At 35.7% G+C, this 61,638-nt stretch overlaps 3 protein-coding genes across 4 annotated transcripts; 2 read left to right on the plus strand and 1 right to left on the minus strand.

Annotated features, from left to right (window-relative positions):
- Nucleotides 1–7,278: 7,278 nt before the first annotated feature.
- On the plus strand, nt 7,279–9,361 carry LOC133856650 (uncharacterized). 2 transcript variants are annotated; one of them, XM_062291711.1, is made up of 2 exons: nt 7,279–8,512; nt 8,927–9,361. In XM_062291711.1, exon 1 carries the CDS (start codon nt 7,906–7,908, stop codon nt 8,419–8,421), a length of 516 nt encoding a protein of 171 aa, XP_062147695.1. In that variant the 5' UTR covers nt 7,279–7,905; the 3' UTR covers nt 8,422–8,512; nt 8,927–9,361. The 2 variants fall into 2 exon arrangements, 1 of the variants encoding a protein (XP_062147695.1); XR_009898240.1 differs by lacking the exon at nt 7,279–8,512 and adding an exon at nt 8,754–8,794.
- An 18,025-nt stretch (nt 9,362–27,386) lies between these two features.
- On the plus strand, nt 27,387–38,590 carry LOC133857445 (protein argonaute PNH1-like). Its single transcript, XM_062292718.1, has 23 exons — nt 27,387–27,444; nt 28,689–29,070; nt 29,186–29,394; nt 29,496–29,642; nt 29,755–29,888; nt 30,005–30,114; nt 30,692–30,798; nt 30,905–31,043; nt 31,129–31,245; nt 31,580–31,687; nt 31,942–32,013; nt 32,090–32,212; nt 32,377–32,536; nt 32,708–32,829; nt 32,959–33,096; nt 33,175–33,317; nt 35,115–35,177; nt 36,056–36,119; nt 36,200–36,335; nt 37,098–37,171; nt 37,297–37,391; nt 37,494–37,525; nt 38,026–38,590. The coding sequence occupies exons 1-23, from the start codon at nt 27,413–27,415 to the stop codon at nt 38,193–38,195; spliced, it is 2,877 nt and encodes a 958-aa protein (XP_062148702.1). The 5' UTR covers nt 27,387–27,412; the 3' UTR covers nt 38,196–38,590.
- Nucleotides 38,591–52,879: 14,289 nt separating this feature from the next.
- On the minus strand, nt 52,880–54,878 carry LOC133857446 (protein SLENDER RICE1-LIKE 1-like). Its single transcript, XM_062292719.1, has one exon. The coding sequence runs from the start codon at nt 54,641–54,643 to the stop codon at nt 53,033–53,035; it is 1,611 nt and encodes a 536-aa protein (XP_062148703.1). The 5' UTR covers nt 54,644–54,878; the 3' UTR covers nt 52,880–53,032.
- Nucleotides 54,879–61,638: the final 6,760 nt, after the last annotated feature.

The following is a 61,638-nucleotide window of genomic DNA, read 5'->3' on the forward strand; positions in this document are numbered from 1 at the left end:
CACTATTTTATGTACATTTAATTGATAAAAAAAAAAAAATACATATACTCCTCTCAAACTATCAAGCTATCACCCGATTGTCAATGTTTCCTCAAACTATCAACTGTGTTATTGTCCTTCTGAAACTATAAAAAAAATGTCAATATTCTCCTAGGGTTATTATAGATAGAAAACACATTTTTCACAAACACTAGACGGTATGAATTTTTTAAATGTTCACCCCATTGTCACTGTTGCTTTTTAAAATTCGCCACAAGGTTATCTACACACTAGAACTAGCTATAGTATGAGTTTTTATGGGCTATAAACCAATAATGACGAGAAAGGCAATGTTGCCTGTTACTCTATTGATAAAGAGTAATGTTTATTGTACAATTTTTGTATAAATTTTTTTAAGATCAACTATTGGATATTTAGAACTCACATATAGGAAAACAGATCCAATATATGGTTGATCATTAAAAAAAAAAAAAAAAATTGTTAGAGTTGTACAAAAATTTTACAAAAGTTATACAACAATCATTTTTCATCGATAAATCCAACTTTTTCATCATTTTTGTTGAACCATACGAAGTCATGTAATAATAGACACAATTTATATGTTTTCGATATTACATGATTTGTTTGAAAGAGCCAAAATTTAGAAGTGGTCATTATTAAAGTAGATTTTGATATTAATTACAGATGATAGTTTCTTTAATTAGTAGATTTTGATATTAATTTGGGTTGAAAAGTACGTAGAAGAAAAAAATGTGCTACTTTTACCGTTTTCTTTGGGCAATAGTAAATTCCACTTACAAGTAATATCACACCAAGCTGCTCGATCTTTTTATGGGATTTGCTTGTCTTTACTGGCCAATGATTACAAAGATATCCCCCATTCTTCACCACATGCAGAGTTAGTCATCTTCCACATGCAACAAAAATAATGTTTATAAAGGAAAAGGTTAGAAGAGTTAAAAAGGTTGCTGTTGATCGATGATCTTTTGACGACAAATTAGATTTCAAATTAACACACTCTAGGCCCGTCTAGTCCCGGCCGCTAATAATGCATATCATATGTAAAAGTGTTCATTATTACTCTACAAATTGCCCGTCATTCACCTCATCATTCTCGATCTAATCTCTACTGCTTTTAGGGAACATCTGGTTTGATCGACTGAGTGGGATCAATCCCACAACCAGTTACTTTCATCCACTTCATCTCCTCTTTTTCTCAATCATTTATACATAATTAAAGCTATAAAATCTTGCTTTTATTCCACAATTATCCACTCATGTTTACGTTGCCATTGATAAAGCTAGCACCAGTTCTCACCATTATATATATATGGACAGCTCACGTGGTCTGAAAAGGAAGGTCAATACCCTCCTTGATTGGGTCCTTGATTCTACAGAAATGATTGGACATACTCTTCAGATATATCTGCCAGATCTGAAGTGCTTAAAAGAGTAATCCCACCTGCAAAGCACACATATATAAGCTACAACGATCTGCACATTGAATATGCTATGTGCCTCATAGCTGTATATGTGTTTCTTGAAGGTGCTTCAGAAAAGGAGAAGAAATCTTTAATGGCATTCATGATAAGGGACAATGAGACCCTTGCTCTGAACTACGAGAATGGCACATGCAGTGACCGTCACCCCTGGCCTATTAAAGGAAGTATGATCGCTATGATGGGTACGTACTTTCCTAGCTACAGCCCTAGATCAATTTCCTGTGTTTCTTCTTTTTGCTTCATTTCTTGTGTTGATACACTCTTTTTCTTTTTTCTTTTCGTTGTTTACTTGCTTTGTTATGGCTTCATAGCTTGATCATCAAGCTCAAACACGCAGCTAAAAAGATCCAGTCATTGGGGAAATATTTTGGGAAGATTGGAAGTGGTTGATGCGAGAAGCATTTAAAACACATCATGGCAGTCGGTCACATTTTGAAGTTATACGGCGTTTGTATAACAGTCTATTAAATAATTTTCATCTTACTCATGATTAATTACTGTTCTAACAGTCCTTTGATTTTGAAGGTATGCCATCTGCTGCACGGTCTCCTATACATTTTACACACAAAAGCATGCACATAAACACTGATATTTTTCTTGTTTTGATTTTTGATTAAGATTACCATTGAATTAGTGTGTAGCATTTCGATCTGTTTTGATTTTGTATATAACAGTGTTTGTAAATTAGATATTTAAAGGGGAAGCTGAGAAGGTACTTGTTTCATCGATCTTTTGTAATTCCCCTATATATGTATAGATATAAGGGAGTCCTTGTTTTCCCCAATGCCATTTATTGCATGATCTCCTATTTATATCCAAAGCTCTCTATTATATGTCGTAGAGCATTATTTGATCAGCATTTTTGTTAGTACTCATGCTTTTGGTATTGAAAAATGTATTAGTTTAACACTCGCTAGCAAATTAGCATTAAATGCATTTTCAAATCGTTGTACTAAAAAGAAGAAAGTAGCCTTTTGTTTTTGTTCCTACCTCTCTTCTTTTCTCTCTTATCCAGAAACTCTCCAACAAGTGCGTGTGTTCACCCGAAGGGAGGCTTTTGCCTCCCCTTTCGGTGCTGGTCTTCCACCTAGTCCTTATGGGCTAGTGTGGCTTTTGTTCACCCCCATTGGTTCCCAGTGGTGGGTGCTGTTGTTCTCCCAACTTCTGGGTTGTGGAGCTTTTGGTCCTTCTGGTTAGATCCGGGAGAGGTTGTTGTCCTCCTAGCTGTTGGGGCTATATAGCTTGTATATTTGCTTTTTATTATGTGTTTTTGTTGCAGAACATCCCTTTTGAGACGTCCAAGGGCAATGACCGTTTTGTGATTTTCCAACCATTTTTTCAAGTAGATTTGAGCTGATACGCAGGAAATATTGCGACATGTCCCCTTTATTGTTGCTCGCCATCAGCCTCTAATTTCGCTGCCTCAACTATCGACGGTGTCGAACCTCAATGCTCAGAGCATGGCTTGCACGCGTCATGGTTGGGGCTGCGTGTGAGACCCATGCTCCATTTTTTCCGGCCGGGTTGTTGGTGTTTTCGGAACGACTGGTGTTCAACAACAGTAGGGGACTCCCGGGGCGGCGCGTGTAATACACGCACCGGCACCAGGGTGGTTTTCTGCCATTGCTGGCTTTGAGTTGTGTTTCTGCTTGTATTTTTTAACAATTTACCTTTGTAATTTTCAGACATTATAGGGATCTGTTTGATGGCTGGAAAGCTAGATCTGCTTCTCTTTCTTTGTATTAGGATGTGCTTTATTGTTAAGAGAGGCTTAATGTCTGCTCCTTATAATGTTTGTTATTATCTGGGTAGCTGTTGTTTTTATATATTCTTGATCTTTATCACTGTCTACTATTGGTAGCTGCTTTAAGTCCGGATTTTCCTTATTTAGTGAGTAGAGATTCTTCATCTTTAGTCACTATGATGGCCTTCGGGCAGTTGAGATTTCGCCTTCGGGTATTATATTAGCCTTCTGTGCTCCTGTATGTGTTGGCTTTTGGCCAAGTGTAATCCCCTTTGGGGCTCATTTTTAGTAATGAAAGTTCCTTTTCTTGTGTTAAAAAAATCGTTGTACTATAAATTTTGCTATTAATTAATTCTGATTGACCTAAAACAAAGTGCTACCAACATGCATATAGTCATGAGTATGTTTCAAAGGGATAACTGAATTACCTCGGGATTGTAGAGTTGGTTCAGTACCTAATAACCCTCATTGAAAACTGCAAGGATGATTCGGCCATCACCAAAGCCTTCTTTTGGGTTGGTCGAATCCCCCTTATGGGGAGTGGTTCGGCCACTTCTCTTTTTAAAAATTTTGATTGTTTTTTAATTAAAAGGATAAATGCGATATTCTATTTCTTAAATCTAAGTATTTTGGGTATTTTAAATAAAACATTTACAGACGTGGGTCATGTGACATCTTCCATTCATTTTAACGTTACTAGTCGGATGGCACATGCAATGCATGTGCTTGGTTCCCGGTGTTATGTATCACTATAATTGTTAACATTATATATATATATATATGTTGTAGAATAGATTTAATATCTAGAATACTGAACAAGTATATATTAATTAATATACCAAAAGAAAACAAGAATTATATGTTACTTCAAATCAAAGGTATTGAAAAACATGTGAAACATTCAAGTTCTTTGTGTTTATCTCAAGCAACTTAGAGCACTAGCAGCAGTCTTCTAACCATTTTTCCTATATTTAGGGAATAAAACTACTTTTTACTTTCCTATAAAAAAACACCCCACAATAGATTCCCTTAATTTTTCTTATACTAATTAAATACTATTTTTTACTCTTATTTTGTTTTTTTTTTTGTTTTTTTTTTTTTTTTTATCTTTCCTACTTTTATTTTCTTTTCTCACTCGTCTTCTCTCTCTAGACTCTCTTACTCTCGTCTTCTCTGGTTGATCCTAGATGAAAACCAACAAATCCGATTTTACTCGCAGAAGAATGCCAACAAATTCCCAAAACCTACAAACAGAGAGGCTATCAGACCCGAGAGGTTAGAGAATCTGTCGCTGCGAACCTTCAGAGATTGTATTCTGGTTGGTTCCTTTCAAGGCAGACCTCCTCAGAATGGAACATCGAATCAGCCAATCAGGTATTCTTGCTGCAACCCCATTTGATTTACTCCTTTTCTCTTCATTTTTCTTCTTGTACAAGGATTTGGCATAAACCAGACGTTGTTTATGCCCTTCAATAAGAGATGAACGCGTCAGACTACTACACAAATGAAAAGGAGACGAAAACACGTGATTGTACCAATTCTCTTCATTTTTCATCGACACCGTCGGGAGCTGTGGATGGTGGATTTCTCTTTGGACCAACAATTTCATTTTCCCCACTTTCTACTGTAACGGCCTACCCCCAATGACACAATATTGTTCGCTTTTGGCTCCCCAAATCAGACTTCCCAGGAGGTCACCCATCCTGAGATTGCTCTGGCAGAAGCACACTTAACTGCGGAGTTCTGATAGGTTCATGACCATCACGACTTTAAAACGCATTGTGTCATAAAGGGTGCATTTATGCATATAAACACATCCTCATTTCCAGGCGATGTGTGACGTCACAATCACCCCCCTCTTTGGACCCAGCGTCCCCACTGGCGTCCCTCATTGGGCTTGTGCACGCTCCCATCATCTCAGGCTGGGCAATGACTCTGATACCATTTGTAACGACTTACCCCCAATGACATAATATTGTCTGCTTTTAACTCCCCAAACTAGACTTCCCAGGAGGTCACCCATCCCGGGATTGCTCTCGCAGAAGCACGCTTAACTGCGGAGTTCTAATAGGTTCATGACCATCACGATTTTAAAACGCGTTGTGTCATAAAAGATGCATTTATGCATATAAGCACATCCTTATTCCCAGACGTCACATCTACGGCCCAAAAAAGCCAACAAAATCTCGATAAAAGACTCTTTTTCTTTCATTTTCCTCATCCAGTTGCTTTTGGCCAACCGTCCCCACACATGATGGTCTACTTCTTTCGAATTTTTTGACCCTGTCCTATTCAATCAAAGAGAATAGAAGTTATTATGAGTCTAAGAGGCAGGCATATATCCAACAGTCAGAATCTATAGCTCTCGGTGGCGTTCTATAAAAAGGGGAAATTAGGGAGTTTTGATTGGCGGAAGAGAGAGAGACAATAAATTAAAGAACTTACCGGCGGCAGAGCAGCGGTGGAAGAACCGTTGGTGGGGTTCAGTGGCGTAGGTTTACTCTTGAATGGGGAATGGGGATAGGTGTTTAGTAGATGGAAAATGAAGAGAAGTGGTACAATCTTGTGTTTTCGTCTTCCTTCCATTTGGTGTAATAGTCTGACGTGTTCATTCTGTATTAGAGGGCGAGAATATTTTTTTTTTTTTTTTTTTTATAATCTGCAATTTAACGCTGTCTGCTAATGAAAACTACTAGAAATTTTGGGAGGCTATATACCTATAATGATGAGAAAAGCATATGTTGTCAATCATAGTATTGAGGATGGTATAACCGACCCATAGGCCATAGAAAGGCCCTTATTCTTTGATAATTGTTTCATCTTTTTTGTTGTACTATATAAAGTCGCATATGAATATCTGCACGTACGATGTATATATATATGATATTGATATTGTTTGATTTGTTTGAAAGAACCAAATTAATTAAAGAGTGATCACTGTTAAAAGTACTGTTCTCTTGCTTATTTGCAGTTGTGTGGCAATCCAATGGCTGTCAACCTCTTTGAAAGGAACACCCTGGTAAAAAATGATCACAGTACTGGTACATTTGTAGTAGAAGCATTACGTTATTCTGCCGGATCTGAAGTGCTTAGAAGAGAAATCCCACCTGGAAAGCAAACATATATATATAAGCTACAACGATCTGCACATTGAATATAATGAGTGCCACATAGCTGTACATGTGTATTTTGAAGACGCTTCAGAAAAGGAGGAGAAATCTTTAATGGCATCCACGATAAGGGACAGTGAGACCATTGTGCTGAACTACGAGAACGGCACAGTGACCGTCTGTTACGTACCTAAGGTAATTAGAATTAGGTTTTAAATTAGGTAAGTGTCGTATTATCATTTAAGAGAATAATAGGTTTATTAGTATGGTATTAGTATAATAAATTAATTAGGAAAATGAGGAGTCTTGCTCATAAAGCAAGAATCCCGAGATTAAGGGATTTATATCCCATTATATTAGGAAGGAAATAAATGAATTATTTATTCCATTAGGGTTAGTAATATTTATGTAATATTTATTTAATTATTATTTCCGTAATTCAAGCTTTGTAACCCTATAAATAGGGTATTGAAGAATGAAATAATATGAAGAAGAAAAATTATAAAACAACTCTAGTAGTTGCTTTGGGAGTTTTTTAGGGTTTCTCGAATAACCCTAATATTAGGAGGCCCAGGGTACCTCGAATACCCTACTACCACACCCACCTCCATCCAAATCATCATCGTCCATCCCCCGTTACGGAGGTCCTTAACATCTTGGTATCAGAGCCGTCGTTCCTACAATGGCGAGTTACTATCTTCCTAAATTTGATGGTCAGAATCTTTCAAGTTGGATGTACAAGATACAACAATTTTTCAACCATTACGATACTCCCGATTATCATAGATATATGGTAGCTTCATATCACATGGAAGGTGAGTCTCTAATTTGGTTGGAAGAAATGGAATTGAGGGGAGTCTTTACAAATCTTACGGATTGGAATAGTTTTGTTAAACTAATACAAATTAGATTTGGGCACCCAGCCAAAGATCCATCTTGCCAAAAAATTCTTCCCGAAAAACAACCACAGTCCAAAACCACAGCGCCACCAAATATCAACCCATCAGTAGAACCACTGCCTAAACCCACAGCCCCACCAACACCTCCAAAATTCCAACCATGTTCAACCATCACCCAGCCACTCCATCACTCACAGTACCCACCCCCGAAACCTCAAAGCCCAGCCACCCTCTCCACGAGTTCATCAACCCCGCGTCACCCATACCTCAAGACTACTCACTGTCAACCACAAACCAAAAGGACCAAACCAAAAAAATCACCCCCATAGTTGAAACCCTACCCCTTTCACACTGATTGGTCCAGAAGAAGGAAACGGGCAAGGTTCAAAACAAGACATTTCCTGGCAAGAAGAAACCCCCTTGCAGTGTCTAAGTTCGGTGTGAACCGGTTGGGCCGTGGGAAGAAAGACACGGACTGGGACAAAAGGGGACCGAAGAAGAAGAGGCAGGTGCGGCTAGCCAACAACCGGGGCTTCAAGTTCAAGGTGTCGGCAATTCAGTGTTCAGCAAGGAAGAGGCTCGGGAAGGAGACCAGGTCGTGGCTAAGAGTGGCGGGCACAGGCCAGCGGCAGGGAGCAGGGCTCGGGAGGATGGGTAGCGATCCAGAGGATCCGACGGAGCGCGGTTCTCCTCCGGATGGCGTTTCAGGTCACCGGCGGCCACCCAGACGTCCGCCAGACGGTGATTATGCAAAGGGGGGTGATTCCGGCGTAAACCACGGCAGCCCAGAATTTTCCATCGAGCACAGGGGCGAGCCTCCATGCGATTCTGTGATGGATGCAGAGATACCGGCCAATGATCGACAATTTCCGGTGAGCAAGGTGGACAGAGGAGCATGCTCGGGCTTGACTGGCGGAGGAAGATTGAAGATTGGACCCGAGATTTCCGAATTTTTTGCTGCAGGAGAATTCAACCCAGAATCTGCTAGAGGAAAATGGAAAGAAGTTGCAGTTGGAAGGGAAGGGACGCACGTTAGAGCAGCTAGCGGCGTGAAATCCGGGCATCTAGTAGAGAGAAATATGCTGCCCGATCTTGCTACCCCTAAATGGAAGATTGCGGATAAGGGAAACATGGAAGCTACGATTTGGGGGAATCAACGTCTGTGATGCTGAGTTTACGTCAGCAGCAATTGACAGCATTTTTAGGACCTTGGGGACAAGGTCCATTTTAAGGGGGTTGGAGTGTTACGTACCCAAGGTAATTAGAATTAGGTTTTAAATTAGGTAAGTGTCGTATTAACATTTAAGAGAATAATAGGTTTATTAGTATGGTATTAGTATAATAAATTAATTAGGAAAATGAGGAGTCTTGCTCATAAAGCAAGAATCCCGAGATTAAGGGATTTATATCCCATTATATTAGGAAGGAAATAAATGAATTATTTATTCCATTAGAGTTAGTAATATTTATGTAATATTTATTCCATTAGGTCCTTAACACCGTCACCCCTAGTAAAGGAAATATGATAGCTATGAATGGGTACTTAATTTCCTAGACTACAGCCCTGGATCAATTTTTCCTTTGTTTCTTCTTTTTGCTTCCTTTCTTGTGTTGATGTACTCTTTTTCCTTTTTCTTTTCATTGTTTACTTTCTTTGTGATGGCTTCATAGCTTGATCATCAATCTCAAACGCACAGCTAAAAAGATCAAGTCATGGGGAACTACATTGGGAAGATTTGGAAGTGGCTGATCGATGCGAGAAGTACTTAAAACAAGTAAGTAATGTCAGCTGGCTACGTTATCAAGTTATACGGTGTTTGTATAGCAGTCTACTAAATAATTTTCGTCTTGAGTCGTGGTTATTGTTCATACAGTCCTTTGTTTTTAGATTTTGTAGGAATGCCTTCTGCTGCAAGGTCTCCTATACGTACATTTTACACACAAAAGCATGCAATATTCATTTGTTAGTGTATCATTTCTGTTTTGATTTGTATGTAACAGTGATAGTGGATTAGACATTTAAAGGGGAAGCTGAGAAGGTGCTTGTTTCATCTTTTGTAATTCCCCTTATATTTAAAGATGAAAAGGAGTCCTTGTTTTCACCAATGCCATTTGTTGCATGATCTCCTATTTATATCTCAAGCTCTCTGTTATATCACTTATATGTCGTAGAGCATTATTTGATCAGCGTTGTTGTTAGTATTCATGCTTCTTATATTGCAAAATGTATTAGTTTAACACTCACTAGCTAGCAAGTTAGTACTAAAAGCATTTCCAAGTCCAGATGCAAGTTTCGTTGTACTAAAAATTTGCTATTAATTGACCAAAATATAAGTGCTACTAGCAGGAACCTACCTAGCTAGTCATGAGTATTTTTTTTTTTTTTAATGGGGTCACCAAATTACCTTAGGACGGACTATAGGTTAGTTCGGTCATGTCAAAGTCTTCTTTTGGATGGTAAAACTAACCTTTCGGCTTGAGCCACTCTCATTGAAAATTCTAAGCGTAGTTTGGGCATCACTAAAGTCTACTTTTGGGGTTGGTTGAACTTGAACCATCCTTTAACCTGAGGAGTGGTCCGACCACCTCTCTCTAAAATTTTTGATTGCATTTTTTAATTTGAAGGATAAATATGATATTCTAATTTTTAAAATCAAAGTATTTTGGGTATTTTAAATAAAACGTACGTGTGTAGGTGTGTCACGTGATATTTTCCATTCATTTTAACGTGTCGACTCCAAGAAAATGGTAATTGGTGGGGAAAGTGTCGCAAATCGTATTTTGAGATATAAGTGCAATTTTTCAGTTTGAGGAACAAATATATATACATATATATATATATATATATATATATATATATATATATATATATATATATATATATATATATATTTTTGCTCTTGTTTTCATAAGTACGTAGTGTACACTTACAACATAAATCTGGATGGAGGTGCATGCAGCATTTGCTAAATATTGACTAATTGCGTAATTAGAGATAAAGATCACACAAATAGTGTATGAACTGTGAAATTTGTCGTATTGACTAGTGTCTACTTGTCAGAATTATGCAAAATATATATATTTTTTAGAGTTAAATACCTTACACTCACGTGGTTTAAAAATTTTATTTTTTATTCCCTCAATTTTTATTTTTACCATAAATGGTATCTATGCTATGAAAAAAGACGGAAATGGAACATCCATTAATTTTTTCATCCAAAACTGACGGATTTTTACATCAGCGACATGTGGCACCATTAAAATTGCGACACACATGTCTGACATATTTTTTATTTATTTTATTTTGAGGTTTATTTTTTTAAAAAAAAAAAAATAGAAAAAATGTAGGGCCACCTCCATTTTGGCCAAAGGGGTGGCTTATGCCATTTTTTGGGGTGACCGAACCACTCCCAAGGGCCAAAGTAAAAAATAAAAATAAAAATAAAAGAAAAAAATAAAATATTAAGTTTTGGCTTTCAGCCACCCCAAAGGGCCATGTGGATGGTTCGGCCACCCTCAAAAATGGCCTTGGTGGTGGCCCAAAGGGTTGGCTCAGCTAATCCTACATTTTTTTGTTTTGTTTTTTCTATTTTGTTTTTTTTTTTCTTTTTTTTTTTTTTAAAAAAAAGAACCTTAAAATTAAAATAATATATATATGGCAACTACATGTCACAATTTTAATGGTACTACGTGTCGCTAACGTGAAAATCTGTCAATTTTGGACGGAAAAATTGACGGATGTATCATTTCTATCTTTTCCCACAACACATGTATCACCTATGAAAAAAATAAAAACTGATAAAAAAAAAAATAGAGTTTTTAAATCACAGGCTGGGGCAAAGGGATATTTAACCCTATTTTTTAACTGTATAAATAGAAAGGAGTCCGTATAAGTATTGCAATATGCAGTACTTTTAATGTATATGAAATCATGTCAGAAATTATTTCCCCGTTGTAATTCTTGACAATGAAGTGCGTACGTCTAGCTAATAAATTAACGTTTGGATGTAGCTGAAACAATGTCAAATCCTTAATTTCTTCCTTAAAAAAAAAATAATAATAAAAAATCCTTAATTTCTTTTATAAATTTATGCTGTAATTATTGGTTATGACTTCAAATTTTTAATAACAGTTCTACAGCCGAGGCCGTATGTAATTTGCTTAAAGTAATTTTAAGGGGACAAGATAATTGATTTTGCAGCAAATCGATTTTCTGTTGTTTCTTTTCTTTTGCAATTAACTAAGTATATATGGCCGCCGTCTGCAAATAGACAATAGCATAAATTTTTAGATGTATACTCTTATAACGATGACAAAGGGCTATTTTTTTATTTATTTATTTATTATTTATTTTTTTTAAAGTTAATATGTATTTTAAAATAATTATTGAAGCAAAATTTAATAGTGATATTTCTCAAATTAAATAATAATTTTAAGAGTCTCATCAATTTAAAAGAATAAAAAAAGAATATAATAATGATTTTTAGCATTACTCTATCACCCGCCCATTGGCTATAGATTAACCCCCTTCTTCTTTGATAAATTTGTTTCTTATTTTTTTCTTTTTGGATAATATATATATATATATATATTCTCTTTTCTAGCCTGGGTCAGGCCTGACTTTATTTAATTGTATTGAAGCCCAGCCGAATAATATTTGGGCCTGAAACAGGTAGAATGCATGGGACCTTTCTTGATGGTAGAAAGCCTTTTTCTCAAACTTTTTATTGTTGCTTTCTCATTGATTTCAGTTTTTATTGTGGATCTGGAGTTGAAGGTGCTTCAGAAAGGAAGAAGAAATCTATAATGGCATCCATGATAAGGGACAATGAGACCGGCCTTGTGTTGAACTGGTTGATACACTCCTTTTCTTTTTTTCTTTTCATTGTTTACTTGCTTTGTTCCGAAACAAGCATCTAAAAAATTAAGTTGTATGACAATCGTATAGCAGTCTACTAAATAATATTGTATCTTTTGGTCTTGGTCATGGTTAATGTTCTAGCCGTCCTTTTTTTTTATTTTTTTTATTTTATATATATATATATATATATTTTGTACAAATGCCATCTGCTGCATGGTCTCCTCTTTCGTTGTTCTTTATGCTAGCTTCATTTGTTATGTTAATATACACTTTTTTCTTATTCCATTGTTTACTTGCTTTGCTATGGCTTCAACTTTCATAGGTTTGTTGGGGTTATTCCACATCGGTTGTGGAATGGGCTGGGTGGTCGATCAGCTTATAAGTGTGAGGGAAAGCCTCACCTCATAAGCTAGCTTTTGGGGTTGAAAGATGCCCAAGACTACCCAACACTTGTATCAAAGCCATGGTTAGTTTCCTAGGACAAGTTTTTGGACGCTTCTGATTTGGAGTTGCGCGTAGTGGTTCTTGAGACAACTCTTATACATGTGACACTCTTGGAAATGTAAAAACACTCACAAGCAAGGGGGAGTTGAGTAATGTGGAGGAGACTCACAATTGAGGAGAAGATTGTTGTGAGTGCACTTGTGAGGTGTCCTAAATTTCTAAGATGTAAGAAAAGTGAGTGGTTTATATAGCATATTTGAGCCCAAACGCGTAGGCTTGAGCTTTTGAACTAAGTGGTGTCTCAACATGCTATATATTATAGGCTCACTAAAAATGACTTCCCTAGAAATCCCCAACAAGGTTAATTATCAAATGCAAACGAGTAACCGAACAAATTAAGTCATTAGGGACATAGATTGGGAAGATTCGGAGGAAGTATAAGAAGCTCTATAAAAATGAAATCACATATTCGTATGTTTTTACCTTGTTTGCTCATTTTCCATAGATATATAAACTATATATAGATTTTGGTTTGACTTTTGTTAATTGTTAGGGAATTGTCTGATTTGTAAGAGCATTCACAGCAGTCTCCCTAAAGCTGCTTCTATTCCCTAAGTATAGAGAAAATATGAACAAAATTACAAAAACTCACCTACAACAGCTTCTCTATATCTTCCATATATATTAAAATTGTTATAGTACTACCCAATCCTTATATATTAAGATTGCTATAGTACTGTCCAATGCATTGGGTAGCATTGTAGCATTCCCATATATTATTATAATCCTAAAAAAGTTCTTACACTCTCTCTTTTCTCTCCTCTCACATCTCCCAATCTCTTTCTTCTTTCGTAGCACTCCCATCTCCCTTTTCCCTTCACCTCTCTCTCTCTCTCTCTCTCTCTCTCTCTCTCTCTCTCTCTCTCAAGATCTCTCAATCTCTCTCTCTCTCTTGGTCTCTATCTCGTGGTATGGTGTGATGAAAAGAAAATGGAGAAATATGATGAGAAAAGGGAGAGTGAAGAAGTCTGGGATAGAGATGTGGTTTGAGACAAAGACAGAGAGAGATTGAGAGAAAAGAGAAGATGTTTCTAGAATAAAGAAAGAAAAAGGTAAGAGTAAAAAAAATATATATTATTTTAATGATATAGAGAAATATTAAGAGAATATATTGTGATATGTATTTTGGTAGAGAAGTAAAAAGTAGTTTTGTTCCTCATATTTAAGAAAAATAGTTGGGTAGTTGTTGGGAATGCTCTATAAATAGTTGGAGGGAAGGTAAGTGTTATATACATTTTAAAGTTTGGTGGTCCAAGTACTTGACTACATGAGGGTTACAGTTTGATAGTGTATTTTTTTTTTTTTTGGCGGAGTTGTTCTGTCTTTTAACAAACTAGGCAAAAATAAACTTCTAAGAAATTAAGTATGCGACAGCAATGCATCAAATAAATGACGCGAGCCAACTAGTTCTTGGCATGGATGCAAAGAACCCAGCAACCAGAAAAGGATGCTAAAGGTGTGTTGAGAGTCCAGACCCCAAACACCTGTTTGGTAATAGTTACAGGGAAAACAGAGAATAATACTAAAGAGATAGACAAACAAAAAACCCAAAAAAAAAAAATACAAGCAAAATCAATAAAAGTAACAACAACAGAAAATAACATAAAAGCATAAAGGATAAAACTCATCACAAAGCATCGGAGGCAGCAGGACCACAGCTGGAGACCAGATAAGACGGATGATGGTGGTGGAGAGCAACACGCGTGGCATCGGGCTAACCACTTGTCGGAATGTGTGGTGCACGCTCTGGTGCGTGTATTGCACGCTTCGGCACGTGATGATCGGACGGTGAAGCGACTGACGGTGGATGGAAGATGGGAGAGCCGGGAACCCAGTGGAGTGGAGCATATGATGGAGAGGCCTCCTGAAGTTAGTAGATCTAATTTCTAAAAAATCGGATAAGAACTTCAAGATACAGGTGGATCCACGGCTGTAAACTGTAGGAAGAGCATGAGACCAGTCCGGCTGTAGGGAAACCTTCGACAATGATAGTGCAACGAGTGGGCGATAAAGCTAGAGAAAACTCTAGCTGGATAGGGGCCTCAAAGGAGGCACGAGCATGAAGAAAGGGGAGGGAAAGAGAAGGAAAAACGGGGGAGGGAAGCTTGGCCATGGCTTGCGGGACAGGAAGTTTATGAAAGGAAAGAGAACAGAGGTTTTCAGGAGAGTTTTGCCTTCTTTTTTATTTTGGTGGAGCTTTTTTTTTTAACTGAGAAATGTTGCATTGCATTGATCCAAAGAAAGTTGATTAGTGATTACAATACGATGGATAGGAGGCGGACACTCCTCCAGCCACACCACATTAGATGACAAAGATAGAGCATATTTTGCTAAAGAATGTGCGGTAGTATTAGCAGTTCTGCTTACGTGTTGAACATTGCAGCAAGAGAAATACTTTAGCCTAGCCCGGATGTCCTCCACCAACTGATGTTCTCTTTTCTCTCCCATTCTCAATCAAGAATAGAGGAGTGAATAAAAGAAAAAACGAAGAGCAAAAAAAAAATCCTCTCTTTCTCTCTCTCTTTGTTCGTCTCTCTCTCAAGATCTCTACATCTCTTTCTCTTGGTCTTTGTCTCATGGTACAGTGTGACGAAAAGCAGATGGAGAAGTATGGTGAGAAAAGGGAGAGTGAAGAAATCTGGGATAGAGATGTGGTTTGAGAAAAAAATAGAGAGAGAGAGATCGAGAGAAAAGAGAAGATGTTTCTAGAATAAAGAAGGAAAAAGGTAAAAGTAATAAAAAAAATATTATTTTAATGATATAGAGAAATATTAAGAGAATATATTGTGATGTATATTTTGGTAGAGAAGTAAAAAGTAGTTTTGTTCGTTATATTTAAAAAAAAAATAGTTAGGTAGTTGTTGGGAATGATCTATAAATAGTTGGAGGGAAGGTAAGTGTTATATACATTTTAAAGTTTAGTGGTCCAAGTACTTAACTACGTGAGGGTTATAGTTTGGGAGTGGCGTGTATTTTTTTTTTTTTTTTTTTTTTTTTTTTTTTTTTTTTTTTTTTTTTTTAACAAACTAGGATTGGGCAACCAAAAAATAAACTTATAAAAAAGTAAGTACGCGGTGGCAATGCATCAAATAAATGACGCGAGCCAATTGATTCTTGGCACGGATGCAAATAACCCAACAACCAGAAACGAATGCTAAAGGTGTGTAGAGAGTCCATACCCCAAACACCTGTTTGGTAATAGTTACATGAGAAATAGAGAAGAACACTAAAGAGATAGACAAAGCAAAAAACCCAAAAAAAAAACACAAGCAAAATGAATAAAAGGAACAACCACAGAAAATAACATAAAAGCATAATGGATAAAACTCATCAAAAAGCATCAGTGGCGGCAGGACCACAACTGGAGACCAAAGAAGACAAATGATGGTGGTGGAGAGCAACACGCGTGGCATTGAGCTAACCACTTGTCGGCATGTGCAGTGCACGCTCTGGTGCGTGTATTGCACGCTTCGGCATGTGATGACTGGACGGTGGATGGAAGCTGGAGAGCCGGGAACCGAGTGGAGTGGAGCATATGATGGAAAGGCCTCCTGAAGTTAGTAGATCTAATTTCTAAAAAATCAGATCTAAGAACTTCAATATATAGGTGGATCCACGATTGTGAACGGTAGGAGGAGCATGAGACCAGTTCGACTGTAGGGAAACCTCTAACGATGATAGTGCAACAAGTGGGCAATAAAGCTAGAGAAAACTCTAGCTGAATAGGGGCCTCAAAGGAGGCATGAGCATGAGGAAATGGGAGGGAAAGAGAAGGAAACAGGAAGGAAAAAGGGGGGAGGGAAGCTTGAACATGGCTTGCGGGACAGGAAGTTTATGAAAGGAAAGAGAACAGATGTTTTCGGGAAAGTTTTACCTTCTTTTTTTTTTTTGTTGAGTTTTTTTTTTTTTTTTTTTTTTTTGAAGGAGAAATGCTATACTGCATGCAACATTTAATTCGAAGAAAGTTGTTCAGTGATTACAATATGATGGATAGGAGGCGAACACTCCTCCATCCACACCACATCAAATGACAAAGATAGAGTATATTTTGCTAAAGAATGTGTGGCAGTATTAGCAGTTCTACTTACGTGTTGAACATTGCAGCAAGAGAAATACTTCAGCCTAGCCTGGATGTCCTCCACCAACTGACCATAGATGCTGAGGCAAGGAGCTTATTGATTTAAAACATTAGCAGTAGTCAATGAGTCGCTCTCCAAAATAAGCCTCTGGTATCCCCGCTCTTTCCCCAACTCCACTGCTCTCCAAGCTGCTAAGACTTCAGTTGACGTGGGGTCCGAAACACATGGAACTGAAGCAACCAAAGTAGCTAGAACATCACCCTTATCATTCCGCACCACAACCCCTATTCCCATAGTCTTGGCAGCGGGATTCAAAGCCGCATCACAATTTAGTTTTACCTAACCTGGGGAAGGCATCAACCATTTCGATACAATGGGCATGCTACTCGAGTTTTCATCATCTGCAATGGTATTTTCCTCACCTTGCTTCTCTAGCCTGAGCCACCAACTGTTTTGGAGCAGTAAAACCACTACAAAAAACAAAGCCATTCCACCAAAGCCATACGTACCTTGCCACCGAGAAGGTTTCCCGTAAGACTTGGGTGTTAAGCTTCTCCATCAACTGTTGCACCAACTCGAACCCATCCCTTTCTTGAATCTGCCTATCACACTTTGCCATACATCCACAGCCGCCAGGCAGGCCCAAACAGCATGCCATATTGTTCCCACCATGGCTGAGCAAAGCGGGCACAGAGGATCCTTTACTATTTTCCTCCTGTAAAGGTTTTCTTTAGTTGGCAGTCCATTGTTGCTCATCTTCCATAGAAAGTATTGAAGTGCTCCCGGCATCTACAAAGACCAAAGCAACTTCCACACCCCCGATTCTTCCTAGGCACTAGAACTTTCACCATTAGCTCCAGTACGTCTTGTGAATTCCATGTGGTATGCACTCTTTACAGTGTAGCACCCCTGTTTAGACCCCCCCCCCAAATCAATTTGTTAGGTTGACTCAAAGGACTAAGAGGCGGTTCCCATATGACTTCGGCTTCCTTCAGCTGAAACATTGATCTTATCAAAGCCACATCCCACCAGCCTCTACCCGAGTCTATCAGGGAAGACACACGAGCTTCCTGGTCCAAAACCTGTACTGGAGATTGCACCTGGTAAGTGGATGGGATGGAAGCCACTTATCCCCCCATATCTTGATGCTATCCCGATTCCCCACTCGCCAACGTAAGCCCCCTTCCAGCACAACCTTGGCCCCATATAAGCTCCCCCAAGCCAATGAGGGTGATCTGCCTAACTGAGCAGTCAGAAAAAAAACCAGCAGGGAAATATTTTTCCCTTTGAACTTGAGCCACCAAAGAATCTGGATTGTTTATTAACCTCCAGCCCTGCTTTGCTAGTAGGGCTAAATTATAAATCTCTAAATCGTGGAAACCCATGCCACCACTTCTTTTGGATGCACCCAATCTATTCTATTTTGCCCAGGCTGTCTTGTGTTGATGTCCCCACCAGAAACGGCTAATCATAGCATTCAAAGTGTTGCATAATCTTTTACGCAACTGAAAAATACACATATTGTACGTAGGGACTACCTGTATAACTGCCTTTATTAAAACCTCCATACCTGCCTGGGAAAGAAATTGTTCCTTCCAACCATCCAACAATTTCTGGACTCAGCCTTGAATGGCTGCAAAGGCTTTCAGTTTGGAGCGACCACCAAGGGCAAGAAGGCCCAAGTATTTGTCATATCCGTTTGTAGATGCAACCCCCACTAGTGAACAGATATGGTTTTGGAATGCTCTCCCTGTGTTCTTGCTGAAAAAAATGGTTGTTTTTGCAGTATTAAGCTTCTAACCAAAAGCGGCTTCATACACTTGTAACAACTGGAAAACCTGACTCCATTCTTGAAAATTGGCCCGACAGAACAGCAAACTGTCATTCGCAAAGAAGAGATGACTCAACTTGTATCCTCTGTGCACTATTGGAACACCTGTAATCAGTCCCTGTTGCTCAGCAGTGGACAAAAGAGAGCTCAATCCTTTTGCACATAGAAGGAAAATGTAGGGGGATAGGGGGTCCCTCTATCTTATTCCTCTAGTAGGGAAAATCTTGCCCGTTGTGGTACCATTTACAAGGACCGAATAGGTCACTGTTGATACACACGCCATCACCCGTGCAATCCACAATTCATCAAAGCCTAGCTTGCGAATGATTGCCTCAAGGAACTCCCACTCCACCCTATCGTATGTCTTGCTCATATCAACACCTTAATGGCCATGTACCCTTTTTTTCCCCGCATCCGAGAATTCATCGTGTGGAGAGCTTCGTAGGCCACTATTATATTTTCCGATATCAATCTTCCTGGCACAAACGCACTCTGCTGCTGGGAAATAATAGTTGGGAGCACCACCTTCAGTCCATTTGCCAAGACTTTTGCAATAATCTTGTAGGTTACATTGCATAGACTGATTGGCCGGTATTCAAATACTATGGCTGCATTAGAACCCTTTGGGATAAGAGCAATATGCGTGGAATTCAAAGCTGGATCAAACATACCCAAGTTCAAAAAATCAAGGGCCATCTGTCGGATATCAGGCCCCACTGTTTCCTAGTGTTGTTAGAAAAAAACATGCGCCATAACCATCCGGTCCTGACGCTTTCATGGGCTGCATCTGCCTCAGTACAAAATCATCCTCTTATGGAGTGTAGGGACGAGTAAGACTAGCATTCATTTCATGAGTTACCCTAAGAGAGATTGTTGACAAACACTCTTGAATGCCCACAGGCCCATCTGAGGAAAATAGCGTTGAAAATACTCTGTGAACACTTTGCCAACATTTGCCTGACCAGACCACTCCCTACCCTCTTCATCCTTAATAGTCCCTATGAAATTGTTCTTCTGTCTCTGTGTAGCCCAAGCATGGAAAAACCTAATATTACGGTCTCCATTCTTGAACCAGTTGTGTTTTGCCTGCTGTTTATAGTGTAAGTCCTCCATTTCCAACAGATGGTGGATCTTTTCTTGGATATTTTTGATGGCTTCCAAATTCCCGAGGTGTTCCCTTTGCTGCATCCTTTGGAGCTGCCTTGTCAGAAAACAAAGTCTCCTCCTTGTGTGCCCATACTTCCTACAACTCCACTGAAAGAGAGCATTTTGACACCTCCCCAGCTTTGCCCTAATATTGGTCATAGAGTTAGCTCCGTGTATCCCAGCCCCCTAAGCCAATTTAACCACCTCCTTGCACTCCAAATTAATGTTCCAAGAAGCCTCAAATTTGAAAGAGCGAGTTCTATGCAGATGAACTGATGGGGAACAGAAACTTAGCCACAATGGAATATGGTATGAGCTCCACGCTACTAGAACCCCAACTGCAAAATTCGGAAATCTACCACACCATCTTCCATTTGCCAAAGTTCTGTCTAATATCTCTTTTATAAAATCAGTTGAAGCTCTTTTGTTTCTCCAAGTAAATTTAGGGCCCTTAAAGCCTAGGTCCCCTAAGCCACACTCATTCAGAGTAGCTCTAAAACTCTCCATTTGTTTTTAGGTGGAGTAGATAGATTGAAGAGGACACTAAAGCTATATTTCCATAGTTTTTTTTTTTTTTTTTTTTTTTTTTTTGTCTTTTTCCCTTTTCCTTTTCTTTTTTTCTTTGTTTGTTTGAGCCCATGGATTTTGTCATGCTTGTTGATGGTGATGATGTCTCATATGCATATTTTATGACTCCTTTAGTAAATTTATTTCAAATTTGCATTTTTAAGATATAAGTATATAACATACATCAACATTTTTGTAGGTTCATACATAGCTACACTTTTACTCTATTTCTTTTATACCTCTTATTTTAATTTATTATATTATTATCTTATTTTGATTATTAATATTATTATTGTATTATATATAATTATCTAGTATGTAGACATATGAAAATATAAAAAATATTGAAACTAAAAGTAATTCCATTACGATAAAATAAGGGCTCGAAAGAAATATCTCCATGCCAATTCACTATTTTATGTACATTTAATTTATAGAAAAATACATATACTCATCTCAAACTATTAAGCTATCACCCTATTGTCAATGTTCACTTAAACTATCAATTGTGTCAACGTCCTTCTTAAACTATTAAAAAATGTCAATGTTCTCCTAAGATTGTTATAGAAATCACATTTTTTACAAAAACCAGACGGTATGGATTTTTAAAATGTTCACCCCATTGTCACTGGTGCTTTTTAAAATTTGCCACAAGGTTATCTACTCACAAGAACTAGCTATAGTATGAATTTTTATAGGCTATAAACCAATAATGACGAGAAAGGCTACGTTACCAGTTACTCTATTGATAAAGAGTAATGTTTCTTACACAACTTTAGTACAACTTTTTTTAAGATTAACCATTGGATATTTAAGGCCCACATGTAAGAAAACAAATCCAATGGTTAATCACAAAAATAAATAAATAAATAAATAAAATAAAAAGAAGAAGAAGAAGTTAATATTGTACAAAAGTTATACGAAAATTGTACAACAAGCATTTCTCATTGATAAATCCAACTTTTTCATCATTTTTGTTGAACCGTACGAAGTCATATAATAATAGACACAATTTATATGTTTTCGATATTACATGATTTGTTTGAAGGAGCCAAAATTTAGAACTGGTCATTATTAATTAAAGTAGATTTTGATATTAATTACAGATGATAGTTTTATTAATTTAGTAGATTTTGACATTAATTCGGGTTGAAAAGTAAAAGAAAAAAATGTGCTACTTTACCGTTTTCTTTGGGCAATAGTAAATTCCACTAACAAGTAATATCACACCAAGCTGCTCTTTTATGGGGTTTGCTTGTCTTTACTGGACAATGATTACAAAGATATCCCCCCTTCTTCACCACATGCAGAGTTACTCATCTTTCGCAACAAAAAGAATGTTTATAAAGGAAAAGGTTAGAAGAGTTAAAAAGCTAGCTGTTGATGATCTTTTGACGACAAATTAGATTTCAAATTAACACACTCTAGGCCCGTCTAATCCCGGCCCCTAATAATGCATATGTAAAAGTGTTCATTATTACTCTACAAATTGCCCGTCATTCACCTCATCATTCTCTAATCTCTACTGCTTTTAGGGAACATCTGGTCAGGTCGACTGAGTGGGATCAATCCCACAACCAGTTACTTTCATTCACTTCATCTCCTCTTTTTCTCAATCATTTATACAGGATTAAAGCTATAAAATCTTGCTTTTATTCCACAATTATCCACTCATGTACGTTGACGTTGCCATTGATAAAGCTAGCACCAGTTCTCACCATTATATATGGACAGCTCACGTGGGTCTGATAAGCTAAGGAAGGTCAATACCCTCCTTGATTGTGTCCTTGACTCTATAGAAATGATTGGACATACTCTTTAGATATATTTGCCTTATGCACATTACGTGATTTGTGCAAATCTGTGTGACTATTTCCTTATACTGTATCATACCACGTATACTCTGCTGTACAGCTTCTATAAAATGAAATGCAAATGCTCTCTATCATCATCTTGAGATAGAGTTTCTCAAAATGTTTTTGGCCATGTCATCTCAGTCAAATAGCTATAGACTGAAAATTCCTATAAACCTACAACACAGCCTCTAAAAAATGATTGACATATATTCTTTAAACATGAATATATATTGTCATCAGATGTGAATAACATATACTTTTTTTATTACTACTATATATTAAAAATATATATACTTCTCACATACAAAAAAATACTTATCACTTTTTTAGGGCCTACATTGTAGAAATTTTACGACCCAAGTTGTATGAAATTTCTGTCATTTATTTGTATACAATGAACTATTATTACAAGTGGTCAATGGTGACGAGCTAAGTATACTTAGCCGCGGAATGCCCGGCAATTTTATTTATTTTTAGTTGAAAAAGTGTGTTGATGTGACTTAATGGTAACATGAGTTTTGAATTTTTTTTTACGTGGAAAATGAAAAAAAAAATTGTTTGATAATATTTTAATCTTCTTAGATCGAAAACAAAAACGAAAAAAAATAAAATAAAAAATATTGTCAAACAAGTGGACGAAATTCATAGGGAAAGAGTTTAACAGGAGGATAGAGAGCGGAAGGAGAAGATGGGAATGCTTCCAATTATATTTCTAGAGACAACCCATTATCCTTTTTTTTTTTCTTTTTGTTTTTAGATAGAGACAACCCATTATCAATTTGATAAGATTGTATATAAAAGAATTGGCAATTCTAAACAAAAAAGTAGGCTGATTAAATTTGGTTGGAATAAATATGAGACAAAATATCTCCAATTATAAAAATGCATACATCAATTGAAAATGTCATCATTGTTTTGGATGTTAGTAAGCACGTGTGATGAAATGTTGGATAAGGATTTCTTATAATTTTAAGGAAATTGTTGTAAATTTTTAAATTATGTAAATTGAAGTTGTATTTTTGCATCAAACAGTGTAAAAAAATGTTTTTATTAAAAATGTAACATGTTATTAATAATTAGAATTGAATATATTTTCATCCGGTTTTTACGCTTTATGTCATAGAAAAATTTTAAGTCAAAAATTGTATTTTGGTTTAATGAAAAATAAAAATCATTTTGGAAGATTTTTTTTTTTTTTTTAAAAAAAAAAAAACCTCATATACATGTCACATTATTAATACGTAACATTTTTTTTTTCAGTCATTCAATATAAAAAACGGCTTAAATTGATACAATTTTATAATGTAGTGAATCTGATCTTCAAATGTAATTGACAAGTATATAGACATAGTAAAAAAACCCACACATAGTAACCTCTTCTGATGTGTTATTGCTAGTTTGTAGTGAAAAAAAATTATACACATACATCTTTTATTCATCTTTTTCACTTTTTTTTTTTGTACAAATTTTAAATTTGTATGATCAAATAAATTTAAAAATGAAATTAAATCATTTTTCTTCGTAGTTTTTTAATGTATTAAAAAAAAAAAAACAAAAAACAAAAAACCTCCTTCGCAAGCCGTCAACAAATTAATTAAGTCATGTAGTCCGTATAAAAGTCTCGGAGGGCGTGCCTACTGCCTAGCTCACCTTCCTTTTTAAAAGCCAAGACGTTTGCCCTACAACCTCTCACCTTCGCCTTCTCTTAGATATCTTTCTCTCTCTCTCTTGCCAGTTGCCGGAGCTCCTTTTCCCGGCCACATTTCCGTCAAGAACCTGACACAAACTCTCTTTCTCCACTCAATTATTCAACTAAATCATTCTTTATACGTGACAGAGCTTCGTCCAAGAAGGAAAGAAAAAAGAGAACCCAGCTCGGAAATGCACTGAAAGCTTTGCTGAGAGAGCCACAGAGACCACAACATCACGACTACTTTCTCACAGAGAGTATGGAATCTCACACCTTTATTGATTTCTTTAATGAATCCTCACCTCTCTCTCTCTCTCTCTCTCTCTCTCTCTCTCTCTCTTTTACAATTCACTCTTTCCATTCCAGTTCACTTCTTTGCAAAAACAAAAGCCATGTTGTTTTTCAAAATCCATTCAATCTACCTCTGCCTCTGCCACTCTTTCTCGTTTAAAGTACCTTTCTCAAAGGCTGTGAAATTTGAGGAAAATGATATTAGCACGCACACTTTCTTCCATCCATGTACAAAAAGTATGCCAATACACTAGATAGAATGTGGGTGTTGATTATTATAGACAATTAGACATTGAAAAAGTAACATTTCCCAAAAATACTCGACTCCCCACATTCTTTATACTTCCACAGCTTGCTTCCGGGTATATTTGTGCTCCTCTCCGACCACATTTGTTTCTTGTTGCTTCCCACATCAAGTTTTCCTTCCAAATTTCATGCATGAGTTGAGATCTCCAGGTCCGTTTTGTAGGCGTTTTCTTACGGAAAAAAAGAAAAAAGAAAAAGTTTTTTCTTGTTTTGTCTTAAATACCAAGAGATCTTTCAGATCTTCTGCATAAATCTCGTACACTATCTTTTTGGTATTTTTTGTATATCTTTGTCAGCTAAATATACCCACAAAACCACCCTACTCAGTAGCAAGTCAAATCTCTGAGACTTGTCACCATAATAATGTCATGCCGTTTTATAGCTTCACATATATCTATATATCTTCCTCTGGTTTCTGACTCTTTCAGCCGCGAAACAGTCTAAGATTTGGCCTATACAGCCAGCATTCAGTAGCCGCACTTGTTTTTATATTTCCTTATAATCCCGCTGTTGTTTGCAGAGCCGGCAACTTGGTGAGGCGGAGTTCCACCTATGGGAGGCAGATAAAGGCATTAAAGGCGGAGCAGAGACAGAGAGAGATGCAATACATAGCGTAAAGCAAAAGGTTTGTGACTTTGCCCACATAACTCCACTCAGTACTGTTTCTCAGACATCTTTGTGCATTCAATTCCCACACAATCACAAACACAAACACCTGACACACACGTACCACAAAGGATTTCTCTCATGATTGCCATGGGTGTCGGTAAATATTTTGTGTTTGGTTTCCAACCATATATATAGAAAACTCTACTTCAACATTATGAATTGTCACTTTTTTTTCTTTTTTTTCTTTTTGTAATTACTTCCTAAAGTTTAATTTATTTTAATTTAATGTATTTATTTTTTAATTATTTGTAATGTCACCGTTAAATCTCATAAAAATTTCTAAAGTTTCTCTTCTTCTTTTTTTTTTTTTTTTTTTAATCATTAATTAATTATTTTTTTACAAAGATTGAGACATGAATATTTGTACAAATACTGTTAAATCCTGACAATGCCTAACGGAGAGATAACATTGTAAATAATTGAAAAATTAATACATTAAATTGAAAGAAAATGAATTGTAAGAAAGACATTGCAAAAGTAGAGACAATTTAAAGAGTTAAGTAAAGTTATCCTTATATATATGAAAAATGATATTTTGTACACACATAATTTGTACACACTCATTAGGACCCATCTTACATGAGCCTCACATGTGTGGGCATACCCATTGTGAGTATACGGACAATGTGCGTACAAAATGAGTTTGCAAATAACATAACTCTCTCTCTCTCTCTCTATATATATATATATTGGATGGATGAACCATATATATCTTGATTGTGGATATTATTTTGGTTTTCTTGGCAAGTACGGATACTATTCTTTGTGCCATCCCACACGTGCCCAGAATTAGAGAGGAACAACCAGGGGTGTTTGGTAAATATTTCGGTTGTGCATTTTTTTTTTTATTTTTTTTTAAATAGCAATAAGAAGTGATTGATGTAATATATAATAAAGAGAAGTTTTGAGGTTTTTGTATAAAAAAAAAAGGTTAAAAAGTAATTTATGTCATATAAAAAGTAAATAAAATTGTTAAAAAGTTATTGATGTGATATAAAAAGTAGAGTGTTTTGAAATTGACTTTTTTAAAATAATCAAACTAAAAACATTCATACTTTTTAGATCACATCAATAACTTTTTATTACTATTTAATCAAAAAATATATATACCTTCAATAAGGATGGGCTGGAAGCCCCTCATTTTACAGTAACCAATTATAAGTGAACAAGTCATTAAAAAAAAAATACAATAAACATGAAAATACACAATCCTTTGAAACAAATTAAAGAACGACGATTTCTAGAAGTAGATCCTCATTTTTCCTTAGTTTTCTTGGGCAAATCCGATGGGGATGGTGGGGTCTTTGCAACTTACAATGAAGAAAACTAAAAAAGTGCTCTTTTGTCCATTGGTGTTGTTTTTTGGTATAAAATTTGGTGTTTTCATGTCTAATATTTAGTGTGTTTTTAGATAATGTGTCAATATTTCATTGGAGGCTACAAAAGTTAAGTTTTACGGTCCATCCTTATCAAATGGAATCTCTATTAAAAAACATAACTTTTTCATTTTTCCTTAAAAAATATTTCAGACATTTTCCACCTTTATATCACATAAGTCATTTCTTATTATTATTCAAATACAAGTTTCAATATAAAATAGTTTACCAAACAGAGTGGAGGTGATTTGCCAAACATAGCCTATACTAGAGTGGGGCGGTGCGGGGTTTGATTTGATGGGTGGGGGGGGCACGATAGGTATCCCCACGCTTTTCTCATGCTTCGTGATGGTGGGATCTCGTGCGTACACTTCAAATAACATTTTTCAATATATTAAATTGATCAATGGGTCGTAGTCTAGCATTATTTTTCTTAATTCCCAAAACTAATATTCGTAAGAAATTCATAAATTATTCGAAATAAGGGTTACTTTTAATGTTTCCAAAAAAAAAAAAAAAAAAGATAAAATATAGTTTTATAATGGTAGTTTTGTGATTTTTTATTTTTTATTTTTTATTTTTTTCACGTTGCATCACTTTAGATAAAAATTCCTGTCATTGTAAATTGAAAACTTTTAAATATTGAGAAGAAAAAATTTGAAATTGTAACATTTTTATTTCACAAAATATATCACAATATTAACGTTACAGTCTCTAAACTCTCTACCAACTCTTGAATTAATCCTTTTTTTTTAAAAAAAAAAAAAAATGGAAAGGTCAATTAAAATTGCCATATATATTAACATTGTTTGGTAATTATAAAATGTAATTTCTAGAAGCCATATATATATAATTATTACCGCAGAATATATTTACGGCTGTACTATATAATTAACTTACCAATCTGTCGTGAAGCCTGGCAGTGCTTTATGTTTCTTACCCAGTTTCTCTTCAATAGTCAATGGATCTTGGTCTGAAGAGATGCCTGGGCACCGGGGACAGGAGTGTACAGGGTACGTAATACAGACAATTCGGATTATGTGACATTTTGACCCGGATTTGATTTGCATTTTAAAATACGTGTCGTACTTAAGTGTCGTGTTCCAGCACCAATAATAATAATGTGTTAGTTTTCAGTTAACTCTTTGCTAGAATCCGACCAAAGAAAATCAAAAAGAACTACTACATGGGGGTTGAACTTTTTCACCGGCCGGGTGAGTGGGACAAGACATGTGATTGTTCTTCATGTCTTGTAATAATCCCATGGATGATTCTTAATACCCTCATGAATCATGCTACATACGGTTCCATGGAAAAAGATCAACTTTGGTGCGTGCATGCAGGGTACAACTGACAGGATCATCTGTAGCCACTAGAGCGAGTGAATAGCGAACAAGGAAAACAACAGCACAGAGACTCAGAAATGGCATGTGCTGATCATTTCCCTATTTCTTTGTGTTTTTTGTTCCAGTACGGCTCTGTCTTGTCACTGTAGCTCTGCTCCGGGATGAGTTAAAGCTCCTTTATGTTCGCTGAAAAGGAATTTATGTGCCATCTTATAACTTGTCCTGCAATGGACTTCGAGTAATCCAAATTTTCCCCTTGGGACCACGAGCCCAACGGATCTGTCAATCATATTAACTCCGGATTATTTGTTCGAAATTGTCAATAATTTAGACAAGTAACGTAAGAGGCTCTATATAGAATTCACTTGTTCGTATAAATAGCCAAAGCTTGTTACAATCAAAGTTGCTAGCAATGGAGGGATTTGGTTAGGCCTATCTACAGAAGACAAACTCAGAAAGCCACTATATATCTATTTTTGTTGGACTCTTACTTTTGCATGTCTGCACGTCTCTTTGGTCCGTCTTTATATATAACAGAATATAGAGCGCCGGGGCAAGAGAAACACTGTCGAGATATGATGCTAATCCTGTTCTTTTTTTAGCTGCTTTTTAAGCTTTGTTGCAGGCGTTACAATGCCTTTTGTCTTTCCCACTTTTACGTTTTTTTTTTTTAAAAAAAAAAAATCTTTTTAAACAACCCTATACGCCCAAAGTTTCTCAGTGAAAATGTACTGGTTGTGCCATAACCTTTGAGCTAAATCTTGAAGCTACGGCTACCATTTTGTCATATCTTTCCTATTTTAGTACAGCCTCTGCCTCTCTCGCTCTCTCTAACTGGTAAATATAGTGCTTCAAATCAAATGCTTTAACAATCCAGCTTACTTGATCTTGTGTGTGTGTTGTTGAATAAGGTTCTCTGAATCTCTTTGTCGGACAGAGGTGGCCCACATGCATATGAAAGACCCTCTGGAGAACCCTGTGATAAGTAGGGAACCTCTACAGAGCTCCATGAATCAGAAGACATCATCCCAGATGGTGCTCAAAAAAGACGATTGCTTGGAAGATATAAAGAATATTATATCGAGGAGAAAGGGAAGGAGAAGATGTAGAGGACCCAAAGTAGAGAAATTGCAAGAAGCAAAGCTTGATCATGCCGGAGTGGGGTCCCCAGCTCCATTCAAAAGCCTCATGTTACACCGCAGGCCTGGCTATGGGCAGCTGGGGACCAAGTGTTTGGTTAAAGCCAATCACTTCCTTGCAGAGATACCAGGGTCAGATATATGTCAATATAGTGTAAGTTTTGTTAAATCACCACTTATCCCAAAAGTTTAAACGGATAGTAACAAGTAAATTTAATCATTTAATTAATATTCTAACAATTATCACTTAATTATGTTTGTGAGTGCAGGTGAAAATAAACCCTGAATTTACTTATCATAAATTGAACAAAGCTATCATGACCCAGTTGGTGAAAATTCATAGAGAAACTGACTTAGGAATGAGGCTCCCTGTTTATGATGGTGGAAGAAACCTTTACACAGCTGGGTTGCTGCCTTTTACCACAAAAGAATTCATCATAGTATTGTGTAATGATGAAGAGGGGACACGCAATACAAGGTTATCTATTAATCATATTTGTTAATTTGTATGAAACTTTTGCTCTTAATTGAATGATCAAGTTTATTGGAGATTGATCAAGTTTTGGCTAATCATGTCAGGGAACGAGAATTTAAAGTGACAATCACTTTTGTAGCTCTAGCTAGTATGCACCAATTACGTGAGCTTCTTGCAGGGAAACCAGTTGATACCCCTCAAGTCGCACTTACAATTATTGATATCGTTTTAAGGCAACTAGCAGCCCAAAGGTGCATTTCAGTTTACTTATTTCTTTGAATTTTATCTTCTTTGTTGTTTTCAATTAAGGCTACTGCTAATTAATGGATATATTTCCAATTAATTGATTGTGGGTGTGAGTAGGTACGTATCAGTTGGCAGATTTCTCTATTCTCCTGATATTAAGAAACCACAGAATCTGGGTGGTGGCTTAGAATCATGGCGAGGCTTCTACCAGAGTATAAGACCTACTCAAATGGGACTCTCCCTGAATATCGGTGGGAGTTCTTCTAGTACTCCTAGATTGTTTTCTATCTTTTGAAACGCTTTTATACATTAATCTGTCCCTAGAAGTTGACATTTTGCATTTCTCCCTTTGTTGCCTGTCAATCAGACATGTCATCAACTGCGTTCATTGAAGCACTCCCTGTCATTGATTTTGTTGCTCAAATTTTGGATAAAGATGTGTTTTCTAGGCCATTATCAGATGCAGATCGTGTAAAGGTATTGTACTCTGTGATAAAGAAGTGTTTTCACGGACAAACTGGCTGTCGTTTGTCCAACCAAAAGAGAAGTTTGTACTTTTGTTTTCTCTTTTGGAGAAGAATCTCTTTTGTATGAGAGTGGGATTTGAGTGTATTCAGGATTTAGGTTTTGAGTTGTTTTCTCTTCACTATTTTTGTACTCCATGTTTGATTAATGAATTTTTTTCGTTATCGCCTCCACTTGTGGATGTACCTCACACCGAGGAACCACGTAAATTTTGGAGCTCTTTAATGTGATTGTTTTGTGTTATTTACCGTAATTGTGGTCTTTTGCACAACATCTATCTTCATTAAGACGTATCTCATTTGAATTCAGCCTCAGTACTGGTAAACATTGACTTTCTGAATTTTGGTGTTCTTGGGTGTGATTGCTTTGTGTTATTTGAATTAAGTGCCTATATGTCGTTTCTGCTCTAAGGATCAACCAGTAATGCACACCAAGTCCAAATTATAGATCCATCAATTTTGCAGATAAAGTTGAGAGGAAATATTTAAATTATGTCTAAACAAGTTTCTTTTGTATCAATGATGTGCAGGTTAAGAAAGCGCTTAGAGGGGTCAAAGTTGAAGTTACACACAGAGAAAACGTTCGAAGGAAATACCGAATTTCAGGGTTGACATCACAGCCTACAAGGGAGCTCATGTATGTACATTTGCCCTGCTTGTTGTCTTTGCTCTCGCTTGTTGTTTTTGCTTTGTTCTTATTGTACTCTTCTGGAAATTATTTCATTTTTTCCCCCTTCAAACAGTTTCCCAGTAGATGAGCAAAAGAACATGAAATCCGTTGTTGAGTACTTTCAAGAAGTGTATGGATATACCATTCAATATTCCCATCTACCTTGTCTTCAAGTGGGAAACCAAAAGAAGGTGAACTATTTACCAATGGAGGTAGGGTCTGCTCAATATTTCCAACCTTCTGCATGTAGCAGTCTATTTTCTTTAAACCAATACATATGAATATATCTTATTACAGGCTTGCAAGATAGTTGGCGGACAGAGATACACGAAAGGGCTGAATGAGAAGCAGATAACTTCTCTGCTGAAAGTTTCATGCCAAAGACCCTGTGAACAAGAAATGGACATTTTACAGGTAGAGATGATCAAGAAGAATTCAACTAATTAATAGAGTATTGACGTACAAAATAGTAGTGAAAAAAAGAAAAAATACTCAACCTAAAACCCCAATACATTAAAAGTGGGTTTGAAAAAACTGACCTGTCTTTGGCTTCCACTTGGAGGAAACCAAGTCATGTTATCACATTATACTTTTCCACTTTTCTGATTGAAAGAGTTACCCTTAATATCTGTCAGGTGAAAGACAAATTATTGGTCGTTGCAAATACTAATGACATCATTAAATGGTGATTGGTCTAGGATTCAATTTTTATGTCAAAGATCTGACATTTTTCCGGTTGTCTTTGCAGACAGTTCATCAAAATGACTATGAGCAGGATCCCTATGCCAAGGAGTTTGGTATCAGTATAGACAACAAGCTTGCATCTGTTGAGGCTCGGGTCCTTCCAGCCCCATGGGTAATATTTAAAGCTACTTGAGAAATGCTACGCACACTCCTAAGTACATACTCTCTGGCATGACAGAAAAAATTACTATTGGATCCAAAATTCAATAATGATGCATCCAAAATTCAATGGTGATTTTTATGCCACGTAAGGGAGTGTGGAATTAGGAGTGTGTGTAGTATTTCTCAAGCCACTTTACTACTTCATGTGACATTCAACCTTGTACTGCCAACAAGTTGTTCATTTTATCCATCTTTTCTTGATAGCTAAAGTATCATGATACTGGAAAGGAAACAGAATTTTTGCCTCAAGTTGGACAGTGGAATATGATGAACAAGGTTAGTTAATGTCTACTTGAGAAACTCAAAAACTTAACAGAAAACTGATCTCTGATAGAGGGTTGCTTTAATGCAGAAAGTAATAAATGGAAGCACAGTCAGATATTGGGCTTGTATCAACTTCTCACGCAGTGTCCAAGAAAGCACTGCTCATGGTTTTTGTCAAGAGTTGGTTCACATGTGTCAAATCTCTGGCATGGTAAACTTTCCTGATTCAGTAAGACTGGGTAGTAAAACTGTCTAGAAATGAGTGACATTTTAAAACCATCATTCTATCCCAATAATTATAATGTTTGCTCAAAACATTCCGGGTGATTTTCTACATTCATAATCCTTCTTTCTTTTTTTCAACTTTCATCTCAGGAATTTAACCGCAACCCTATAATTCCAATATATTCAGCCAGACCAGATCAAGTAAAGAAGGCCTTGAAATATGTGTACTATGCTGCTACAAGTAAGCTTGAAGGAAAAGAGTTGGAGTTGCTTATTGCCATTCTTCCAGACAACAATGGCTCTTTGTATGGTATGTTGTTAACTTTTTGTCATGCTTGGGGCTTTAAATATGTCTGTAACATGTAAACTTAATTTTAGAAAACTATTCAAATTTTCCAAATTTGTTGTCCATAACCCTGTAAGATATGATATGTAACTTGTACTCTGGCTAAAAGGCTGCATGATGATATGTAACTTTTAGGCGATCTGAAACGAATTTGCGAAACAGAGCTGGGGTTGATTTCTCAATGCTGCCTTACAAAATATGTCTTCAAGTCTAGCAGACAGTATCTGGCAAATGTGTCCCTCAAAATCAATGTTAAGGTGTGTCATAATTGAATTACTTTCAGGGTTCTACTAGCCAAGTACAAAGCTTGCTACATAGTCAATATTTGTACTTATTTGACTCTCTGAACTCAGATTTAGTGATTTGTTTTCTTTATGATTCTTTAGATGGGAGGAAGAAATACAGTGCTTTTGGATGCTATAAGTTCAAGGATACCTTTGGTTAGTGACATTCCAACGATAATTTTTGGAGCTGATGTTACTCATCCAGAAACTGGAGAGGACTCTTGTCCATCTATAGCTGCTGTAAGCATTTTAAGACCTCTATTACTAGAAAGGTTATGGTTGGCTCCAATTTTGAGCATGCTGGTTATTGTAATACAGGTTGTAGCCTCTCAAGATTGGCCAGAAGTTACAAAGTATGCAGGGTTGGTATGTGCACAGCCTCATCGAGAAGAACTTATCCAAGATTTGTTCAAAACCTGGAAAGATCCTCAACGGGGTACGGTTACTGGAGGCATGATCAGGTACATATTTTGAGGACTCTTTTCAGAAATGTTCATGACTTGGTTGTTGATATATTGTGATCACATCGTAGTTTAGATTTTGATAGTCATTAAACAAAATCTACAACTTATTACAAGACTACTCCTACACCCTAACCCCCCTCCCCTTCTAAAGCAATCTCAAGGGAATTACTAAATTTCTTGAAAGACAGAACTAGGCAGGCAACTTTGAAAAGAGTAATGCTACATATCATCCCCTTGTCCTTCTTTTATCCTCCCAAAATTGATGTGACTCTTAAAATCACTATTGAATTTATGATAGATCATTATTGGATTTTGATCCAATGGTGATTTTAAGAGCCACATCAATTTTGGGGGAACAAAAGGAGGACAAAGGGATGATATGTAACATTCCTTCTTTGAAAAACGTCATGACCCCAAATAATACCTAGAGGGGGGTGAAAAGGTGTTTCCAGAGAAGCACAATCAATAAAAAAATTCCGTCAAAATTAGGTAAAACACTAAAGAAACAAGACACAACAATTTTGGTGATGAACTAATAACCTTTTGAAGAACTTTTCAAAAGTAAAACTACTCCAAGGGCAGCCAACTCAGAAAACTTATCCTGGAAAAATTACAATGGGTTTATACTTACAAAATCTTTCTAGTAAAAACCTGACTTGTCCTTTCTTTTATTAAATTTTCCCTCCAACCCAAAACTTCGGTGACCGAAGGTTTTGATTTGCGTGGTTTAATGGAATCGAGGAGAGGTTAGAAAACTAAGGCATAGGAAGGTAAAGTCGCTTTCCAAGAACAAGAAACAATGGCCTCTAGGTCTTCTGAAATTCATGGCTTATGAGGCTTATATAAACAATGAGAAAACTGAGGTTTAATGTGCAAGTCGGTTAAGATATGACATTGTTTGATGTTGTCGTGTTTGAACGAGAGAAAGTCGTGTTTGAACGAGATTAAGTCATGTTCGAACGACAACTAGGATGTTTCATAACTTATCACATGCGGTGTTTGAAAGGGGTTCGAACATCGTTGCGATCAAATGTCTCGGATCTAGCTTAATGTTCATGGTGTTTGAACGACAACTAAGGTGTTTCACAACTTATCACATGCGATGTTTGAAAGGGGTTCGAACATAGTTGCGATCGAATATCTTAGATCTGGCTTAATGTTCATGGCGTTCGAACAACAACTAGGGTGTTTCACAACTTATCACATGCGCTGTTTGAAAGGGGTTCGAACATCGTTGCGATCGAATGTCTCAGATCTGACTTAATGTTCATTGTGTTTGAACGAGCTTCGAACGTGATTGCCTAAAACAATTGAAGACAATAATTAAGATTTTAAAAACTACACCGTGAAATGACCTAAAACAATTTTAAGATCCTAATATCCAATGTATTTTATATATATTTTAATTACTTCCTTAAATTTTTAACGTGGTTTACATTTAAAGACCTCTGGATAACTTTTGTTGACCTCAAGGTTGGAAACTTCAAAGATAAGGCTTTATTGTAGCAGTACTAATTTTTCCATTGGTTTCCTGAGGTTACTTGGTGATGTATCTGCATGTGGGCCATATCTTCTATTTGCTTTCATAGTTATTATTAGTAGATAGAATAGTGATTTTTCTTTCTTTCTTTCTTTCTTTCTTCTTTCTCTTTCTTTTCTTTTCTTTTCTTTTCTTCTTCTTCTTCTTCTTCTTCTTTTTTTTTTTTTCTTTTTTTTTGTTATTGCTAACTTGCACACCCACCTATTGATGAGAAATCATGCCTATTAAAATTTTACTAATTCTTACTACGGCAGGGAACTTTTACTGTCTTTTCAAAAGGCTACTGGACAAAAACCATTGAGGATAATATTTTACAGGTACTTTGATATCTCATAATCTATTTAGACTTCCACTCAAACTTCTATTTTTTTCTTCTAACATTGTTAGAATATTTTTGGAGTAATTACATTTTTCCCCTATGAATTGTCGGTCATTGTCAATGTACCACTACGAACTGACACATCGATTAAAAGAGAGTATGCAACTACTATTTTTGTACCTTTACCCGCTTCTGTCAGTTAAATTCGTGAAAAGACTCAAGTACCCTAACTCAAGTTTCAAATTTACATATAATACTTTAAAATAAAACAATTAAAAAATATAAAATATAAAAAGGAAAAGGAAAAGTGAGCAGGGTGGCTGCTGATATTTTTCCTCTTTTTTTTTAATAAATATATATATATATATATATATATATATATATATATATATATATATATATATATATATATATTTTATTAAATTACTATTTGAGGGTATTTCTGTCTTTAAACAAAATTTAACGTCTAAAAATCGAATATTCCGTCTAATTTAACGAGATTTCTAAAGGAAATGGGTAAAGGTACAAAAATGGTAGTTGCATGCTTTTTTTTGGTCAAGATATCAGTTCGTGGTCGCATGTTGATAATGACCGGTAGTTTATGAGGGAAAAAATAATTACCCCAATATTTTTTATATTATTTAGTTTCTTGTAGGTCTATGATTAATTTCCGTCTTTATTTAGCTTAGAGTTTCTTATTCACCACTCTTGAACTCCTCTATAAGTATCACTCATTGTAATACAATTCAATAGTAAAGACAGAGGCCCTAATTCTGATCTCTCTGTTTCCGCTCTCTCTCTCACTTTATACATTTCCATAAACATGTTTTAGATGTTGGATAAAGAACTGGCTTTTATATATAATAATATCTGTAGGGATGGAGTCAGTGAAGGACAGTTCTACCAAGTCTTACTATATGAACTTGATGCCATTCGTAAGGTTGGTGAAGAAGATTTTGTGCTTTGCTTTTTTCAAAAAATGCTCTCGATCTCCCTGTTCTTATATTCTGGCATGTCTAGGCTTGTGCCTCATTGGAAACAAGTTACCAACCTCCGGTAACATTTATTGTGGTTCAAAAGAGGCATCACACTAGACTACTCCCAAACAATCACAATGACAGAAGTTGCATCGACAAGAGTGGAAATATCTTGCCAGGTAATTAATACTCTTATCTCTTTATGATAGATTTTCACAAAAGAGATAAACAACGACCAAAAATAAAGATAAATCTTACGAACCGGAGTCTCTTTGATCTTGGCAGAGTCTCACAACTAAAAGAGAAGAGAAATCACATCTCAAATAAAACATTTGTTTTCATTAATCATAGTCTACATATTACAATCGACTAAGATACTGAACCCTAACCTTAACCTTGTCTAATGTGACTGACTTTTGGGCTTAAGCTCATTATGGTATACATACTCTTAAAGTATAAATTAAATACTAATAAATTTAAAGATGGAATATTCATTCTTTTTTTTTGCATCAATAGTTGTTGGGATTAAAGGGAAATAATTACTTGGGCCAGAGGAGCTAGCCTAATCTTAACTCTGTTAAAGCATTTTCAAAATTAATATGTATATATATTATTTTGTGTCTTGAAAATGTTTTAAAATGAAGGTATTAAAGAACATTAAATAAAGAAAGTTTAGATGGCATTTATAAGGCTCAACATACTTTAAGCATTTAAAGTAATGTTTGGGTGTATACACTTATATGTATGCTCTAGTACGATACGAAGCACCGGACGGGCGTACATGTGGCAGTGGGTTGTAGCGTGCTAATCGTGCACTTGGCACTTAATTTCTTAAAGAAATTGACGTTTTAATGCCCTTTAAAAGCATTTCGTTTACTTTTTTTCTAACAAACTTATATATATATTGAAATGTACGTTATTGTTTTGAATTTCAAATGTAGGTACTGTGGTGGATTCAAAGATCTGTCATCCAACCGAGTTCGACTTTTATTTGTGTAGTCATGCAGGAATTCAGGTACAATTTTTAACCAAAAATGTGATTTTAAACCAAATTAAAAAAAAAAAAAAAAAAAAATGTATCGTCCGAAAGTGCGTTTTGTTAAACTTACGTTTATATTGGAAATGGCATTTTGAGTGCAGGGCACGAGTCGACCTGCTCATTATCACGTGCTCTGGGATGAGAACAATTTTAGTGCCGATGAAATCCAATCTCTGACAAACAACCTGTGTTATACGTAAGAAATTTGGTTCGATATCCCTTTGTTGCTTTTGCAACGTAAACTTGTTAATTAATTAATAATTATTGTGAAATAACGTGGTTAATGATTCGGTTGCAGGTATGCTCGATGCACTCGATCTGTTTCTGTAGGTATATTTTTTACTCAATTGTTTACACGATTAATTGATCCATCTTAGGCTTGAGAAACACCAAAATCGGACCATATATGAATAGACCCGAACAACGTGTGATTCTTGTTCATGATCATGCAATTAATCTAATTAAAAATCTAACACAATAAACATGCTTTGCTATGGTTTTACAAAACTAGTTTATGATTTATGAAAATTGACATGTGACAATTATGAAAAACTTTTTGTATAATTCAAATCATTCATAAATCATCATGAGTATGAAATTGTATAAATGGATGAGATCGAGTAGTTGTATAAACAAAGTTTTCATGCAAAAGACATGATTTATGCAATCAAATAGAAACTTGAAGATCAACATATATCACATAGTTTCATTTAAAAGTTTGTGCTTGAAGTTCATCAGAATTTAAAGTTGATATATCTAGCTAACTGTGTTCATGATTTTACATTATTTAAATTTTTTAAAAGCGTGTATATGATTGCTTCTGGATGCAGTGCCACCTGCATATTATGCTCATCTGGCAGCCTACAGAGCTCGATTCTACATGGAGCCGGATCTGCATGAGAATGCTAAAATACGTTCCGCACGGACTTCAAATGGGTCGTGTGTTCGCCCCTTGCCAGCGTTGAAAGAGAAGGTGAAGAGCGTCATGTTTTACTGCTAAAGAAATATATATTTCGGTGGAAAGACTTGTACATTATGTCTTTTTGGATTATGTTTCTCTTAAATTATTTGTCCGAATTTTAGAGAATTCGAACAAGTGATTGTGAGAGAACACTTATAAAACTCACCTGCCCGGATAAGTGATTAGGCAACCTAATTTTTATTTGGTCAGGTGGGTTTTATAGACGGTCTCTTATAATTAATCACCTACTTAAATTCTCTCAAATTCGAATAAATAATTTGAGCTGATCTTATAATCCATGTTTTTATTTTATTTTATTTTTTTTTGTGTGTTTAGATTGTAGGGAAATTGTGCATGGAAATTTTGAGAACGTCTAAGAAATGAAGAGTTTTACCAGCATTGTGCACGTGCTTGTTTGTTTGCACACCCGCCCTTCTGCATGTGTACTTACTTACCTGTGAATCTGTGATTATGGGGTTCTTCTTAGCACAGTCAAAGAATATAATAAGACATTACAAAGGATTGAGGGCATGTTTTGTTAGAAATAATTAAATAACAATTATTTCTTTAACCTAACATGCGCAGCGGAAAATTAAATAGAACAGTTTTAGGTATACCTCCGGCCATTGTTGTTCAAGCACTCCTCCAGAACTTCTAAGAACAAAATTATGAGGTGTCTTCTAACCTATGACTATTGCTTGATGGCTGTACTGATGGTGTACACAGGCATGCACTCTATTTATAGGCTAGGTTAGGGACCCTCAAATGGTAAACACCGTATTGTTTCCTTCCATCAAGGAAACAATATTGTTAATTGATTTTTAAAATCAATTAACCGATTCCATATTTACGGTAATCTAAATTAATAGAAATAATCATAATACCGTATATGTTTATTAAAAAATAATAAACATAGCAAACACCGTAAATGTGATATAAAGGCCACAACAAAAAAGGAATATTACATTCTCCCACTTGGACTTTATAACACATGACCATATGGTATTAGGTTCTTTAGTTTTGGCCAATCCTTTTATGGAATCCTCCAACTCAGTTAAGAAATGTTTCACACGAATCATGGCGGTAAAACTATTATAAAAGTAGGCCGTCCCTTCCATGTATCACAATGTAAAACACTTCTTACATGAGTACCTTATGGATAATCAAGCTTTATGAATGAACTTCCTATAAGTCATTCGGGTCTAACTTTATTTATCCTCATGGATAAAATAACAAATGTGCACAAAATCTTTATTATCATAACTATATGTCTATAGACCAAAAAGAGACAAACCAAGCGAAAATGAATTAATGAGTCTCATATATTTCGCACGACTTTATTCTTTCTTTACCGGTAAACTTTAAGTCATGGGATCCGCAATCATTAATTCAGTACTTATATGCTCAATAGACCCTTTATGTCTCTTAATGTTATCTCTCGTACTGAGATACTTGATGTCGATTTACTTCTGCTTCTACTCTTTATTCTTATAAAAGAAGCTTATAGTAGAATTACCGCAGAGTATCTTTATGGTCTAACTGTAAAATCGACAATATTGAGACTTTCAACAAAATGTCTCAACCATCATGCATGTGTACTAAATTCATAGCACGCTAGAATTTTAGCTTTCTTGGTAGACATAGCAACCATAGTCTGCATACTACATCTTTAAGATATATCTCTCAATAAAAATATATATACCCTAAATAGACTTTCTACTATCTACACAATCAGCAAAACTCAAATCTGAACAACTAACCACCTTCAAATGGAAAGTGTATCCTTAAGTTAAGTTGTACTTCTTGGTTCCTTGCATATACTGCAAGACTTTATTTGCAACACTTTATTGACTCAATATACTTATTGTTAGTCATATGGTTATGTATAATGCAGACGCTTAAAACTTTTCATCTGCCCTTATTCCAATACCTTTTGGGACATTAATATGTATTTAATTGGTCCCTCTTAATTGCTACTGAAGGTACATAATCCTTCATTCTAAATCTTCCCAAAACTTTTTCAATGTAGGCCTTTCGAGACAATGTTAATATTCTTTATGTATCTGTGAATCTCTATGTCAAAAGACATAAGAGATTTCACCCAAATCTTTCATTTCAAAGTTTTTGTGAAGTGAACTTTATGTAGCAAACCTAAATCAGCACTTGCAAAAAATAAAATCCACATATAGGACCAGAAAGATTACTGTACTCCCACTGACCTTAAGGTATATATACTAATTAACAAGGTTTTTCAATAAACAATAAAATAATAACCTTGCAAAAAGTATATCACCGATGAGAGATCTATCACAGCCTATAAATAGAATTCTTTAATTTGCAAGCTTTCTGACTGTTATTTATAAAACTCTTTTAATTGTTTCATGTAAACCTCTTACTTGAGATCCATATTCTCGAAAGTTGTTCTCACATCCATTTGATGTAGCTCTAAGTCAAAAATGAGCTACTAATGCTATGATTATGTTGGTGAACCATTCTTAGACATTGGAGAGAATGTTTCATGATAATCAATGCCTTCTTTATGAGTAAAACCATTGGCTACGAGTTTAGCTTGACTTTTGAGCCATAGATTTATCTCTTACTTCATGGCATTGAATCACAATGAGGAGTTTTCTCCATTCATAGCATGTGAAAACAAATTTGGATCATCTTTATGTCCAATGTCAACATCAGACTCTGGGAGATATACAACATGATCACTAAGAATTGTTGATCTACTTATTCTATAGGATTTTTCTTAATTCTACTTCCTCTGCATTTTGCAATGGGAGAATAGATTTTGAACCTGTTCTGTATGAGTTGGTTGTTCTAGAAGTGATTGTGGCTCAGGATAATCAATCTGATTTTCCTTGAATACAATCAATCATCCTCTATGAGGAAGAGATTTGGCCAATTCTAGTGCTTCCTCAAATTTCAATTTATGTGAATGAGCACTCCCACTAGGTTCCGTATCCTTTAAAAAATTTACAATCAACAACTCTAGGCTTATATGAAGGATAATAAAACATTAAAACCCTTTAAAGTTTACTAGATAGCTTATAAAAGATCCGTTGGTTGTCTTTGAATCTAATTTCCTAAGGCGAGGATTATAAATCCTCTCTTTAGCAAGGCAACCCCATATGTGTAAATAATTTAAACTAAGCTTCCATCTATTTCATACTTTAAAAGGTGTCTTATGGACAACCTTAGATGGAATACTGTTTAACATATACACAACGGTCTTCAAAGCTTTACTCTATAAGGGTAATAGCAGATTAGTATTACTAATCATTTCCCTTTGTGTGTACCTACCTTAATACTCTATGCCTATATTAGATCTTATGATCTTCAAACTGTTTCTCCTCTTCTTCCTTATAGGTATTAAAAACATTCAATACCCCAACTTTAATATTTAGAAGATAGAGATACATAAACTTTATATGGTCATCACTAAAAGAGATAAAAATATCTCTGACCATTTAGGCAATGAGTATGGAAAGGTTAACACCTTTCAATGTACATGATCTCAAGAATTTTAAAAGGCTCTTTTTGACACCTCTAATGGTCTTGTTGGTATGCTTTCCCTTATGCAGTCCACACAAGTACCAAAGTCAGTAAATTACCGACTTTTATTTTCTATATAGAGATATATTTCAATCTCCAAAGCCATAACAAGAGCATTTTTAAATTGTCAAAGACTCTACTTTACGTCAACATCAGTATGCAGAAACAAACAAATAATTTTGTTTCAAAAGTTGGGATGTAGGTCAATTTTAAATAGACTTTAAATAAACCCCAAACCAATATTCCACCCAAAAATAAGAAAAATTTCAAGTTTAAAATAAAATTGAAATTTTTAACAAACCAAACTAGAAAATAAATTTCTAAAATATATGGAATATAAATCATTTTTGAGGTAAAAAAATATAACTAAATCTCAAAATTAACCCATAGATCCCAACAACCTCAAATTATAAACACGTGTTATTCATTTAAAAAAAAAAAAAACTCTACATTTGTGTTGACAACGTGGATTGTTAAACCATAATCAATCCACAACATATTTGAATGAGTCACTAAAAGAGATTCACGACATACTAGATATATGAGATTATCTTTATTTTAAGTCATTTCTCATACTTCACACAATCTTTCTTTATATGCCCTTAATTTTCCTTATTGCATGAGAAATAGGTATCTTGATTGCCATAATACTTTATTGGCACCTTATTCTCATGCTTTAAGTGTTGGGCATGATTGCATTTATCGGTCTTTCCCTTAACATGAGTAATCATGTGAACATTTTATAGATTCTCTTGAACACACATGGTTAGAAGTTCACTTACTAACTATTTATCCTTATGTGTATTAAAAGATAAAATTCTACACTTAGAAGAGAGAATTCAAAAATGAAATAGACCAACAATGACTCAAAATCTTAATCTTTAGGGACTTAAGCTAAGCTATAATATCCTTCATTCCCATAATGAGATTATAAACACTTTAGAAACTGTAAAAAGTTTGTGTTTAAAGCTTTTTCTATTAGGGTTTTGGCCAAGTTTTATTTGAACTTACTAAATGTTCATAAACAACCTTTATAAAACTTTGGCTCTAAAACATTCAGGAATAAATCCCTGATGACTTTAGTGACATGAGATTTCATGAACATCTAACTTAAGTGATTAAATCACTCCCACCGTTCATGCTTAATAATCTCACGTGGCGTATTTAATTCCGCGGGAGTATGTGGTTTGTCCACACGGAGCACCAAAATTTTTAACACCTCAAATGAAAAAGCATATTAATATTTTTTCAGTCAGAAAAAATATTACCATAATATATTAGAATATGAAACTACCAAGGTAGAGTAATATGAATAGCTGCAATAACCCAAAAAAAAAAAAAAATACTTTAATGCTATGAATTAACTTTATTTTAAATTAGCCAATGCCAATTTAAATAGTAAATTTCAACCTACCTGTGGACAAAGGTTGCATCGCGCATGAAATTTACTCTTTATTAATAAGACTAAAGCAAATTTAAATATTAATAAATAAAATTCTCCGTACCTGTGGGGCAACCGAGAGAAATTTTACTTTCAATACTAAATTCGTTATCTTATTCTAATTAAGTCATAAAAATAAAAACTTCCCTGTGGGGATAAGTAATTAAATTTATGAATTAATTACAAGACGATGTTAATTTTTCTATATGAAGTTCACGTGTACGATCTTTATGCAATTATTATAAAATTGAGATACTGTGGCTCTCCCAAAATCATAATAATCACTCTGCAGTTTATGAACATCTAACAAAATTCTTTATGATGTTCTTATGTGTAATCCTGATGTAATTATCATTAAAAATCGGGATGTTGTGGCTCCCCAAAATCATAATGATAATTACGTGTGTGTAATCTTGATGCAATTATCATCCAAATTTGGGATGTTGTGGCTCCCCAAAATCATTATGATAATTGCGACTTCATTAACATCTAACAACTTTATAGATGCCCCCTTAATAGCCCCAGGAATATAACAAACCAATACTTAAATGGGGTAAACAGCATTTTTCAAGGTGCAAGCAGATGAGCTCCCAGGAAAGTGAGGGGGGTCACACCGTACACACTTAAATCCCAAGACTTTCCTTGCCAGAACTTTCCCCGACATTGCATTCTTAGATATTACTGTAAATACACCAGTATATATGGTATTGTTAATTATTCTTACGTCTAGGCATCAAGCAATTTATATTTAAACAATATAAATTCAACAATTAAAAATATATTCCTCAATTCATGTATTAAATAAACAATAATTTTAATACACAGTACTGTAAATAATAAAGGGAATAAAACCTTAATGTGAAAGCATAAAACCAGGCTTAGCTCAATGGTTTGAAGCTTGTCACTTTATGGATATGAAGGTCCCAAGTTCGAACTCCATATGAGCTAAATCTTTTATTTTATTTAAATGCTATTGTAATGGGTTACTATATTGGGTTGGGCTTCTGGGTCACAAGATTCCAAATGGGCTACTGTATTGGACAATTAGGCCAACCCACTTAATCGGGTCAGGCCTCTAGGTCTATGTATAGTACTGGCTCAAACTAGGTCAGCCCACTTAAATGGCCCAAAACTGCATGGGTTTTAAAAAACCCTACTCGAAAATATATCCAACCTAGAAACTTTAATGGGTCGAAACCCTACCCAGTCACCAACCAACCCGACCCATAATGTTCCAGATGGGTTGAAAACCCTAAAAATAGAACCTTAGCCGCCACCCCTTTATGAAAATACCCATATTAAGATTACAACAACTCAAAATTAGGCAGTATATCACAACACACAGAATAGTGATAAAACAAAAAATAGTTATATCAAATTTATGGGTTTTCACAAACAGTATGTGAACAACAAATATTCACAAAATAATCGCTAATGCGTTTCTATCATGTCACAAAAGACAAAATATTGCTCAAACAATATTGACAAACAGAAGTGAACAATACCAAATAGAATATACTTGATTCAATATTGATAACAAATAAAAATACTTGATTCAATATTGATAAAGCATAGTAAAATTATACGCTAAGCAAAATCGCACAGAGGATGGCTCTGATACCACATGTTAGAAATAATTAAATAACAATTATTTCTTTAACCTAACATGCGCAGCGGAAAATTAAATAGAACAATTTTAGGCATACCTTCGGCCATTGTTGCTCAAGCACTCCTCCAGAACTTCTAAGAACAAAATTATGAGGTGTCTTCTAACCTATGCCTATTGCTTGATGGCTGTACTGATGGTGTACACAGGCACTCTATTTATAGGCTAGGTTAGGGACCCTCAAATGGTAAACACCGTATTGTTTCCTTCCATCAAGGAAACAATATTGTTAATTGATTTTTAAAATCAATTAACCGATTCCATATTTACGGTAATCTAAATTAATAGAAATAATCATAATACCGTATATGTTTATTAAAAAATAATAAACATAGCAAATACCGTAAATGTGATATAAAGGCCACAACAAAAAAAGGAATATTACATGTTTGGGTAGTATTATGTTTTTTTTTTATTTTTTTAAAAATATGTTTGAGTAGGTTTTTTAAATTCAAATTTTACTCAATTTGTATCCATTTTTTTTTTTTAATTTTGTCTCAGTTCTCTAAACAATCCAAACATAATTTAAAAAAAAAAACAATTTTTTTTTTCGGTATTCGCAATTTTGAATATAGTAAAAAATAACAGAATATAATACAAAAAAAATAACACACTCAAACGAGCCCTAAAGAATTTACTTGTAGATAATCTTTTGGATGTCATGGCTTTAAGTGCTTTTATATATAACGATTTAATTATTTTGTTTCTCAAAACGACAAGGTGTTTTTCTTTTTAAATATAGGGAAATGCTTCTTGCAAAAAAAAAATGAAAATGAAAACTATGTGTACAAAGTGTGAAAAAAAAAAAAAAAAAAAAAAACTCTTAAATATATTCTCTTTAGAATCTATTTTACTATGTTATTATATTTTATTTGCTTTGTGATTTGTGTTTTGCACATTGGACAATTTTATGACCAACTTAGATTTTCCCTTATTTAAAATATTAATGAGTTATAATATAGGATTTCTCTTGTATAATTTTTCTATTCTTATTTATCTTCTAACGCTTTATATTTAATGTGTCGTGAGATCTCTTAAATATTAAACTGTGTAGTTATTATTATTTTCAACTAAAAATGACTCTTCATTTTTTTCGTTGAGATGCTTGTTATTACTACTGTAGATTTGATCTTTAACATCGAGATATCTATATACAAAGAAGAGACCCATGTTCCAAATTCCTTTTAATTCACCTTTTTATATGCCTTTTCCCAATGTTTTGATATGATTTGCTTATAATGAAAAAAAAAAAAAAACTCACTCCAAGGATTATAATCACAATAATTAAAAATAAATTTCTCAACTTTTTTCAGTACAATATAAAATACTACTTGCTGTCGGGTCACGTTGATAGAGTTGAATCCATGGATCTGCTTTTTCTTTTTTGTTAACCACCCATCATGATAGATATCATTTGCTATTTAATGTGAAAATTGTTCCTGTGGGACCCAAGAATTAGTTTGGGCTTCAGCCCTCAAAATTTTAAAATTTTCTTTAATATATGTATATATGAATATTAGTTAATATGAGGTATTTTTCACCTCCAGCAAATTACCTTCAGCTTATGTAAAACACGTTTTTTTACAACAATGGCAATCCACTTTTGGATTACCACTGCAGTAAAATGTTATTTTATTTTATTTTGGGTTATTTTAATGTTTCTCTTCTCAACACCTGTGTCTTTCCCTTTGCCATTGAACGTTGAAGAAATATGATCGTAGGAAAATATTATGTTAGAAAATATGAGTGTTTGTAAGAATATAATAAAAAATAATATTTAAATAAAGTAGATAAAAAAAATTAAAGAATCCATTGAAGTGTTTTTTTATTTTTTATTTTTTTTTATTTTTATATAGATTATTAAAGTGTATATTAAAAAAAAGTAGTTAAAGTAAAAAATTTTACTTTTTAATTTGATATTTTTTACCTAACCTTGTTGGTGGTGCTCTTATTATGATAGATGCTTTTATGATTGACAAAAGAGAAAGAGAAATGATAGCCATCATTATATGTCTCACACACAAATATAATATCCATGCATATGTCTTACAGAGAAATGAGAGAATAAACCTAACATCAAGTTGTAAGTGAATTATGTTTAATGATTTTTATATGCCTCAAGCCCACAAAATCTAGGTTTTGTTTGTTAATTTTTTTTTTTTCCAAAATAAAAATATTAATAAACATTTCAAAGATAAAATACACTTAAAAACATAAAAACAATTTTTACTTTTATATCACGTCAAAATACTATTTTAAATCAAAAATAAAAAAATAACTCCAAAATATATTAATAAGAGAATAAATTTTATAAGGATGGGAAGGGCTTTAAATTTCTCATTTTACAGCAACCAATTAAAAGTAAACAAGTCATTAAAAACAAAAAAATACAATAAACATAAAAACAACTAATCTTTAAAAAAAAAATTAAAAATTAAAAATTAAAAAATGACGATTTCTAGACAGTAGACCCCTTATTTCAAGACTCTCTTCTAGATCTCAACAGGATTTTGAGCCCTTCGCTTGAGTCGGAGCCAGAGCCTGACCCTTCTTTAGAGCTGCGGCTATGCGAGTACCGAGAAGAGCGCGTGAAGTTATTGGGTGCCGAAGAAGTCCAACGGCAGAACAATGCTGCCTTAGAGAGATTGAGGGGGAGAACCCTCGAGGAAATGACGCGGGAGTATGTCCTTGCATCATCAAATCCGTCAACTGGAAGCCTTATGTGGCTATCTAATTCCCCCACAAATGGAGAAGGTGGGATACCTGCGCTCCGCCCAAACTAATTTAAATGAAGGTGCAGAGCTGGGTAAAAATTATTATGAAGCGGCCCTATAATTCAAGACTTTCGAGGTCAAGATTCTTGAGAAAAGGCTGAAAGTCCAAGAAACACTCTTTTACTTACTCATCAACGAGGAAGCCATAGATACTATTATTAATAAATCCCCATTTTAGAACATTAGAGAGGGGGGCATCAGAATTCATTGAATACAAAATCAAGAATGTCAAAGTGAATTATAGATTAATGGAACGGCTTTGGGTGGTGGTCTTCGGCAAATTCCAGCAGTGGCTTTCAGCGGATTTCAGTGGCTAGGTGGTTGTATTTTTCTCTTGATTTTATCTTTCCTTGGTTTTCTTGGGCAAATCCGGTGAGCGTGGTGGGTAGTGTGTGTTTAAATTATGTGTAAATATCTTATTGAAGGCTGTAAAAGTTGAGTTTTACATCCTATTATTATCAAAGGGGCTCTCTATTAACAAACAGAGCTAATCTCTACTATGACTACAACAATGAACAATAACTACAATAACACTCCCTAAAAACAAACGTTTCTCTCTTTGAGAAGCTCTCCCCTCCCTCAAGATAGAGCCCCCTCTTCCTCCTTTGTTAGGTCTCCCTCGAGTCCCTTTCTCCTCTGTTAGGTCTTCCCCCCCCCCCCCCCCCCCCCCCCATTGTTCTCTTATAGTGCTTTTTCTTCTATTTGGTTCCTTTTCCACCCATAAACACAACGTCAACCCCCTCTCCACCACCATCATTTGCTCCTTCTCCTGCCACTCGCCTTCTCCATCGCACAGCAGTGCGCCACTCGCCTCTTCCATCCCAGAATTGGCTTAGTTCTTAGATTCAATTTTCTCAAAGCTCGATCGAATTTCCTCCGTCAATCCTAGCCTCCCACGCACCTATCCACCCTCCTCTTCGATCTCCCAGCTCCCCACTGCTGTCCTTCGCTCCTCTTCCTACCGCTCATGCACCGATTAGTGCCCCAAATCCACTCTCCGCCCGTCGATGTGGCTGTTTGCTGAGTTTTTTTTGTTGTTTTTTTTCTTTTCCTTTATACATATATTAGGCTTGGCAAAACAGGTTGGCGTGTCAACCCGTTTAGCTAATCTGGTAATAAATTTGTCATAAACACGTCGTAAATATATCATAAACGGGTTGACGGGTCATAAACGAGTCATAAACAGGTTTGCGGATCATAAACCTGTCATGAACGAGTTATAACCTAAACCCAAACCCTATATATTCGTGTCGTGTTCATGTTAGATTCCCGAGTCGTGTCAAAATTGTCAACCCTAATATATATGTATATATTGTGAGTTTCTATTTCCCTGTTCTTATTTGGTTTGATCTAGTTAATAGTTTTTCATGGTGTTCTCCATACACCTGGTTGGTGCCTCTCGCCAGTGGCTTCAATCTGGCTGCCCTCCATGCTACTGTAGTTCTCATTTTGGTGTGATGCTGCATTGATTTCCTTCTGGGTGTTCAGAAAAGGTGAGGGTATGGGTGTACATGTAGATATCCGCGCAGTTATTTGCGATATCTGCACCTGCATCGTTTTTTACAATTCACTTCAGCGTTATTAGTGCGGTTATTATTCGCTATACGCAAATAAGTAATGGGCCTATAACGCTTTTAAAAATAATTTTCAGCGATTTTTAATATTTTGGACTTGTTTTGAAAATATAAGCTGTTTTGAGAAAATTGTATTGAACTATCAAACGTCTCAAACTAGTGTATCCAAGTTTCCAAACATCTCACTTAAGGGTATTCCGATCCGTTAGGATTTGTTGTTAAATCCTACCAAAAATTTTAAAATACCTCTAATTTTTTACGAAAAAAAAGGAAAAAAAATGCTAGGATTTAGATGTTGGCTAAAATTGAACAGAATTTGCAAAAATACCCATGCCTGAATCTTTGAAAATTTTACCGAAAAAAAAAAAAGAAAAAAAAAATGTTAAGATTTAGGTCTTGGTCAGAATTTAACGGAATTTGCAAAAATACTCACACCTGAATCTTTGAAAATTTTTATAATTTTTTTTAAAAAAATAAACGTAGGGGTATTTTGAAAATTTTAACAGGTTTTAACAGCAAATCATAACGGAATACACTTAAGTAAGACGTTTGGAAACTTGAATATACTAATTTGAGATGTTTGATAGTTCAGTACCATTTTCTCAAAACGGCATATGGTTCAATACCTTTTTATGAAGCTATTTTATATATATATATATATATATATATATATATATATAACCAATAAAATATGTATAGCTAATTAAAAATATAATATATTAATATCTAAAACAATACTAGACACGTACTTGTTCTTAGTCAAATACAATATCAATAAAGATTCGAAACTGGACCTATAATAGTTATTATAATAATTATAGGACAGTTCACAAATGTGATTCAGTCCTCTAAAACTAAAATAAATGGACTACAAATTACAATTACCATAAAACACCGTAGGACCCGCACGTTTGATGGTTCGTATTATTTGATCCTTTAATTCATGAGATGTCTTTCTCACACAAGATTTGACCCATGAGTGAGAGAGAGAGAGAGAGAGTGTGAGAGAGGTAACATCGTTGTCGACACGTGGGGAATAATTGAAACGTGAATATGTTGGCCACAGCTTAGGTAACTTAGGTGGTCCCCGAGTGTGGGCCACAACCCCCGCAAGTTGGTCAGGAGGTCCCGGAACGGGATCACGTGCAACAGTGAAGACTGAAGAGAGGGATAAAAGCATTGTGGGCCACTATTTTCTCATTTCTGGGTCTCTTTCCCGTTACGTGGCTCTTTCAGTGACCCCCCGGGTGATCACTTTCATTTTCATGGCCTGCGATGGAGTAGGAGCAGCCATGTGAGCTCTCTCTATCTGCTCAGCCGTGTCAGCCAACCGGCTGCAGCTCTGGGCCCTGCTCTCATGCCTGATTTCTCACTAACAGCCATGTGAGCAGTCTGTTAATTTGATGAATCCAAGATACTCCATCGATCGATCTGGACATTAATTTTAATGATCGAAAAGGAATCTACGTACATAATTATATTAAAAGATCCAACAAAACCTGTACCTTAGAATTAAGTAGTTGCATGTTCTAAATAAAGGGAGGCTTAGGATGTTCTATGATACACCGGGATTTTATCTCTCTCTCTGCCTTTGGACCTTTGGTTACGTTAGGCGCGCAGTACTTCACGTCGGTCTCATTCGATTAAGTTTCACATTAATTATCTGGCCCTGCCCGCAAGGAATTGAATGTCTCCGAAAATCCTTCCTCTATTTTTTTACGGATCAGATGGAGCTGGTGATTTATAAACCACACGCAATCCAGTCGAAAGACAATACTTGGCATGCATAAATATCGATCGTACGAGGGAGGTAATTAGTTTTTCACCCCAACAGGCATCTAAACCAGTTTGTTTCAGTAATTTCAAGCTTTCTCGGCGTGAAATCGGCTGTGCAGATTTTAGCACCATCATTAAGTACTGTATATTTATTTAATATTGATATTGAATTATTAGGAGGATTAATGAGGAATATTAGTTGTTGGTTACTTTCAAATACTTAACGTGCACAAAGTGCATGTATTAGCAAGGGAAAGAGTAATGCTTAATTGCTACACCAAAAGGCCGGTGCGTACGTTGTTGAATGAATTGAAGCCTGAGACCCCCTGAGAAGAACGAACGACGTGTTAGGTGACAGGCAAAGCTGTAGTAGGGTGGACAGGTTTCCCATCTGGGTGACTCGACACCTCTTTGCAGATTACTACGTTGTGGGAGTCCCCGTTTGGTCCATGTTGGGCAAACCCACATGCACACATCTACATCCTACATCAACTCCCATGCCCTACTTCAAAGGCACATGCAACAGATACGCTCGTGCGCGCCTGGTGACTGGCCGGCCGGCGAGCCAGTGATCGATAAATTTAATAGGAATTTCACATTAATTAACCAAAATAAAATCTAACTTAAATTTCTTATAATGATGTAAATTAACAAATTGGTAGTCACACGTCATAGCTAGCACGCCATGGCCTATTATTGGATTTTTAAAACAAAATAATAATTATGATGTCACATTGAATTCAAACATGCCCTATGGCTATCTTCGTGAGTGGTTTTATTGCATTATGTGATCTGTTTGACTCGGGCCCCAAATAAGGAAGAAAGTAGCTAGGGGGGGGGGACAGTGCATTCGACCAACTCTGTTAGTCAAATATATTCATTACTCTACGTTTAAAGTCGTTGTAATAACACGCTACAAGAGTTATATTCAACTGATCAAGTAGTAGCCTTTCGTCTCCTAAATATCCGCTAATTGTTATTGGCTGCCAAAGGAACTGTACCATGAGAAAAAAAATTGAATTAAATAAATATATGGTTCTTAATTAATCAAGATGTCTTGAATTCAAAAAATGAAGAAAAGAAAGAATATATAAAATAAAAGAAATAAAGGATATTAGCTATTAGGTTGTTGGAGTATCAAACATCCAATGGGGGCAGCGAGGCAGGTGGAGGTCTCAATCCGAGCAAACGCCCGAGCTGAAATTATTGATGTTTGGTCACATGTACTAGTCGTAGCACTGATAGACGGACTAGGTTGTCAATTACACCTCCAAACACAATTCCTAAATATGGAAAATGTCGGGTACTTGTGTCTACTGCCCCTACGCACTAACTAACGTCGATCAATTTTGACGGGGGCAGCAAGTGACAGCTCCCCACAGGCCACAACCACTTCCTGCGTTGACTGCTTAATTACGGATGGGATTTTAAGAATAACCTGCCTTTTCTTTCCATTTTTATTTTTTAAAAGATATTTCCAGATGTAAAATATATGGTGAAAAGGTAGTATCATAATAGTTTCTAGAATCAATCACCTACGTACAAAGATAAACAATTCGATATCGACATATCTATCTAATTAAATTATAAACTTTGATTAGAAATGTTGAAAAGGCCACCATATAATTTTTCTTTTTTTCATAATAATCATTCAACCGCTAACAATATTACTCTACTGTACATCTAATGAAAATCAGACTAATTTGATACCACTTTATTGACTCAAACCGACAATATCTCCCAACTAATCTTCTTTTTTTTTTTTTTTTATAACCTTTTTACTGTAGAAATCTTCTTGATCAGGAATTATTAGATGTAATAAGTCTTGCTTTACCTAAATCCTCATCCCTCATTCTTAGCCCTTAATCCCCTTTTAACCAACTTATTACACTATTCTGTTTTGACAAATTATACGGGCATGGGACACAATGTTATGGGCGGCGGCTGGGCCTAAAATATAGCTGTATGAAAAGGTGACGTAAAGCATTTTACCTAAAGTAAAATTCTTTTGACAGTAAAACAACATGAAAACTGTAGACTGAAAAAAAAAAAAAAAAGGTGAGGAATAGAGAAGAAGAAAAATTTTACAGCGCATTATGGTTACTATTCTGATTTACTATCCCGAGTGGAGAGCTTGCGTCCGGCAGGGCTTGCCAAGCCGAGGCCGCGATGAGAGGACGGCTATGCCAGCCGAGCGTCAAGCACCCTTCCTTTTCCTCCACGCAGTACCCCTCAGCCGAGAACAGAGTGAGAAGCATACTGGCTTGCTTAAACGCATTGGATCCTAAGTGCAATGGCCTAAATCCGGCTTGTCCAAGCCGAGCTCTCCATTTTCCCAACGGCTCGTGCCGCTCCACCCGAGCCGAGCCCTCACAGCACACCACGTTGCATATCTCTCTCTGTATGTATATCTCCGCCAAGGCTTTCTCCGGTTGGAGCGTACAAGCCTCCAGCGAATCGAACATGGTCGAATAGTAGTACAGAGCCTCTGTGAACCGGTCCATGAACCCGGGTTGATTATGGTTCGCTTCTTGCTCGATTACTGTCATAATTTTCGGGTTCAAGTTCCGGATCCATCCAAGAACCACTTCTACGGGCGAATTACGGGTCGAGTCGGACCCGAGAAGACGGTGGAGCTGCATGATTGAGTTTACGGCCACCGCTTCTTTGGGGCCCACTTGGAGCATCCACGGCTTGACGTCCTCGAGCCTCGTAGCCGCCACGCCCCGGAAGGCGAACCGGACGTTGACAGACCGAGCCAACTCGGCGAGTCGCAACCCGACTTCGCGTAGCGAGTCACGCCCGTCCGGTGAGGGTGGGCCAATGCCGGTCAGCCGAAGCAAAGGGGGCCCACCAGGTCGTAGCGCCAGGGCTTGTATCAGAGCCGGCCACTGCAGGCCGTGCATCAGGTTGAAGTCAATGACGTGGACGCAATCGTGACCGTCGAAAGCTTCTAATATTGCTTGATTTGCCGTGAAGTGCGCGAACTTCAAGTACGGACACGCCTCGTAGAAATGATGGTACAAAACCTCGTTCTCGTACGGCGAGGCCGAGCCACTGCCGCCGAAGCAGGCGCTCTGCGGTGAGAAAATCCGGCGTCTCAGCGCATCGATGAAGTATTCGGCGACTTTCCCTATTCCGCAGCCGGTGTTGACACGCGTGAGCAAGGCCTGCATATCTTCGATGAGCGAACCAGCGAATGCGAGCGCGCCACGTTGCACCGATTCCGCACACGTCATCAGCATGTGGACCAGCCTTATCCCGGAATCTTCTTCCATCGCCGTGACGACAGTGAACTGATTCATCTGCTGAGGCGCATCACGATCCGTCCACGCTGCTTCACTCACCACCGTATGATTGATGGCCGGGGCCACCATGAGATCAGGAAGATCCGGAAGATCGGACGGCATAGATGCGGTCTGGTGTAGTTCGGAGAGGAGGGAGTCGACCCAGGAGGCGATATCGGAGGGGTTGTAGTGGACCGAATCGGAGGCGAGGTGGGAAATCTCGGCAGGAGAGTTAACCATGGCGGTCTCGAGGCGTTCGAGGCGCTGGGCCACGTGGCGGAGGTCGGAGGAGCGGACCTTGTAGCCTGCGCCGGCAAGGAGGCCGTCAATCTCGGAGGGTTTGGCACCGGAGGAGGCGGAGCTGCCGCTGCCGCCTCCGGATGACGTGGCGGAGTCGTAAGGAGACATATTTGAGAGATTTGGCGGAAGCTTTGGCTCTGATCAGATACGAATTGTGCTTTTGTGGGTTTCGTTGATCATTCCTTTACCTTCCTGTACCTAGAGAGAGAGAGAGAGAGAGAGAGAGAGCTTGTGTTTTTGTGTGTATAGTATGTGAACCCTGCTATTGGGAGTGAAAAGTGACAGCTGAAGAGGGGAGGAAGGAAAGGTCTTTGATCCTTTTCACAGAGAGAGAGAGAGAGGGGCTGACATGTAATATAATATGTATGACCATGAAATGTTCCTATCCATTAAACTTTAGTACCCTCGTTCATCTACTACTGTTTTTTTTTTTTTTTTTAAATACATTTTTATCTTACTATTATTGCCTCATGTCTTAATTAACTCTCATATTTGTCATTGTCCAAAAAAATAAAGAATAAAATTCAACAATCGATTGACACTGCCATGTTTAAATTTTTGAAATAATTATAAGATAAAAATATGATACATATCATTATTATTTTTTTATTGGTAATTATTAATGTAATATTAAAAATTACATTTTAATCACATAATTTTGTCTAGACGTGACTTATAGTAGCATTTATCTGCTAGGCGTTCCTCACGAAGAGCTTAAACTGCATATACTCAATCAAGACCGATCGAGTAATAGCTTAACACTAAACCCTAGTAAAAATAAAACAACACGCACTCAAGCTAATGAACAAGTTAATAGTTCCAAGAGCTTCTCATTGCGAAATCAACCTTAAAATTTAGTCTTCATAGTAACAACCCGAATGCCACTAGACCATACCTCTTGTGGCACACGAAAAACTTTTTAATAAGGAAAGCCATAGTCTTTGATGACCCGGGATGAGTTATACTTCTAACTGGTTTTGATATGAAAACAAAATTTGTATATGGAGCCCAATTCTAACAAGATTTGACCTGAAAATAAGATTTGGAAATAGAGATCAAACTCAGCTAGCTGTACTGGCCGGAAGTATGTATTATTAAAATCTCCAATATTTTTCATATGTTTGCTAAATAGTTTGAAAATGAGTTTTTATTATTATTATTATTATTATTATTAATCTTTTTTAGGTGGTACAAAGTTGAGAAATGTTATATATATGAAAATGTGGTACTTGACCCAGCTTGATCAAGTTTGACAAACGTTATCAACAAGATAAAGACATTGATATTATTATTATTATTATTATTATTAATTTTTAGGGGCCTTTTTCTCAAGGGGTGTGTACAACCTCTCAAAAGGAAATGGGTTGAAGAGAGGAGATCGCCCTCTCTGTGATGACAAGGGGTGGGTTATGTGGGTATCTTTCCACCACTTTCTTGTGGAGGAGGTGGTTGGTCATAGGGCGTTTCATAATCTCTAACCCTTCTAAATGGTGTGGGTGTATAGATCCACCGCAATTAGCTACAAGCAGTCAAAATTGTTAGTGATTTAGACAGTTAATACGAGATAGTATGTATGAGATTTGTTTGTTTAAATAAATTTTGGGTTTTTTGGGTACTTATCTGAACGTAAAAAATTTGAGTTATCTGACCAAATTATAAGGTGTAGCGTGTAGGAGTGCACATACAGATGCAGTTATTTGCAATATCTACAGCCGCATCCACAAAATGTGGATATCACTTTTAGATATTTGCATCCGCGCGTTTACTGCGATTATTATTCGATATCCACATATTAGGTAATGAGCTTTTTGGGCTTTCTTTGGGTTTCTATTATAGTTTATTTTAAACAATTCTTTTTTTTAAAAAAAATAATAATAATTTATACCATGTCATTTTGATAAATTTATTAAATATATATTATACACAAAGGGTATGCGAATGCGGTTAATAACCGCATCCGCATATTCTAAAACTGTTACCTGTATCAGCATATGAGGATAGTGATTTGTGTTAACCGCATTCGCATGTGCAGATAATGAATAATTGCAGATAAGTTATATGAACGGTTAATATTCACTCGCATCTACGTACCTAATGGTACGTGAAATTTTAAATTGTCTAGTAACATATGGCACCCACATTCTAAATTCTGAAAAGCATACACCTTGTGTGGTCACAATTACTGTCAGTTTCGCATTTAGATTTGCAAGAAGACGGTGCATAATTTCACAAGTTCACATGTGCAGGAAGGAAATTGGCTCAGGTATTTTTGTAATTTTTTTAGCTGTACATATTTAATTTAATTTTCTCTTTTTTATAAAAAAAAAAAATAAAAAAATCAGAATAAAATCTCAACCATTAAAAATATATATAATAATAATAATAATAATAATTAATTTTTTTTTTACAGCACCTACCTAAGCCAGATCCTGCTAAGTACCTAGGTCTCCGTAGACATTCTATATTAATACGTTGCTTTTGGCAGAACTGTTAGGGAGTCGACCAAAACAATTCTTCTAATCAAATTTTAAATCCACCTGAAAATGACCATTTAACCCATTGAACGGCCCAAATTTGATTAATATAATACCCTTTAAAAAAAATGAATTATATTCTTTATCAGGAGATTAACAATTAAATGTATCTTAGCATAAGAGAATATTACTTGATGCCCCAAGGGCCGGATTGGGCAAAGCTAGAAGTTGAGCAGTCACTTATGATATTCAAAATGTGCAAGTGGGATTTCCTTCCGCCGTGGTATTTGAATTGAGTAATTGGAGAAAAAGTTGAATTAGTATCCGCTCGGATAGGAGATTGTGAGAGACTACTTATGGGACCCGTCTGATCAGTCTAATTACTTATCCAGTCAGGTGGGTCTCATAAATAGTCTATCGAACAAATAATTTGAGAAAGATTGTGATCCGAAAAAGTTAAATTTACTTTTGCAAAAATATTGAAACACTGTCAGCGGACGCAATTCCAAAAGGTTATAGAGACAGTGTGATATCATTTCAAAAACCCTGGTTTTGTTCTTGTGACTTGTGAGTTGTGACTTCCTACCAGAAGGCGTAAACTTGTTTTGATTTTGAGAAAAACAATGGGTCCGTGAAGCAAGTGCTTCTCTGCTGTTTCAGACACCCATTCCCCACATCAGAAAGCTCCTTACAACTAATTCGATTTATCTTTTAATAAGTGACAGTAAGTTCAAACATAAAAGCAGAAAATTACAGAATTCAAAACATGAAGACCAGAAAAAAAAAAAAAAAAAAAACAAAAAAAAAACAAAATTAATCTGGATAGCAATCAAGTTACAGCTCCAAAGGGGAAATTGGAAATGACCGGTTGTAGTGGCGTGTGGTAAACGTTGTGGTTATCAACAAAATAAATCCATTTTAACTTAGACTATAAGGGAGCCGGAGAGACTAATAATAGATAGGGATGTACCAAGCGGTTGCGATTAGCGGTTATTGCCTCTAATTGCCAACCGCAACCGCCTTAGGCGATTATCGAATTTTCGTATCCGCCCCGCCTTAGGCGATTAGCGGTTAATAGAACTTATAACCGCACCAGATAACCGCTTTTTATAAATTGGTCTATTTTGGTGTTTTGGGCATTCCTTGAGCCTCTTTTTAAGACTTATTTTAAGTGATTTTGAACATTTTTTAAATAAGTAGAAGGCTTCAAAATGTAACAAAATTATTATTATTATTACGAATAAAGATCAATTTCATTAAACTCAAAACAAAAACTTTATATCAAACGCATCGAAACGACTTCGTTTTATATATTATTATTTCTTTATATATAAGAGTATGCGGACCATGCGGTTAACGATTATTAACTGTATCTCCTTTAGGCAATTAATGATTTTTTTCAACATCCTAACTACAAAAACAGTTATACAATTATACGATTATCGGTTAACAATTATTAACGGTCAGCGATTATTAGACGGTTAATTACCGTCCGCAGGGACACTTCTATAAGAGTAATAAGATGTAGGTCCTCGTTAGGTACCTTAAAAGTAACAGTATTGCCATTAATGGTTTGGTGTCACTGTAATAGGCAACATCCATGAGCAAGCATGTGTCAAAGGGACATAGAAACAGGTGTCGTTGTTGTTGAATCATACATATATCATATATGTGCGTCTATATATATATATATATATATATATATATATATATATTCAACATCAGTTGAAGTAAAGTAAGCTTTCTGATTACATAATTGATCAGAGTTGAGACAAAGGGGAGGATTCTTATTTTACTTTGATAAGAGTAACGTGGGTATTTTAATAAGCAGCAGCATATATATAATTATATATATATATATATATATATATATATATATATATATATATATATATATATATATATATATGTTTAGTTTAAAGGAAAAACCCAATCTTGAGCGTGACTCACGCATAAACATACATTCAGTGGGAAGTAAACCGCGTGATACCTCCATTTAATAGACCAATGAGTCAATTCTAAGACAAGGGTCTCCTCTAAATTCTGATGAATCAGTTTTTTTTTCTTTTTTGGTCCCTCGAAGATTAGAAAATGTTATGTGAGCACCAGCTAGATCTTGTACATATTCTTTCTCACCCCTGCTCCCCATTATTTGGGAGGAAATCATCAAAGTTGTAAAACACTGGCAATGACAATTATTTAAAATAATATTTCTTTATCTATTTTCACTATTCACATAGAGAAGAGAGAGTAAGCATTTCTTTTTTTTTTTTTTTTTTTTTTAATAATTTAACATATGCATCGTTGAGCTATAGTGCTAAGCAAATTTGTTTAGCATAGTAACTGTTAGTCAAAATTGTTAACCGAATGTGAAGCTTTTGTTGGTATTTTTTGCTACGGGGCTAATAAAAATAATGTTTTGACTACTTTGGCTAGCTCAATTTGAATGCTCTTATGGCCATAATATGTATTTATATATATATATATACACATAAAATTGAAGTAAAAAGTTGGGTTAGAGAGGAGGTGAATGCCCTACAAGGCTACAAGCGTTTATTGGTATAGGGGTGTAGAAGTGGTCCATTAGAGTATGGAAAACTCGGGACCGTTAATTTCAGAAACCAGAAGTGCAAAAAGGTAAAATAAAGATGATTGGAGATGAAAGATAGTTAGTTCATGGGGAGTTGGAAGATAAAAATGATTTTGTTTGAGAAATAAAAAGTGAATAAAATGAAAGACCATAGGGAAATGAAAAGAAAATTATTGGAATTCCTGAAAGACTGAGATGAGAGGAGGTGGTCCACTGGATAACATGGAATTTGGGACCATTTTGAAATTGCAATGCCCAAAAAGCACGAATTTAAATGAGTGTTAGGATCGAGGAGGGCCCAAATAGAAAGTGGCCACTTACACAGTGATGGAATCAAAACCAATTGAATTTATTTTTCTGGTATTGCTTTTGAGAGAGAGAGAGAGAGAGAGAGAAGGGTGGTAATTGGGGGGCAGAGCATTACCTTGAGAACATGTGTTGTTTGGGACAGAGGCCTTCCTCCTGCTCTACCTCTGTTGTGCGTAGATCCATTCCGTTCTTTTAGCTGACACTATCACGTTATTGCATCTGTAAGGCTGCTTTCCTTTTTTCTTTTTCTTTTTTCTTTTTTTTTTTTGCTATCAAGGACAGGATTGCGCCAGTGTCCATATTTGTGTCATTGTCCGTGTGGGAGAGAGAGAGTCCCAGTTCTCCCAGTCGCAGGCAAAGCAAAATAAACAGAATGATTGGAAATAATATATATTGCCTGCCTCTCATCGCTGATATTATTTGAACAGCTGCACGCCTGCATCCAATGGCCAATGGTCAATGCCCTACATGCATAAAACTAGGTGTCTCCAACTTGAATTATGAGTTTGAAATTTTCCATGTCATTAGAATAATTTTAGTTATTCCAAATGGAGATCTACTATTTGTACATCTCTAAATTGTTTTCTCCAAATTCTGTGTTCAAGTTCTAATTGTGGTAATGTCAGATCTATCATCTATGGGATCTCCCCCGTTGGTAGCAGGTGGGGTTGATATCACCTGGTATTATTATTATTTTTTTCAATATATATATATATATATATTTTATATTTTTATATCTATTATAGTTAATATATTCAACATAACACAACGCCTTCAACATCCACTTATAAATATGTTATATTTAGACCATTTATGTTTTTTATGTTATGAATTTGTAAATTTTTTATTTTTTTATTTTTTTATGTTTGCTCGCTTGATTGTTATGCTCATTGAATCATAAATAAAAAAACATAAAGGTGTTTATTGTGAGCATTGATTACTATAGATATTTTGAGGTCATATTTATCACCCATTTCTTTTCTTGGTTTTTTTTACATATTTTTCGGTGTTGCATTATATTTTAAAAACAAGCCTAAAAAACTAAAAATTGGTCAAATTTATATTTAAAAGTGTTTAAAATATGCGCATTACATATTTGCGGATAGCGGATAATAACCTTACTTAATAACCACAACAACCGCGTAGTTGCGGATCATAAAAAAAATACGGATGCGAATGCGGATATTCAAAAGTGATGTTTACATTTTGAGGATGCGGGTGCAGATATTACAAATAATCGCATCCGTATGTACACTCCTACTTTGATCGATTATCAAATAGCTACCTCGACTTCCAAAATTATCATACATAACATAGTACTCAAGGTCAATAGAATGTGGATTCTCACTCTTTAAAAGGGAATCCAATTTCCTAGCAAAAGGAGCATATGGCAATGGCATGCAGGATATACAAGAAAAAAAGTGCTATACAAGAAAGGCAAAGCCTTCTCAGTTGGAGGCAACATGATTGACATGAAAAAAAATCCTTCCAAAATCATATACAATCCTTAGAGATGTCCAAACTGAAGTAGTCAATCGAAGCCTAAGAAACTTTAAGTGATGTCTAGTGGCAGGTGGGCGACAACAAACAGAATTGGGACTTGATTCTCCCCAGCTACAACCCAATTTGCATACAATAGCTCTATCAATAAGTCTATATGCATTAGTCCATTTGAAGTTGTGTATATATGGTTATAATCCTTAATTGGAAAACTTTAGACCTCATCCGAT

Source organism: Alnus glutinosa, chromosome 14, assembly GCF_958979055.1.
Source record: "Alnus glutinosa chromosome 14, dhAlnGlut1.1, whole genome shotgun sequence".
Lineage (NCBI taxonomy): Eukaryota > Viridiplantae > Streptophyta > Magnoliopsida > Fagales > Betulaceae > Alnus > Alnus glutinosa.

Coding starts and splice junctions, on each gene's coding strand:
- LOC133857446 (XM_062292719.1), bottom strand. CDS start 54,643: ATGTCTCCTTACGACTCCGCCACGTCATCCGGAGGCGGCAGCGGCAGC.
- LOC133857445 (XM_062292718.1), top strand. CDS start 27,413: ATGCCTGGGCACCGGGGACAGGAGTGTACAGG. Junction 37,172..37,296: donor GTAGTCATGCAGGAATTCAG/GTACAATTTTTA, acceptor TTTTGAGTGCAG/GGCACGAGTCGACCTGCTCA. Junction 37,392..37,493: donor ACAAACAACCTGTGTTATAC/GTAAGAAATTTG, acceptor ATTCGGTTGCAG/GTATGCTCGATGCACTCGAT.
- LOC133856650 (XM_062291711.1), top strand. CDS start 7,906: ATGGGTAGCGATCCAGAGGATCCGACGGAGCGCGGTTCTCCTCCGGAT.